This window comes from Hyperolius riggenbachi, chromosome 5 (genome assembly GCF_040937935.1).
Source record: "Hyperolius riggenbachi isolate aHypRig1 chromosome 5, aHypRig1.pri, whole genome shotgun sequence".
NCBI classification, from domain to species: domain Eukaryota; kingdom Metazoa; phylum Chordata; class Amphibia; order Anura; family Hyperoliidae; genus Hyperolius; species Hyperolius riggenbachi.
In genome coordinates, this window is record NC_090650.1 from 330,693,699 (window position 1) to 330,754,646 (window position 60,948).

At 46.3% G+C, this 60,948-nt stretch overlaps 1 protein-coding gene across 2 annotated transcripts; it reads left to right on the forward strand.

The window, feature by feature from the left end:
• Positions 1–26,433: 26,433 nt before the first annotated feature.
• On the forward strand, positions 26,434–57,691 carry RNF138 (ring finger protein 138). 2 transcript variants are annotated; one of them, XM_068234734.1, is made up of 7 exons: positions 26,434–26,516; positions 29,114–29,272; positions 48,225–48,390; positions 49,470–49,585; positions 52,242–52,347; positions 54,772–54,879; positions 54,996–55,121. In XM_068234734.1, exons 2-7 carry the CDS (start codon positions 29,166–29,168, stop codon positions 55,062–55,064), a joined length of 672 nt encoding a protein of 223 aa, XP_068090835.1. In that variant the 5' UTR covers positions 26,434–26,516; positions 29,114–29,165; the 3' UTR covers positions 55,065–55,121. The 2 variants fall into 2 exon arrangements, with proteins under 2 accessions (XP_068090835.1, XP_068090834.1); XM_068234733.1 differs by lacking the exon at positions 26,434–26,516 and adding an exon at positions 57,526–57,691 and having other exon boundaries at positions 29,018–29,272; positions 54,996–55,085.
• The last annotated feature ends 3,257 nt before the right edge of the window (positions 57,692–60,948 follow it).

The following is a 60,948-nucleotide window of genomic DNA, read 5'->3' on the forward strand; positions in this document are numbered from 1 at the left end:
CTGACAACGAGCTCCCCCTGCTTCTTTCAGGAACTCGTCTCCTCCTACTCCTCTCTGACTCCCCCTCTGAACTGTCCCTCTGGTCATCATGTCTCTTAGGATCCCACGTGGCATCCGTATCATCATAATCATCATAATCATCCTCCCCAGCTTCGCTTGCCTCGGACACCTCATAGACTGCACCAACAGCAGGTACTTCATCATCCTCCTCCTCACACCTTACGTCGATAGTTTCGCCTAACTCAGACATATGAGGTGGTGTAACTTGCTTAGCGCCTTCCTCTTGTTGTAACAAGAATGGCTGTGCATCAGTGATTTCCCCCCCAAATAACTCCTGCAAAGTGTAAAATGCAGCGGAAGTGGTGCTAGTAGTAGTGCTGGTGGCTGCGGAAGATGAGGTGTTCTTCGTTAAATAGTCAACCACATCCTGATAATTTCGGGAGGTGATGGGACGTGCCTTCTTCTGAGCACTGTACTTTGGGTCAGGGCCGCACGAAGTCACGTCAGCACGACCTCGAACAGAACTGCCGGGTGGCCTTCCTCTGGGTCTGCCCCTGCCTCTGCCTGTTTTGTCCATATCAGGGGGGATGAAGTGAAAGGTATGCACTGACTTGACTAATACAATGTGCAGTCACACAGGTGCAGTGAAAGGTATGCAGTGATTGGTATTACAATACAATGTGCAACTGTCACACAGGTGCAGTTAACAGGTATGCTCGGAGTGGTATATTACACAGTGTGTGGTCACACAGGTAGTGTGAACAATTATGCAATGACTGGTATTACAAATGTGCACCTGTCACACACAGACAGGTACTGGACAGGCACAGTGACACTGCGTGTGCTCACCAGGGGCGTCGCTAGCCCTGTTTTAGGGGGGCACGTGCCCCCAATCTGTCCTGGGGTGCCACGGATCTCCACCCGGCCGCCCCCTCTGTCAAGACTCAGCGGCTCCCTCCAGCCGCCGCGTCACTGACAGTCTCAGACCTCAGGATCAGGCGGCGAGCCGGCGACCAATCGTGCGGGCGCTAGGACCCAGCGCCCGCACTGATATGCGGAAGTGACATCACTTCCGCATATCGAGCAGGTCCGTCCAGCGCCCGCTCGTACATCTGGTCGGGTCGCCGCTGATCCTGAGGTCTGCTGAGAGGTAGGGGGGAGCGGCGGCGGCGGCTAGAGGGGGGGCCTCCCTGTCACTCACTCACTCACTCACTAAAGGGGCTCCCTGTCACTCACTCACTGCCTAAAGGGCCTCCCTGTCACTCACTCACTCCCTAAAGGGGCTCCCTGGCACTCACTCACTCCCTAAAGGGGCTCCCTGTCACTCACTCACTCCCTAAAGGGGCTCCCTGTCACTCACTCACTCCCTAAAGGGGCTCCCTGTCACTCACTCCCTAAAGGGGCTCCCCCTGGCACTCACTCACTCACTAAAGGGGCTCCCTGTCACTCACTCACTGCCTAAAGGGCCTCCCTGTCACTCACTCACTCCCTAAAGGGGCTCCCTGTCACTCACTCACTGCCTAAAGGGGCTCCCTGTCACTCACTCACTCCCTAAAGGGGCTCCCTGTCACTCACTCACTCCCTAAAGGGGCTCCCTGGCACTCACTCACTCCCTAAAGGGGCTCCCTGTCACTCACTCACTCCCTAAAGGGGCTCCCTGTCACTCACTCACTCCCTAAAGGGGCTCCCTGTCACTCACTCACTCCCTAAAGGGGCTCCCCCTGGCACTCACTCACTCACTAAAGGGGCTCCCTGTCACTCACTCACTGCCTAAAGGGCCTCCCTGTCACTCACTCACTCCCTAAAGGGGCTCCCTGTCACTCACTCACTGCCTAAAGGGGCTCCCTGTCACTCACTCACTCCCTAAAGGGGCTCCCTGGCACTCACTCACTGCCTAAAGGGCCTCCCTGTCACTCACTCACTCCCTAAAGGGGCTCCTTGGCACTCACTCACTCACTCCCTAAAGGGGCTCCCTGTCACTCACTCACTCCCTAAAGGGGCTCCCTGTCACTCACTCACTCCCTAAAGGGGCTCCCTGTCACTCACTCCCTAAAGGGGCTCCCCCTGGCACTCACTCACTAAAGGGGCTCCCTGTCACTCACTCACTGCCTAAAGGGCCTCCCTGTCACTCACTCACTCCCTAAAGGGGCTCCCTGTCACTCACTCACTGCCTAAAGGGGCTCCCTGTCACTCACTCACTCCCTAAAGGGGCTCCCTGGCACTCACTCACTCCCTAAAGGGCCTCCCTGTCACTCACTCACTCCCTAAAGGGGCTCCCTGGCACGCACTCACTCACTAAAGGGGCTCCCTGGCACTCACTCACTTCCTAAAGGGCCTCCCTGTCACTCACTCACTCCCTAAAGGGCCTCCCTGTCACTCACTCACTCCCTAAAGGGGCTCCCTGTCACTCACTCACTGCCTAAAGGGGCTCCCTGGCACTCACTCACTCCCTAAAGGGGCTCCCTGTCACTCACTCACTCCCTAAAGGGGCTCCCTGTCACTCACTCACTGCCTAAAGGGGCTCCCTGTCACTCACTCACTCCCTAAAGGGGCTCCCTGGCACTCACTCACTCCCTAAAGGGGCTCCCTGGCACTCACTCACTCCCTAAAGGGGCTCCCTGGCACTCACTCACTCCCTAAAGGGGCTCCCTAAAGGGGCTCCCTGGCACTCACTCCCTAAAGGGGCTCCCTGGCACTCACTCACTCCCTAAAGGGGCTCCCTGGCACTCACTCACTCCCTAAAGGGGCTCCCTGGCACGCACTCACTCCCTAAAGGGGCTCCCTGTCACTCACTCACTCCCTAAAGGGGCTCCCTGTCACTCACTCACTCCCTAAAGGGGCTCCCTGTCACTCACTCACTTCCTAAAGGGGCTCCCTGGCACTCACTCACTTCCTAAAGGGGCTCCCTGGCACTCACTCACTCCCTAAAGGGCCTCCCTGTCACTCAATCACTCCCTAAAGGGGCTCCCTGGCACGCACTCACTCCCTAAAGGGCCTCCCTGTCACTCACTCACTCCCTAAAGGGGCTCCCTGGCACGCACTCACTCACTAAAGGGGCTCCCTGGCACTCACTCACTTCCTAAAGGGCCTCCCTGTCACTCACTCACTCCCTAAAGGGCCTCCCTGTCACTCACTCACTCACTCCCTAAAGGGGCTCCCTGTCACTCACTCACTGCCTAAAGGGGCTCCCTGGCACTCACTCACTGCCTAAAGGGGCTCCCTGGCACTCACTCACTGCCTAAAGGGGCTTCCTGTCACTCACTCACTGCCTAAAGGGGCTCCCTGGCACTCACTCACTACCTAAAGGTGCTCCCTGTCACTCACTATCGGGGTCCCTGTCACTCACTACCTAACTGGAGGCGCCTGTCACTCACTAGCTAACCTGGGGGTCCCTGTCACTCACTACCTAACTTGGGGGGGTACCATATTAAGGGGGCATTCTGCCTATTTATGTGAAATGCTGTCTATTTATGTGCCTCATGACTGCTGAATTTGTCTTGTTGGGAGCCTTATGATTTGTTGGGGGCCTCATGATTGCTGAATTTGTCTTGTTGGGGGCCTCATGATTGCTGAATTTGTCTTGTTGGGGGCCTCATGATTTGTTGGAGGCCTCATGATTGCTGAATTTGTCTTGTTGGGGGCCTCATGATTTGTTGGGGGCCTCATGATTGCTGAATATGTCTTGTTGGGGGTCACATGATTGCTAACTGCGAGACTATGGGAAAAGCTGAATCCTTATCATATGAGACAATAGCATTAAACCTACTTTTTTAGCGTTTTAAAACAGAAAATAAAACTGGGAGGTTCTAAAAAATTGAATACATTTTTCAGGAGTAGGATGGATGAAATTGTTTATCTTCACAGTTTATTTTCAACTTGGATTTTCCATAATGTTCATGTATGAGTTAAAACGTTTGTACAGTATTTAGTTTAAATTGCTGTTGCCACTTTGCGATAGATAAGTGACTTTTGGGTTGCAGTTTGGGCACTCGGCCTCCAAAAGGTTCGCCACCACTGTCCTAATTTGATGTCCCACCATTGCTAGGTTCATGTAAATTTGTCTCCACCCGTTACCACACCTATATTCTGGTCCATGGCCCACCCATTTTTTGGTGCGGCGCGATAAGCACGCCGCACAACGTGATCGTCATATTTTTGGCACGCTAGCTGCAGTGTGCTGAATTCTGCTGCCTACAGTATGTACAGTATACGCTGTTCTCTAGTGCTTGCACTGTGTGCTGATTTACCTCCAGTGTGTACAGTGTAAGGTGTTACTCTGTGCCTTTATTGATTGTAAACCAGCTGTATTGTATGCTGATCCCTGCTACTTTCAGTATGTACAGTATTAGCTGTAAAGCCTGGTACACACATACAATTTTGATTAGCCAATTTTAGCTCTGTTCATAAAATTCATTGTCTGTTGGCCCACTTACTGCACGGGGGTGGGAAAATTGGGGGTCAGTGATTGACCAATCAAAATTGTATGTGCGTATACATCTTTGATCTATGCCTATACTGATTGTAAATGATCTAAATAAAGGACAGGGGGCTCCGTCCAATATTTCGATGGGCAGGCCTGTTATCTGTAGCTTACACCGCTGCTAAGTTCATGTACATTTGGCCCCACCCATGGCCACGCCCACTCACCTCATGGCCACGCCCATTTTTTGCCATGTACCTCCCCGCCTGGTGCCCACAGGTGCCACTGATCTCCAAGGACCCTAGAAACGCCCCTGGTGCTCACGTAGGTAGGTGGGTGCACTGACTGAAGTGAACAACAGGTAGGTATATGCAGTGATGGGTATTACAATGTGCACCTGTCACACACAGACAGGTACTGGATAGGCACAGTGACATTCCGCGCACTCACGTAGGTAGGTGGGTGCACTGTGAACAACAGGTTGGTATATGCAGTGATGGGTATTACAATGTGCACCTCCCCCATGCACAGGTAGTCACTGAATGTGCTGGGCCTGGCAGTGGCACACACAGTGGGAATAACCAAGGCTGTCTATACAACACAAGTGTCTGTTGGACACACACACACACACACACACACACACACACACACACACACACACACACACACAAAGATCACAAGAACAAGATTAGCTCTCAAAAGAGCTGTTGAGGGGGTGCTTTGTTAGCAATAAGAATCAGCAAGGAACAAGCTAAGAAGCCTACAAGAGCCTAACTAAGCTTTCCCTATAGGTCTCTATGCAACAGCTCTCCTTTCTCTAATTACTGTAGGCACACGAGTGAGTCCAATGCCTGACGCTGCCTGCTTTTTATAAGGGGGAGTGTGGCTCCAGGAGGGAGTGTAGCCTGATTGGCTACAATGTGCCTGCTGACTGTGATGTAGAGGGTCAAAGTTGACCCTAATGATGCACTATGGGGGCGAATCGAACTTCCAGAAAAGTTCGCAGTTCTCCGCGATCGCGAACCCAGGAAGTTCGCCGGTTCCCGTTCGCCGGCGAACCGTTCGGGCCATCTCTAATTCACACTAGTGCGCTTCTGTCCGCTTTTCAGCAACATGTATCAATCTGTAACATTGATGTGCTGAGCGGACAGAAGCGGACAAACTGAATGAGGCCTTACTCATTTTGCCACTTTTGGTTACTGATTTTTGCTATTTTTCTCGCCACACCCCCTTTAGCACCTTCCTTTCCTTAAATTACTTATTTAAATGTCCTAACTAGAGGCGATGTGCCTGGATTTATTGTTTTTTTTCTTGTTATGGACCCTGGTGGCCAGTGTTTTAATCTAGTGCACTCCCTCCTTCCCCCGTTTGTGTTTTTTGTCAGCATGCACACAGCTTATGCTGGTGTATGTGCATTGTGCGCATGGATACATTACGTTAGCTCCCTTGTGCGATTGGTATGATGGTATGATGTCCCATAAGAGGATGTCAGGATGTGTGCTCCTAATCCCTAGATAGGTTTGATGCAATGAATGTTTGCATGTCTGCACTATGCATGTTACAGGGCCAGAGGTAGGACACCTACGCAGCAGCCTGCAAGGATCCTGCAGTGCCCTTTGAAAAATGTATTCCGAAACAGCGCTGTCAGGGACTCTGGTATTACCTGCTTAAAGGATACCACAGCCCAAAGGCTGTGGTAAAATCAAAGTTGCAATGTGGAGGGAAAGAAAGATACATACTTACCGCTTCCCTCGTTCCCTGCCGATGGGTCCCGCTCATCTGTTACAGCTCCCGGTACCGACCCGACTCTCCTGACCCTTCACCCGGACATACTGTGCTGCGCATGCGCAGTATGTCACTATACTCTTCGCTTCTGCCGTCGCATCGTGACGGCAGAAGTACGGACACTCCCCGCCTCCTCCTCTCCCAGCGTGTGCGCTCCAATCTAAAGCTAGCGTGACATGCTAGCTGGAGTTCGCACTGGGACAATCGATGTGGAGAGAGCGGAGGGGGGAATAAGTTAAAGAAAACCACACTGCCGGCTGGAGGGAGTGAGTGAGTGGGCGGGCGAGTGGGCGGGCAGGCAGCGAGTGGGCGGCGAGCAGGCAGCGGCAGTACAGCCCAAGCATTCTGTACATAGATGCAATGACATCTATGGTACAGCAAGAAAATTATCCCCACATTTATCTCTGCATATGTGCATGTATATACATGTATATACACACATGTATATACATGCACATATGCAGAGATAAATGTGGGGATAATTTTCTTGCTGTACCATAGATGTCATTGCATCTATGTACAGAATGCTTGGACTGTACTGCCGCTGCCTGCTCGCCGCCCACTCGCTGCCTGCCCGCCCACTCGCCCGCCCACTCACTCGCTCCCTCCCTCACTCGCTCCCTCCCTCCAGCCGGCAGTGTGGTTTTTTTTAACTTATTCCCCCTCCGCTCTCTCCACATCGATTGTCCCAGTGCGAACTCCAGCTAGCATGTCACGCTAGCTTTAGATTGGAGCGCACACGCTGGGAGAGGAGGAGGCGGGGGAGTGTCCGTACTTCTGCCGTCACGATGTGTCTGTACAGCCTTGGCCATGAACTGTGGCCTGAGGGATTGAACCCTGATTCCTGCCATGTGACAGAAATGACGTGTGTACCTATAGAGTGACCAGGCGTCCCGGATTGCCCGGGACGCGTCCCGGATTCGGGGTCCGCTGTCCCAGGCTGCATGAGGTCCCGGGAAACATCACGCTTTTAGCAGGCCTCGGGACTCGTCTATTCACTTTATTGCATGAACTGGCAGCGGCGTCTATAGACGCCGTGCCAGTTCATTGCCCGCAGCCCCGCTCCAGCCTCTTTACTATCGTCCAGTGTTCCGACACCGGCAGGCGAGCAGGGCTACGGCAAGATGGCTGCCGAAGCCCTGTACTGGAGACTTTGTGTCTCCAGTACAGGGCTTCGGGCGCCATCTTGCCGTAGCCCTGCTCTGCCTGTCAGCGCGGGAGACTTCAGGAGAATCGTCCGGGGGAGATGCGCACCAGAGTGGTCTTCTGCCAGGTGAGTAAATGCTTTTTTTCCAGGTGAACTTTGCCCGCAGTGAGTTTATTTTCTGGTGACATGTGTGCCCGCAGTGCGTTTATTTTCTGGTGACATGTGTGCCCGCAGTGCGTTTATTTTCTGGTGACGTGTTTGCCCGCAGTGCATTTATTTTCTGGTGACATGTTTGCCCGCAGTGCGTTTATTTTCTGGTGACATGTGTGCCCGCAGTGCGTTTATTTTCTGGTGACTTGTTTGCCCGCAGTGCGTTTATTTTCTGGTGAAATGTTTGCCCGCAGTGCGTTTATTTTCTGGTGAAATGTTTGCCCGCAGTGCGTTTATTTTCTGGTGACATGTGTGCCCGCAGTGCGTTTATTTTCTGGTGACATGTGTGCCTGCAGAGCGTTTATTTTCTGGTGACATGTTTGCCCACAGTGCATTTATTTTCTGGTGAAATGTTTGCCTGCAGTGAGTTTATTTTGTGCTGACATGTTGCTCGCATTGCGTTTATTTTGTACTGACATGTTGCCCACATTGCAATTATTTTGTACTGACGTTGCCCACAGTGCGTTTATTTTGTGCTGATATGTTTGCCCGTAGTGCGTTTATTTTGTGCTGACATGTTTCCCATTGCGTTTATTTTGTGCTGACATGGTGCCCACAATGTGTTTTATTTTGTGCTGACATGTTGCCAGTGGCGGCGCCACGCTGGGGCTTACCCAGGCTTAAGCCCCAGCTGGCAACTCATTAGCCCCCCTCAAAGCCCCCCCGCCGGCTGTGTCCGACCCGACCTGGCTCGTCACTCTCTGGCTGCACTGCAGTGAGTAGAGCCGAGGGCTGCCTGGAGTCTGGGACTCTGGGAGGAGGGCGACTGGGCAAGGGCTTGGGCTGGCCTGGCACCCACCCCAGCAGCGATCAGTCCCACGGACCCACCCACCCTGGACGGCCGACATGTCCGCTTCCGTTCTGTCCCTGGGCCGGGTGCAGGCTCAGCTGAGTCACGCAGAGCGGCCCGCCCCAGGGGTAACGTGGTGGTGGCATCTCGCCCGGGCCGCGTATAGCGGCGTTATAAAAGTGTGTCACGTGACAACGTCCGGCGTCACATGACACCCGCCGCGCAGCCAGCTAGTTGCCGCCGACATGAGAGTGTCTGCGTCACAGAGTCAGACTCTTTCTGCGGGCTAGTCATGCGGTGTGTGACAGTGTGACACCCAGGCACTGACACAAGGACAGCGGCAGCGCACGCACAGGGCTGGACTCTGGAGCTGACAGCCAGGCTAGCCAGCAGGACTTGGAACTAAGTCGGAACTCCGACAAGGTGGGTGCGGTGGGCGGTGGCTGTCCTCTCCAGCCAGTCAACTGCCAAATTGTCTTTCTGCCCCAGCCCCCCTAGGCCTCCTGAGCCTAGCACCAGCAGCACCACCACCAACAACCCCCAGGCCCCAGGCCTGACTCTGGGGCCCCAGCCCACCTACCAGTCCACCAGCCAGGCCTGAGCTGCCCTGGGGCCCACCATCACCAGCCAGGCTTGAGCTGTCCTGGGGCCCCCATCCCACCACCACCAGCCAGGCCTGAGCTGCCCTGGGGGCTGGGGCCCCCCATCCCACCAGCCAGGCCTGAGGCCTTCCCACCAGGCCTGAGCTGCCCTGGGACCCCAATCCCACGACCACCAGCCAGGCCTGAGGTGCCCTGGGCCCCCCATCCCACCACCACCAGCCAGGCCTGAGGCCTTGCCACCAGGCCTGAGCTACCCTGGGACCCCAATCCCACCACCACCAGCCAGGCCTGAGGTGTCCTGGGCCACCCATCCCACCAGCCAGGCCTGAGGCCTTCCCTCCAGGCCTGAGCTGCCCTGGGGCTCTCCATCCCACCAGCCAGCCAGGCCTGAGCTGCCCTGGGGCCCCCCATCCGACCACCACCAGCCAGGCCTGAGCTGCTCTGGGGCCCCCATCTGACCACCACCAGCCAGGCCTGAGCTGCCCTGTGGCCCCCCCATCCGACCACCACCAGCCAGGCCTGAGCTGCCCTGAGGTGCTCCAGTCCACCACCACCAGCCAGGCCTAAACTGCCCTGGGGCCCCCAGCCCACCACCACCAGCCAGGCCTGCACTGCCCTGAGGTGCTCCAGCCCACCACCACCAGCCAGGCCTTAGCTGCCCTGGGGCCCCCAGCCCACCACCACCAGCCAGGTCTCAGGCCTCCAGCCCACCACCAGCCAGGCCTGAGGTGCCCTGGGGCCCCCAGCCCACCATCACTAGCCTGACTACATATACTGGGGACACTGGCTGTCTGTCATTATGTGCATTAACTGGTGAAACGCTGTCTACATTACATGCATTTACTGGGGAAACGCTGTCTGTCATTATGTGCATTAACTGGTGAAAAGCTGTCTCTTATGTGCATTTACTGCAGAAACGCTGTCTGTCATTACGTGCATTTACTGGTGAAAAGCTGTCTTTTATGTGCATTTAATGGGGAAACGCTGTCTGTTATTACATGCATTTACTGGTGAAAAGCTGTCTGTCATTACATGCATTTACTGGTGAAAAGCTGTCTGTCATTACGTGCATTTACTGGTGAAAAGCTGTCTCTTATGTGCATTTACTGGTGAAAAGCTGTCTCTTATGTGCATTTACTGGTGAAAGGCTGTCTGTCATTACGTGCGTTAGCTGGTGAAAAGCTGTCTCTTATGTGCATTTACTGGTGAAAAGCTGTCTCTTATGGGCATTTACTGGTGAAAGGCTGTCTGTCATTATGTGCATTAACTGGTGAAAAGCTGTCTCTTATGTGCATTTACTGGGGAAATGCTGTCTGTCATTATGTGCATGAACTGGTGAAAAGTTGTCCCTTATGTGCATTTACTGCGGAAACGCAGTCTGTCGTTATGTGCATTAACTGGTGAAAAGCTGTCCCTTATGTGCATTTACTGCGGAAACGCAGTCTGTCATTATGTGAATTAACTGGTGAAAAGCTGTCTCTTATGTGCATTTAATGGGGAAACTGTCTGTCATTACATGCATTAACTGGTGAAAAGCAGGCTCTTATGTGCATTTACTGCAGAAACGCAGTCTGTCATTATGTGCATTAACTGGTGAAAAGCTGTCTCTTATGTGCATTTAATGGGGAAACGCTGTCTGTCATTATGTGCATTAACTGCTGAAAAGCTGATTCTTATGTGCATTTACTGGTGAAAGGCTACCTGTCATTATGTGCGTTTACTTCATTTTTTTTTCCATGTAACTACGTTAGCTGGTACAACTACATTACAGTTAGCCCCGCCCGCATGACATCATGACCACGCCTAATTTTTCGCCGCGGCACGCAAAGCGCGCCGCAAATTCCCCCCCCCCAGCCCGGCCTGCAAGACCTCGTGCCCCCTTTGAGCCCCCCCAAAAATCTGAAGCTGGAGCCGCCACTGCATGTTGCCCATTGCATTTATTTTGTGCTGAGATTTTGCCCACATTGCGTTTATTTTCTGGTGTCTGGGGTAACTGTTGCTCCATTTATTATTTAATGGTCATAGTTGGCTATGCTTGCTGCTTTGGGGTTACGGTATACTATTAAATAGCATCACACAGTTTCTGCACACCCATGATTCCAGCACTCATCTCCATCCCCTCTGCTGTCTACTTAATCTAGTCTCTAAGTCAGATATGACTTTAGTCAGATGTGCATTAATTTTAAGTGCATGATTTGAAGTGCACAGCTAAAGACCCAAATTAGACCAAAATTGAACCAGAAGGGAACAGAAGGAACTGCCAGGAGACTCGGCACTTTGATCACATGGTTTGCTACTTAACTGTTTTTATCTGTTTAACCATATGCTTGCTTGTTTCTGCAATTACTGTTTCTAAACATACCCCACCCTCCTGCTGTCAGCTATCAATCGCCCTGTAGATCCCTTCAGAATGTTTAAAATGTCTTTCTCAACCGCTTCTTTTTGCCTTCTGTTCCTGAAAATCCACATGTCACTTCATCCTCCCACTGTCAGCAACACCATACAGATTGCTCCCTCTCTGCTATCGTCTCCCCTTTTCTCTAGCCACGAACTATTCCTATTTCTGTGCTCACACTACCCCTCCTCTGCTCTCACTAAACCTAACTTGCATACACACAAGTCCCACCCCCACATCTCTCTGCTCTGCCTACTACTCCTTCTGGCTTCTGGGGACATATCACCGAACCCAGGGCCCACTCCTAGACCTCACACTGCTCAGACTACAACTCATTCCACCAATAACAAACCTCACCACCTCCCCTCCCAGAACACCTACAATCTTACTGACATCCCCCTTCTTCCCAGCTCTCCCCTCCCCATATCTGGGGCTCTATGGAACTCCCGCTCCGTTTGTAATAAACTGGCCTTTACTCATGACATGTTTATCTCCAACACTTTCACCTTCCTGGGGCTCACTGAAACATGGATAACTCCATCAGACACGGTGTCTCCAGCTGCTCTATCATATGGTGGTCTAAAATTTAGTCATGCCCCTAGACCTGGTCACAAACATGGACGGGGGGTGGGGATCCTCCTCTCTGAACACTGTTCCTTTAAGCCACTCACACCACTGCCCGCACTCTCATCCTTTGAAGTTCATGCTGTCCGTCTCTACTCTCCATACCACATTCAGATTGCTATTATCTACCGCCCGCCCGGTCCAGCCTCTACTTTCATTGATCACTTTTCAGCATGGCTTCTCCAGTTCCTCTCCACTGATATACCCTCTATCATCATTGGAGATTTTAATATACCCATCGATACTAATTGCCCTACTGCCACCAAACTGCTCTCTCTCACCTCCTCGTTTGACCTCGCCCAATGGTCCTCCACTTCCACCCACAAAGACAGCCACACTCTTGACCTTGTCTTTACCCGCCTCTGTTCTATTTCAAGCTTTCATAACACTCCGCTTCCCCTCTCAGACCACAACCTTCTTACCTTCTCAATCAATTCTTCTCTACCGTCAACTCCTCCAACACTACACCATACAGTCACGCGCAGGAATTACCGCAACCTGGATGTGAATTCCCTGACTGAGGCCTTGCAACCTCTAAGTACCCTGTCTTCCTACACTGACCCTGAGGCAGCATCCAGTTACTTATTTAATGTAGTCTCCTCTGCCATGAATTCAGCCGTTCCACTCACCACCACCCGCCACCGCCAAACTAACCGGCAGCCCTGGCTCACTGAACAAATCAAACAGCTGAAAAGGCACTCCAGGGTGGCAGAAAGATGCTGGAGAAAAAGCGCTGCTGAAGAAGACTTCAATCACTATAAACAAACTATGCAGGAGCTCAGGGATGCCCTCACTTCTGCTAAGCAGTCTTATTTCTCCTCGCTCATTTCCTCACAGTCCCACAACCCAAAACAATTGTTCAACACCTTTAACTCCCTACTTCGTCCCCCACCTCCTCCCCCTACCACATGTCTGTCAGCCGACAACTTTGCATCATACTTTACAAGCAAGATTGATGCAATACGTAATAGCTTCAACGCGCAACCATTTTTACCAGCACAGCCGTCACCTATAAATTCCTTCTGTCCGCCTGCACCCTTACCCACCACTAACTGCCTTCCCCCCGCTCCACAAGACCAGTCTCCCACTCTAACATCTTTCACCACACTAACTGAACAGTGTCTTTCCTCACTAATCTCCAAAGCGCATCTCACTACCTGTGCCCTGGACCCCATTCCCTCTCATCTAATCCCCCAGCTTTCCTCCTCCTTTAATCCCGCTCTAATAACTCTATTCAACCTTTCTATCTCCACTGGCACTTTTCCTTCCTTATTCAAACAAGCTATCATCACACCACTAATCAAAAAACCCTCTCTTGATCCAACTTCTCTATCCAACTACCGTCCTGTCTCGCTCCTCCCCTTTGCTTCTAAACTGCTGGAACGTCACATCCATTCAGAATTGTCTGCCTTTCTCTCTACCAACTCCTTACTTGACCCCTTTCAATCTGGATTCCGCACACACCATTCCACTGAAACTGCCCTCACGAAAGTTGCTAATGACCTACTGGTAGCTAAATCCAAAGGCCAGTTCTCCATTCTAATACTCCTTGACCTTTCCTCTGCCTTTGACACGGTTGATCATGCTCTGCTTCTGCAGACACTGTCATCTTTAGGAATCAAGGGACAAGCACATTCCTGGATCTCCTCTTATCTCTCTGGACGCTCTTACACTGTCTCCTTCTCTAACACCAAGTCCTCTCCACACCCACTGTCTGTTGGTGTACCTCAAGGCTCTGTTCTTGGGCCACTTCTTTTCTCAATCTACACCCGTGGCCTGGGACAACTAATTAACTCTTTTGGCTTCCAGTATCACCTCTATGCGGATGACACCCAAATCTATCTCTCAGCTCCTGACCTGTCCTCACTACTATCCAGAGTCCCCGACTGTCTACGTGCCATTTCTGCATTCATGTCCTCCCGCTTCCTCAAACTCAACATGACTAAAACGGAAATTGTGATTTTTCCACCATTGCTATCTACACCCCCACCAATTGCAACCATAACGGTAGACAACACCCCAATAACCTCAACCACTAAGGCCCGCTGCTTGGGGGTTATACTTGACTCAGAGCTCTCCTTTAAACCTCACATTGCCTCATTAACCACCACCTGCTATTTCCAGCTCAAAAATATATTCCGTATCCGTCCCTTCCTCACACAAGAGGCCACCAAAATGCTTGTTCATGCCTTAATCATCTCCCGCCTAGACTACTGCAACACCCTGCTCTGTGGCCTACCAAAAAACAGGCTAGCTCCTCTCCAATCCCTTCTAAATGCAGCGGCCCGCCTCATTCACCTTTCCACACGCTCTTCCGATGCAGCCCCACTGTGCCGTTCTCTCCACTGGTTACCCATTACCCAGAGGATCCAGTTCAAACTCCTGACTCTAACATACAAAGCCCTCCACGAGTTGTCTCCTCCATACATCTCCTCACTAATCTCAAGATATTGTCCGTCCCGCAACCTTCGCTCCTCCCAAGAAATTCTCCTGGCCTCTAAGCTGATCACCTCCTCTCATGCTCGCATCCAGGACTTTACACGAGCATCAGCCCTTATCTGGAACTCTCTTCCACAGCCTGTACGTCATGCTCCAAACCTGGACATCTTCAAACGCACTCTTAAAACACACCTTTTCAAACAAGCTTATAACATTCTATAGCCCTTTATTTACTTATTTGTCACAATGTAATCAGAGGCAAAGAATCACTGCCTCATCCATCCTCCACCCCCTTACCTAGTGTGTCCCCCACTACCCATTAGATTGTAAGCTCGCAAGGGCAGGGTCATCCTCCTAATGTTTACTGTCTTTGTAACAATATTTGTGCTGCTTGGAACTCTGCTGTATATTTGTTAGTTGTATCTATGTTCCCCTTGTCGTCTTATTGTGCTTTGTAAAGCGCTGCGGAATATGTTGGCGCTATATAAATAAAAAATAATAATAATAATAATAATAATAATGTTAAACCTCGTCTGACCACATCATGGCGTAAACACTGCTTTCTTATGCCTCACTGTTACATCATTATGTTAGCTCCGCCCATACAATGTCATGGCCACACCCATTTTTTTCACTCTAGTACTTAGCTTATGGGGGCATACATGCATTCATTTTGGATTGGTCAATAACTGGCCAGTTTTACCACTTCCATGTAATATGACAACAGATTTTGATTGTTATGATCAGATTGCGCAGGTAAGCTCTCATACTACATGAAAGTAGTAGAGTTGGCCAGTCATTGTCCAATCAAAATTGATTGCGTGTTCACACCCTTAAGCCTCATAATCACTTGACATGATCTCTAGGGCGATAGTGCGTGACCACGGCTGTATAGACACGTCTCTAGCCTGCAGGCTAACTACTTGTTCTGTCACCGTACTGCATGGCAGACAAACAATGTGCAACAAATGAGTCAAAGATCAGGCAAATGATCAATATCTCCTTGACATTAACCATTTGCCTGCACTTTTCAATTACATTTGAAATCAAATTCTACCAGGTTGTAATTTTGATCACACTGCAACCAGTAGCTCTGTACTGCTTATTTACGTTTAAAGAGAACCTGAAACTTTAAAACAATAAAAAATACTCATAGCCCCCAACTGTCCTTCTTTTGGAGGGACAGTCCCTCTTTGGGAACTCAATCCCTCTGTCTTTTTTCCTCATTTGTCCCTCTTTCAGGACAAATGCACAGATCTATGTAAATATTTGAATTTTTTCTGTTTAATTGTCTCTAAACTTTACTCCCATAATTTAAATTGATATACTTATTTTCAAATGTTAATATGAAGGAAAATGAACCAGGATAGAAAAGACCAGTGTGGTTTGAATTATAAAATAACATTTTTCTTATGGAATCTTTATGGTCTGCTTGACTAGGGGTGTGCTGGGTGTGAGGTTAGGGGTGTGGCTGGGGTGTGGCTTAAGTTTCCCTCTTTTTCAACTGAAAAAGTTTCCAGGTATGCAAATACTTATTGCAACTGTGGAGGGGGAAGCCTCTGGATCCAACGCTGGCAACCCAGGAAAAAGAAAAACAATAACTTTGGTACTATAGCACTAACTGGGTTAGCACCGCTGTGTACACCTGATCACGCGCAAAACGTCGCATCGGTGCGACTTTAGCAGCGCACTCGATGCCCTTATAAGGTCGAATGGGGACCTTATAGGGGCATCAGGTGCACCGTTAAAGTCGCACCACGATGCGACGTTTCACGCTCACCGCGCTTTGCGCGCGAGTGTTAATTATCACTCTGCTTTTCACAAGCATGCTAACTCTTAGCACTGCTTTGTGCATCAAGCCCGTAGTGTGCAAGAACCCTCAATCAGATAGATCAAATATGAGGACACTACACTATATAGACAATCTCTAATTATACTTTTTTTGCTATAAAATATCAACACTAATGACTTTTTACAATAATTTCATTAGTTACATTTTTTTTAAAGTAGTTCTTAATGATGTGCAACCTTCCTTTCAGCCACCAGAGGGCAGAGGATTACTACAGGAGATGGAAGCTCAAAGTAAACGTAAAGTTTTGAGTGATTTCATTGCGGCAACATACAGTAGAATTAGAAACACTCATGGCATGCAGAAAAAGCTGCACACAGGATGTGGTTTTTTTTTTCACATGATTTTTTTTTTTTTGCATAAATGAAAATTCAAACATATGCTGATTAATTGCGGAATCTTGTGTGGCCCATAGAAATACATTGCAAATGTGATGCTCTGCGTTCTACACTAACCGCAAAATACTCGCAATTAAGGCTAGGTTCACAGTGTGGAATTACGGTGCATCGTAATGGGCGCATTGTAATGCAGAATGTCGCACTGCCATGCAAAAGCAGTACGACATTCACAGTGTAGCCGTTGTGTTGCGGTCTGATGGAGTGCGGTATCCCAACGCACGGCATACACCGTATTTACCACATAATGCCTGTGTTACCAGTATGTTGAAGCGTTGACTGTTTCACTGTAAGCGATGCAACACACGGATACTATGCAGTGCCACATTTCCGTTCCTGTCACGTTGCATTCCCGGTTACAGGATACGCCATCTCCACTGCTGCCCAAGCTCCGTGATCCAGTTTATACAGTTCATTAATTTTATTTTTTATATTTTAGTTATTTCACTGATAGGAGGAGCACACTTGATCCCCCCTTTTTTGCACATATGACAGCTCGGGCGCCTGAGAATTTACAATGGAGGCATAGTCCCGATCCCCGTTGTTCATACTTTTGTACTCTGTACCTTTACACTGAGGGAAGGATTGCATCTGTGGGAATTGCAGACAATGCCACACAAGCATTGTGCTGCACAATTGTGCGTTTGGGGTGTGTTTTAAGGCATACGTTTTTTTACAGTAGCTATTTATTATAGTGAGAATACTTACAGTATAATACAATACAATAACATTTCTATTGCGCTTTTCTCCCATAGGACTCAAAGTGCTTAGGCTCTCTCAGATTCAGTAGTTGGTAGTAGGATGAAGTATTTACACAACAAAAGTTATATTTCTGCAAATGGTTTTCAGTCTGGATTTAAACATGTCCAGGGTAGAGAAGGCCCGAACCTCCCATTTTCGGTTCGCGAATCTCCCGCGCAAGTTCGGTTCGCGCAAACTTTTGCGAACTGCAATAGACTTCAATGGGGAGGCCAACTTGGAAAACTAGAAAAATTTATGCTGGCCACAAAAGTGATGGAAAAGATGTTTCAAGGGGTCTAACACCTGGAGGGGGACATGGCGGAGTGGGATTGATGCCAAAAATCTTGGGGAAAAATTTGGATTTGACGCAAAGCAGCGTTTTAAGGGCCGAAATCACATTGAATGCTAAATTGCAGGCCTAAAGTGCTTTAAAACATCTTGCATGTGTATACATCAATCAGGGAGTGTAATTAGAGTACTGCTTCACACTGACACACCAAACTCACTGTGTAACGCACCACAAACAGCTGTTTGTGTAGTGACGGCCATGCTGGACTGGTGCGCACCACAGTGAGATTGCAGGTGATGGCGGCTTTCCAGCCCAAATGGTCGCCGTGCTGAGGTAGCTGAATCACAGAACAGTGACTGTCCAGCTGATCAAATTTGGTTTGTCCACAATGAAGCAATGACCTTATTATCTTGGGTGTGTCCCCCCCCCAGGACACTCATATAGCCGGCGGTCATTGCTTCATTGTGATACGCAAGCCCCTTCACCGTGGCAAGGTAATAGTCACGAAGGGGAATAGGCACATGTACATGCCTTTTGTTTTGTTGTTGCAGCCGCAGTGCAGCCAGAAAAATTAGGCAGGCATGTACATGCACCAGTAAAATTATTATAGCTGCCGCCAGAGCCGGGACAAGGTCCTCCAGCACCCAACGCTGAGACACCAAAGTGCTCCCCTCCATCCCTCCTACCCCAGCCGTCACACACCGATTGCTATTAGTCTAAAAGTGTGAACACGCATGCGACTATAGTCATTTGTAACGATCGTTCCCCGATCTTTACCAACGACGATCGTTACAAAAAACGAACCACCGACTATTAAGGGAAACGACGAACGAGCCAAATCGCTACAAAAGAAAGTTCTGTCTCGGCGGATTTTAACCAACGACGATCGTTTGCAAAAGTAGTACATCGTTGGAAACGGTCGTTCGTACTAGGCTTGACATGCGCATTTCACTATTTCTCTGTGAAACTTTTCATTTTTATGCGCAGGTGCAATAGTTGCTTTACGTGATGTAACGTTCGTTCTAACGATCAGATCGTTACACACCTTTTAAAACTATCTTTACTTAGGTCTTTCTTTCATCAATTAAAAGTTCGTTCATCGTTCTCAACGAACGATCGTTGTCGCATGTGAGTACGTAGCATAAGAGGCTCCCCAGGGCACCCAGCACCTTAATCTCTAGTTATCTGGCTTGCAGTCACTGCCATGTATCCCCTTTTCTTATTTCTCTCTGCTTTACAATAGGGAAATGATAGCTGAGTGAGTTGTGCGCCCCCTCCTACACTGCGCCCTGAGGCTAGAGCCTCTTTCGCCTCTGCCTCGGCCCGGCCCTGGCTGCCGCTGCTAGCAGCGGCCTTAAAAATTCAGGTATCCGCCTGGAGTCCTGGACCCTGTTGGTGGTGGCGGAGAAGGCAGTCAAGCAGCCTGCGGGCAAAGATGCTGTGTGGGGAGCGACTTAGTCTTGAGGCAGGCAGTCACACGGCGTGCAGGCAGAGATGCTGTGTGTGGGGACTGACTTAGTCTTAAGGCAGGCCTGACCGTGCTTTACAGACTACGTGGTCAGACGGTCCTTGACCCAACGCTGTGTGCCAGAGATGATACCACGTGCCTTTCAACATCACGGTTAGAGATGGCCCGAACTGTTTGCCGGTGAACGATTCCAGGCGAACTTTGGGTGGTTCGCATTCGCATGTGAGCGCGAACTTTTCCGGAAGTTCGATTCGCCCCCCTGGTTTACCATTAGGGTCAACTTTGACCCTCTACATCACAGTCAGCAGGCCCGTTGTAGCCAATCAGGCTACACTATCTCCTGGAGCCAGCTCCCCCCCTTATATAAAGCAGGCAGCGCCGGCCATTATAGTCATTCGTGTCCCTGTAGTAATTAGTGAAGGGAAAGTTGCTAGCAGTCTCTCATAGGGAAAGATTAGTTAAGGGGCATACAGACATGCGACTAAAGTCGTTGGTAACGAACGACTAACGATCGTTTATAACGACGATCGTTACAAAATAACCGCTAACGATCGTTAAGGGTAACGATCAGCGACTGAAGTCGTTGCAAACTGGAAATCCGTCCTGGCGGATTTTTTGTAACGACGATCGTTAGCAAAAGTACGTGTGTATGCTGATCGTTACAAAAACGATCGTTCGTTAAGTACCGTACATGCGCAGACAGAGAGAGAGAGAGACAGAGAGATGTATATAAATATATGTATATAGATATATATATATATAGATGTAGATAGATGTATATATATATATATATATATATATATATATATATATATATATATATATATGTATCTATAGATGTACATAGATGTGTATATATATATATATATATATATATATATATATATATATATATATATATATATATATATATATATCTGTACGCAACTTCCTCTTTCCTACTGGCCATTAACAATGACGTTCGTTCCGGGTTCATTGATCTGAATAACGTTTAGCATAATAGATGCGCTGCATCATACGTTCGTCACTTCCGCATCGTTCGTTCGGAAACGATCTGATCGTTTGCCACTTTCAACACCTCTTTACTAACGACCTTTTCATTTCTCTCCTTAATTGATCGTTCGTCGTTGCTTACGAACGATCGTTATCGCATGTCTGTACGTAGCTTTAGGCTCTTGTAAGCTTGTTAACTTGCTCCTGGCTGATTGCTATTCCTATAATAGCACCCCACAACAGCTAATCTTATTCTTATGCTTTTTTTTTTTTACCTCTCTCTCTCTCTCTCTCTCTCTCTCTCTCTCTCTCTCTCTCTCTCTATACTACCATTGGCCGGGAATCAAACCCAGGTCAACTAACATTACAGGCTGAAGCTAGCCATTTCACTCATCTCTTCAACTACAAGAAAGGCCCAGGAGTAGTCTTAGCTACCGTAATATCTATGTTACGGCAGGGCCCTTATTACACTTTCTCTTACAGAGCTATGGAAACCGTTTTTTCCCATGCGATAAAGCGAAATCATGCCTAGCAGAGGATAGTTTCAATCCATCAACCTCTGGGTTTTGGGCCCAGCACACTTCCGCTGTGCCACTCTGCAGTCTGCTTACATTTGTATACAATCTTCAAGTTTAAGAAGGGTACATTAGTTGAAATAGTTACACTACAATCTATGTTACAGCAAGGCCCTGTTCAATTTTCGGTGGCAGAGAGTACAGATGGCATTGCTTTTATCTGAGGCAGACACGCAAAAAAATGTCTTATCCTAATGTTTTTTAAAAGAAAATGCCAACATGGATCCCGTAACTTCCACAGGAGCGTTTGCGTTTCCCAGAAACGCAAACGCAGGACCTGCAGCATTTTGGGAACGTTAGCGCTTCATTGTAAAGTATTGAAACGCTAGCAGAAACGCTCAGCAAAACCTAAACTGAGCGGTTTTGCTAGCATTTTGCGGTTCAGCACACTGTAACAAAATTAAAAATAATTCACAGGTATCTACAAAATTATGATGTTATGGTATAAAACTCCGGTGCGTCTTAATAAATGGCTACCTTCTATATCCTCGGCATGCTGGAGAAACTGTGGAGACACTGGTTCGTTACACCACATCATGTGGGACTGTCCGATAATCCAACCCTTTTGGACACAAGTTCTGGCCTTCATCAAAAGATCTACTGAAATTGAGGTTCCTTTAGATCCATGGATCTGTTTGCTTGCCAAACCCATGCCCAAAATTAAAAATAACTCATCCAGATTGTTAAATAATTTCTTATCAGCAGCACGCTGTCTGATCTCTAAGCACTGGAAGGATGTTCAGCCTCCCACTATGTCAGAATTTCAAGCAAGAATTAAGTATGTATATAATCTGGAATATTTGACTGCTAGAATACAGGATAAAATACATGTGTTCAATAAGATGTGGGGCGATATATCCTTTTGAATGTTATGCTTTTAGGTATATCTGGAATAGGTAATGGTCTCATGGTTGACCCCTCTCTTAACTTTTCTTCTCTATCTTCTTCTCTTTTCTGATCTACGGGGATAGGCGGGGAGTGTCTGGGTGGACACCCTCTCCTAACTTTTGAATATCATTAGGCCTCACGAGGCTCAAACTTTATAATTCTTCGGTTCCACAACCACAATAGTATACACTGTAGTGAAGCGTGGAGCTATGCTGAGATTGTTATATAATAGTTCACAGAAAATGCCTATTATTAGACAGTCACCCAAACAAATACGAATCTCAGGATGTTTTGTTTTTTATTGCACTGTAATCTCTTATACAAATGTAAATTGGAAACATTTATGTTATGAGCCTTTATTATCTTGTCTAATAAAAATTTTAAATATAAAAAAAAAAAAATAATTCACAGGACCAATCAGGATAAAAACGCGAAACGCAAAACGCTACACAACCGCTGAGCAAAAAAATACACTGTTGCAAAACGCGACCGAAAACGCGCATTAATCCGCTTACAAACCGTTTAGACAAAATGCTAGTGGTTGCGTTTTACGTTTGCGGATTTCAGTGGGTTCCAGGCCTCAGTAAAGATGCTGAGGCCTTTGTTAAATCATGTTCAGTCTGTGCCCGAAGTAAAATAGCACGTACTGCACCTCAAGGTACCTTGTTACCTTTACCTATTCCTGACAAACCTTGGTCTCATGTATCCATGGATTTTTTCGTTGATCTTCCGGTTTCTCAAGGTAAAACTGTAATTTGGGTAGTAGTTGAGGTTTAGTAAAATGATGCACGTTGCACCACTTCCTAAACTTCCATCAGATAAGGAACTAGCCCAGATTTTTGTTGAGAACATTTTTAAAATCCATGGTGCTCAGAAAATATTGTATCTGATAGGGGGGTGCAATTTGTTTTTTCAGTTTTGGTGTGCTGTCACCATAAGATAATTGTAATGCGGCAATCTTTCACCAAAAAAGTCATAATGCAGCAATGATTCACCATAAAATAATCATAATGCAGCAATGTTTCACCATAAAATAATTGTAATGCGGCAATCTTGCACCAGAAAATAATCGTAAGGTGGCAGTGTTTCACCATAAAATAATCAGCGTTTCAAAGAAAGCATATACTCACCTGCAGAAGACTCCTCTCCCTGGGCGCAGCTCCCCCGGCGATCTTCCTGCAGCTAGCGGCTGCAAAAATCCCGCACTGACAGGCAGAGAGCAGGGCTATGGGAAGATGGCACCGAAAGCCCTGTACTGGAGACACAAATAGTCTCCAGTGCAGGGCTTCAGCAGCCATCTTGCCGTAGCCCTGCTCTGCCTGTCGGAAGACTATGAAGGCTGGAGCCATGATCTGAGGGCTGCAGGATTGAACTGGTGCGACGCCATGGCCAATTCACCACGGGAGTCCCAGAGTCCGGCGGGGGAAGGTGGGCACGCCCTCCCCCCACCCGGCGCTCCAGGCAACCGCTTGTCCTTGCCTGGTGGCTGAAAAGCCCCTGGGTATACAGTGACTGGTATTATAAATTACAATGTGCAGCTGTCACACACACAGGTGCAGTGAAAGGTATACACTGACTGTGCTGGGCCTGGCACAGTATAGCAATTAGCAAGAACCAGCTGCAACAGACAGGGATGTATATGCAAGTGTCAGTGGACCATACACAAAAAAAAACAACACATCACAAGAACATTAGCTCTCAAAAGAGCTGTTTTGGTGGTGCTTTCCAGCAACAAATATCAGCAAGGAGCAAGCTAACAGACCTCCTAACTATCACTTTCCCTATCTCTCCAATGTCTCTCCCTTCTCTCACTAAAACAGCAGCGCAGTGAGCACATAGAGTGAGAACATGGCCGATGCTGCTGCCTTATATATAAGGGGGGGGGGGGGGGCTCCAGGAGGGAGTGCAGCCTGATTGGCTGCCATGTGTCTGCTGACTGTGATGTAGAGGGTCAAAGTTTAGCCCAATGATGTAGAATAGGGGGCGGGTCGAACTCGTGTGAAAGTTCGCGAATGCGAACCATTCGGGCCAACTCTAGTCAAGGCCCTAAAACATGATTGGCTGCTGTGCTGATCGTCTGTCTAAAGCCTGGTACACACTTTCAGTTTTGAATGTGTGCGTGTATAGTGTGTGCATGCGTGTATGTATAGTGTATGTACAGTGTCTGCATGCGTGTATGTACAGTGTGTGTATGTGTACAAGTTTGCATATGTGTATCAGCGCCAAGGAAACAAAGTGGCCGCTACTGAGAGAAGAACAATGTCCAGAGTTCACAAACAGGTAAATTATAAATGATCAGCGCAGAGACCAAAAACTCTGCGCTGATCGTTTATACTTTACCTGTGTAAGTGTACAATGTGTGTGTGTATAGTGTGTACATGCGTGTATGTATAGTGTATGTACAGTGTCTGCATGCGTGTGTACAGTGTGTGTATGTGTACAATGTGTGTGTATAGTGTGTGCATGCGTGTATGTACAGTGTGTGTATGTGTACAATGTGTGTATGTGTGTATAGTGTGCATGCGTGTATGTACAGTGTGTGTATGTGTACAATGTGTGTATGTATAGTGTATGTACAGTGTCTGCATGCGTGTATGTACAGTGTGTGTGTGTGTGTGTGTGTATGTGTGTTTGTATAGTGTGTGTATGTACAGTGTGTATTTTCTAGTGAAACAGTGCCGCAATACATGTATTTTTCTGGTGAAACTCTGTCACATTACGATTGTTTTCTGGTGAAACGCTGTCGCATTACGATTGTTTTCTGGTGAAATCACTGGCGTAACAATAGGGGAAGCAGCCCCTGCCCCCGCGGGGGGGCCCGCTCATGGTCGTTTTGGGGGGGCAGGAGGGGTAGCAGCATGAGGGGAGAGCTTTGCACATCAGCGGGGAGGGGGGACAGTCCCCCCCCCCCTTACCTCGGGCTCTCCCCTCTGCGCTCCCCTCCTGCCTCTATGTAAGCGTCAGCAGCAGCGGTGGCAGCTATAATTACCTCCATCCACCACTGAGGTCGCCAATCTGCAAAGAGCTTCACATTACTTCCTGTTAAAACAAGAAGTAATGTTAAAACAGGAAGTAATGTGAAAGTAATGTGAAGCCCTTGCAGATCGGCGACCTCCAGTGGTGGAGGGAGGTGATTATAGCTGCTGCCGCTGCTGCTGACGCTTACATAAAGGCAGGAGGGGAGCGCAGAGGGGAGAGCCCGAGGTGTGGGGGGGGACCGTCCCCCCTCCCCACCAACATGCTACCAAGCTCTCCCCTCATGCTGCAACCCCTCCTGCCCCCCCAAAACGGCCATGAGCGGGCCCCAGGGTAGGAGGGGGGGGGCCCCGCTCAAATTCTTGCAGAGGGGCCCGGGGACTTCTAGTTACGCCCCTGGGTGAAATGCTGCCGCAATACGTTTATTTTCTGGTGAAATGCTGCCGCATTACGATTATTCTCATGGGGGCCACCAAGGGGGCAGGGGCGCCACAGGAGGGGGGCGCCACAGGTTTTCTCGCCTGGAGTGACAAAATGGCTAGAGGCACCCCTGATAGAGGTGGTAAACAGTGGAGTAGCTAAGGAGCTTTGGGCCCCGGTGCAAGTTTTACATGGGGCTCCCCAAGCACATATATATATATATATATATATATATATATATATATATATATATATATATATATATATATATGTACATATACACACACACACTCTATATATATTCTGGTAGTCTGGAGAGGCGATTCAGAATCAGAATCAGAATCATTTTTATTTCGCCAAGTACAACGGGGGTTGTACCCGGAATTATTTTTGGCTCATACAGGGTCGGAGATGGTACAAACACATACATGCAATCCAACACATACAACACTTATAACAACCTTTATGGATTACCTCAATAATAACACCTGCTATTTGGAATTCACGTACATTTGGCACCCTAGGAGTATTCATTATTTGGATTTGACCTTGACGGGGTGATCTCGAATTGGGTAGGATCAACACTAGAACCTACAGAAAGGAGTGTGCAGGCAACTCCACACTGCAAGCCAGGAGTTGTCACCCACCACATACAATCCGGGCTATTCCGGTGGGCAAATTTATTAGGGCACGCCAGAATTGCTCGGATGAAACAGGTCTTGAATGTGAATTTCTTCTGGTGGAAAAGCGCTTGCTAGAGAGGGGGTACCCCAAGTGGACCATTGCAGAGGGCAGAAAATGGGCAATATTGATTACTAGAGAGCGGTTGATACATGGCAATGCCGCCAATCGTAAACAGAGCAATAAGCCTGTCTTTGTTACTACCTATAGCTATAAGTTTCAGAGCGTTAGACAGGTTATTGCCAAATATCTTTCTATCCTAGAGGGGGACAAGGACTTGCGGCCTTTTGTACAAAATGGCAGAAGTTTTGCCAGTAGACGGGCCCATACACTGGGCAGCATCCTCTCCCCTAGCCACATGGTTGTCCACTAAGGGGTCATATAAATGTGCTGTTCCCTCTTGAAATTATTGCACGCTACATAGGGGAACACAGTATGTAGAGTCTTTCACAAATGGCCACAGGTCTCCAATAAAACATTTTATTAATTGTAATACCAAAAATGTAATATATTTGGTCACATGTGGCATTTGTGCTTTACAATATGTGGGGTGCACTACAAGGCCATTAAAAGCTCGCATCTCTGAACATTACCTGGGAGCGGGATGGGCTACCTCTAAACATATCTAATGTAGTACTATCGTACAGTTCATCAGGGTGACATGGCTGGATTCTTTTTTCAGGGTATAGAGAGGATCTTCTTGCCAAAAAGAGGAGGGGACATACAGGCGATGATCTGCAAACGAGAGGCCTTTTGGATTTTTCGCCTGGGAACAAGGGCTCCTCATGGACTCAATGCTAGATGGGATGTGGCATTAGTCACAGGATAGGTAAAACAATCCTTTATGTTATAATCATCCTCTCTACCCAGTAAGGTATTACCACCATTTCAGTAGCATGTACAAGTTTGTCTATTTATCTTAGGGTGTACAAATTTAATGACACTAGAATATGTATACCTGTTGCTCTTAATGTATTTTATCTTTGTTGTCTGATTTTATCTATTTGTATTTGTCATTATGAATTTATGAGGAATGTGATATAAGGCGGGGTTAGGGTATTGACTTCAATGTTTCCTCTACTTTGTGGGCGGTCTCTGCCCCGCCTGTAATTGCTCCTTCCTCTTTTTAAGTCTGACACTGAGAACTGTAAAATAGCTATGATTAAGGACCTCAGTCCGAAACATGCCAGCTATTAGGTTGTGGCTGTATTAGGATATGTCCTAAATAAAGATTATTTGTGAAGACATTGGGCTCTATTCATAAAACCTTACCGCAAGTTTTCCGCTCAAAACAGCGGATTTTCCCGTCCATTTAGCAAAGTGGGCATTCATAAAAGCTGTTCCCGCATGAAAATCTACAATCCCCCAGCAGAGCGAGAAATTTCCGCCCTCTCCAGTGTTTTTCTAGATTTATCTAGAAAAAAGTAACAAAATGGCCATTCATGAAGTTTAGAGGAAGCGGTATGTGGACGGGAAATACCGCTTCCTCTGATTTTGCGGATTACATACAAGTGAATGGGACAGACCTCCCAGAGAGAGCAGTGCACGGAGGGACTCTGTCGGGTGAAGTGTTTCCGCATGCCTTCCGACAGCTTACCGCCAGCTTTCAGCGGGAGATCTCCGCTCTTGCATCGCAGCTGGCAAGATTTTTTTGAATGACCACCCAGAAGTGTAAAATACCGCTGCGGTATTTTCCCTCCAGGAGTTTTTTCGCCACAACTTTTTTATGAATAGAGCCCATTGTTGTGGATCCCTCTTTTTGCTCTGTTTAAAGAATCTATAGAACTGATTATTACCAACACAGGTTTAATAGAGAGCTAATATTGTGCTTGAGAGAGGGACGCCTCCGGGACCCTCTGACCCAAGGGCCCGATGCGGTCGCTACCTCTGCAACCCTATTGCTACGCCACTGGTGGTAAAATTGGTCAGTTATTGGCCAATCAAAGTTGAAGGGGTGTACAAGGCTTAGGCCTCTTTTCCACGGGCAGTTGATAGGCAGTGAATGCCTCACAAACTCTCACAACTGCTTGCTGCTGCCTGGTAACTGCTTGCTGTGCACACAGTTCAACTGTCTATGGAAAAGAGGCCTTGAGGCCTTGTTCACATTGCGTGTCCGTCTGCATTTGGCGTTTTTTGGTGTGTTTTTGTTAAGCGTTTTCCGGCGATTTCCTGTGCGCTGTTTTTTGGAAACCGCTTTTCTAAGCGGTTTTGCCGAGTGATTGCTTTTTTCACTTGCTGATGTCCGTCAGGAAATGAAGTATTTGATTTTTTGAGCGTTTGCGTTTTTCCTATACCTTCCATTGAGGCAAAATCGCCTCAAAAATGGCCCATGCACCGCTTTCTGAGCGGATTGCAAACAAACCGCTCAAATGTGAACTGTCTCATAGAGATTAATGGTGTAAGCGCTTTCAGGGCGTTTTTGAAAAAACACCTGCGCTTAAAATTTTCCAAAAACGCCTCTAGTGTGAACGAGCCCTAAGGCTGGGGCCCCACTAGAGTGATTTTACTTTTGAAATCACTGTCGATAGATGCAAATAATTCTGAGTTGATGCAGAATCATTAAAAAAATTTATGCAAACATTTTCATACACACTTTACATGATCCTGCATCAACTCATAATTAGGCCTCTTTTCCACGGACAGTTGAACTGTGTGCTCAGCAAGCAGTTACCAGACAGCAGTGAGCAGTTACCAGGCAGCTGCAAGCAGTTGTGAGAGTTTGAGAGACATTTCACTGCCTGTCAACTGCACGTGAAAAAGAGGCCTTATTTGCATCTCATTACAAATAATTCCAAGCTGATGAAGGATTCATTTACTCAAACTGTGTATCGAAAGTAAGGCCTCTTTTCCACGAACTGTTGAGCTGTGTGCTCAGCAAGCAGTTTCCAGGCAGCAGCGAGCAGTTACCAGGCAGCAGCAAGCAGTTGTGAGAGTTTGAGAGGCATTTCACTGCCTGTAAACAGTTCGTGGAAAAGAGGCCTTATGCCGATGGAAAATGTACCAATAGAATTCTACCTTTGTCGGATTTGATTGGCCCATGTTCAAGCTGCACGAGTTTGCATACAGAATTTACATAACCCTGCTTTAACTCAACAACAACAATTTCCATCTCATTGACCATCCCTACTCAACAGCAGTGTATTGCTCCATTTTCAATGTTCAAAAATTTGCATACAATTAGTAACATTTTTTGCCTCAACTTGGAATTATTTGCATCTAATTGACCCTCCCTACAAGCCATATTAAATTTGCATGGTAGCTGTAGTTATTTGGATTTAATTGTCTGTCTCTACTAGAGATGGTAAACAATACTGATGTACATTCTGCCAGTAACAGGGCATGTGGCAGTTAATTGCCAGTAACTGATAAGCACATTTTTCCTTCAGGTGATATAAATATATTACACTTTATTTCTACCTTACTCAGCGCCTGTCCATGTCTGTGTGATGTGAAGATTGGAGATACATAAAAACATAAGATGGAAGCAGCGACAGAGTCATCGGCTTGTAATACGGAGGATTTTTGCTGTCCAGTTTGTCAGGAGATCTTCCAGACTCCAGTGAGGACCCAGAGCTGCCAGCATGTGTGAGTTTCTGAGTTTCAGCAGATGTCTGTGTGCCTTAGTAGAGCAGTGCTTTTCAGCGCAGGTAGATTTTGGAGCAGTCTGTGCCACCATAGGCTGTAATAGGAATTACATCTATAGTGCTCAGTGAGTGACGTCGGCGCCGTCAGAAGACTGAGCCGAAGTTGCTTTTAAAACACAATAATTCGGCCTCCAGCAATAGCTGGAAGCTGAATGCTATCATTCCCCCACTATCCATGGTGGCCTGGAGGGGGAATAGTAATTAACACAGTCCGGACTTGTGCAGAAGCAGGATCAGCCATATACCGGCTGTATCCTGCGCCCAAGTCTACTGGGCCTGATTTCAGATGTATTCGTTACCAGGCAGTAGTGAGCAGTTATTACTAAATGCAGGAAGATATTATGCTAAATCCTGAATTGCAGATAAGCTGAAGCTCTCATCTCTTGAACTATAGATCACAATCTAATATCTGTGTGCAAAGAAGGAAGAGTAGTGCCGACACTGCTTCAGTTGCTTTATTCAATAAAAAGGTGGTTGTAACATAGAGCATCCAATGCATACATCAATGACAATCGTGACACATACCGGAGATATGCTGCAAGTAGGTGCAGGGGGTGAAGAGCCTTATGACCGTTTCGCGCTAGTGTGCTTCTACGGAGGCATTGAATAAATGAATTATTGAATAAAGCAACTGAAGCAGTGCTGGCGCTACTCTTCCCTCTTTGCACACAGATCATCTTAAGGCCTGAGTACGCTCCTACTGTTGCAAGACTACAGGGATTCTGCACTTCACCACCCCCTCTCCCTCCAGTCTCCAGAGGAGTTATAAACATTGCAGTGCCAGCATTTCAGTCTTTGTTCTCCTCTATCTAAATAATCTAAACTCTGCAGGCTGTAACACAACCATAATATTCCAAAATAATCAACAATGGGCTCTATTCACTATGAGTTACCGCATGAGGTAATTTTAGGTAGTGATAGATAATGACCAAAATATCTCCTTTTTGAAATTCACAATATTTTTTTTTTTTCTTTATAAGTTACCTCTTGCATTAAGTGAGTTAATTATCTCCACATTTTTCTCCAATTTGAGATTCTCAATTGAATCAGTGTGCGGTTAGTTGGTGTTAGGCCTCCTTTCCACGGACCGCTGATAGGCAGTGAAATGCCTCTCAAACTCTCTCAACTGCTCACTGCTGCCTGGCAACTGCTCGTTGCTGCATGATAACTTCTTACTTCTGCCTGGTAACTGCTTGCTGAGCACATAGCTCAACAGTTCGTGGAGAGGAGGCCTCAATTAAGGATTTTTAAAAAAAAAAAAAATTCTTTTTCTTTTTTTTTTAATTTTTTTTTTTTCCACCTCCAAATGGAAGGTGATAATTTTCACTTCTCTGCATTTGGCCTTTAGGATGGAGCCTTTTGAGCTTTCTTTGCTTGAGTTTTGTCCATTGTACATAGGAGGCAGAGAAGATGAGTGTGTCTAATCTCAAGGTGCATTTTCATATCTCATACAGTTTATTTATTTGTTTATTTATTTTTTTGAGGATTTTATAGATGCTGCTGAGGAGATTCCTCTCTGCTCTAAAATATAAGCAACAGCATAATCTTTAAAAACATTTCTTTGTTACAAATAATACAAATCCAGCAAAAAAAAAATCTCCAGTGTGTGTACTTCCTGCTTTCATGGAAGCAGACTTGAGCCTCTTTTCCACGGACTGTTGAGCTGTGTGCTTAGCAAGCAGTTACCAGGAAGCAGTGAGCAGTTGTGAGTGTTTGAGGGGCATTTCACTGCCTATCAACAGTCCATGGAAAAGAGGCCATAGGGTTAACATCCTGTGTTTACAAATTAGCTGCTCTGCTGAGGCAGCCAGCTGGCACAGCTGAGGGCTAACATTACAGTTGTGATTATTCACAGATGAGGGATAATTAAACTGAACTCTCTATATACATACAGGGTGCATTTCTATATGTTTTCCTCCTGTCCTGCATAATAGTTGAGGTCCCACTTTAAGGCCTGGAACCCACTACAAATCACTACCGCTAATTGCAATCGCTAGCGTTTTGTATGAGCAGTTTGTAAGCGATTTCATGAGCAATTGCGGTAGCGTTTTTAAAAAGTGTCAGCTTTTTGCCAGCGATTGTGTAGCGATTAGCGTTTTTTAATTCTGATTGGTCCTTTCAATTAATTTGAATTTTGTTATAGTATGCAGTAATGTAAAAACGCTAGCAAAATTGCTCTGTGAAGGTTTTGACTAGCAATTATGCCAGCGTTAATATACTTCACATTGCAGAAACGCTAATTTCTAAAAAATGCTGCATGTCCTGCGTTTCCGAATTTGGTCATCGCAATCGCTCCAGTGGAATTTGGCCCATCCATTAACATTAGCTGAGCGTTTAGGGAAATCGCTAGTGGTTTGAATCGCTCCCTAAATGCTCAGAAAATCGCTCTAGTGGGTTTCACAGGCTTTCCTGGGTTGTCTCTGTGTAATGGGTGGTAAGCATATGGGCTGCCCTACAGTGGTAAAAAAAAAAAGCTTGATTTCTGCACATATTACTGACTAATTACTGCAAAGTTATCGAGCACTTAATATATTTACCTCAATATTACCAAACGATTACCGACTGTTTATTACCGGCTTTACCACACTTTTATCAAACATTTATCACACTCGGTAAATTTTTAGTTACTACTCAAACAATTCGGTAATTTTAAGAACAAAAAAGTTACAGCACATGCTATTGTGAATAGAGCCCAATAGGTATTACGTATTATACTAAGTATATAATTTTATTAATACAAAAATCATGACAATTCACAACATTTAAAAACAAGATCTAGTGGCAGGGCTCACACTATTGCACATTGCTGGCCAGCAAAACTAGAGCTCTTCGACCAGGGGTCCACAAAGTTTTTCGGTCAAGGGCTGGGTCAACATACTTCAGACTGTTGGGGGTACGGTGCATGCATAAGATTAAGTTGAAAGACGTTGAATCTAAGTATTGAACTGTGTTCAGCAAGCATGGAGGGATGACGAGCGCGTGAAATGGAGCTGCTTGCGGCAAGCGCCAAGAACAATGCCGTCGTGCAATAGCATCGCTAAAGATCAGACATGCCGGTTCTTTTATGCCCTTTTCCACTGGCTAAGCTTCAAAAAGCCGTTTTGCTGATTGGTTAAATTACAGTGCTGTTTTCCCATTAGTGCATGCCATTCTTTGGAATGCATTCGTCTGCTTGCATGATCCTCATTGTGACTGTGATGTGTTCTTGACGGCTATCACGGCAAATGGAAAAGACCGCATGCACAATTGCACTTGTAGTGGAAGAGGGCCCTTAGTGATCAACGTGCAGCTGCTGTACACACGCATGCCCAATCCTCCGTCATGGCAGTCGTTATAGTCCACTACGGCCAAGTTCAGACCAGCATGGCAATAAACTGATATATATATATATATATATATATATATATATATATATATATATATATATATATATATATATATATATATATATATATATATATATATATATATATATATATATATATATATATATATTTCTGTAAAGTGCTGCAGAAAGGCTTTTGAGGAGAGCAGATTGTCCCAAATGATGGTGCTATCATGATGGAAGAAAAGTTTAACGAGAGCCCGAGGTGGGCTCAAAAAAAGGCAAAAAAAACAAGTAGGCTACCTGATCCATGGGGCTGTGTGGGTCAGGTATAGAGATGGCCCAACAGGTTCGACAGCGAACGGTACCCGGCGAACTTCCGGGGTTCGCGATCGCGGAAAACCGTGAACGTTACCGGAAGTTTGATTCGCCCCCATAGTGCACCATTACATCAGTCAGCAGGCACATTGTAGCCAATCAGGCTACACTCCCTCCTGGAGCCACTCTTCCTTATAAAAGGCAGGCAGCGCCGGCCATTTTACTCACTCGTGTGCCTGCAGTAATTAGAGAAGGGAAAGCTGCTGCAGACTCTCATAGGGAAAAATTAGGTAGGCTCTTGTGGGCTTTTTAGCTTGCTCCTTGCTGATTCTTATTGCTAAAATAGCACCCCACCCCCCAACAGCTCTTTTGAGAGCTAATCTTGTTCTTGTGGTCCCTTTCCACCCCCCGTGTCCCACTGACACTTGTGTTGCATAGACAGCCTTGATAATTCATACTGTGTGTGCCACTGCCAGGCCCAGCACATTCAATGACTACCTGTGTGTGTGACAAGTGAACATTGTAATACCCATTACTGCATATACCAACCTGTTGTTCACTTCAGTGCACCCACCTACCTACGTGAACGTACGCAGTGTCACTGTGCCTGTCCACTACCTGTCTGTGTGACAGGTGCACATTGTAATACCCATCACTGCATATACCTACCTGTCGTTCACAGTGCACCCACCTACCTACGTGAGTGCACGCAGTGTGATATACTACTCCGTGCATACCTGTTAACTGCACCTGTGTGACTGAACGTTGTATTAGTCAAGTCAGTGCATACCTTTCACATCTTCCCACCCCCGATAAGGAAGAGGAAGGCCGCCCGGCAGGTCTGGGTCTGTGTGAGGTCGTGTTGATGTGATTTCGTGCGGCTCTGGCCCAAAGTATGTGCTCAGAAGAAGGCACGTCCCATCAACTCCCATGATTCAGGACGTGGTTGTCTATTTAACACAGAACACCTCATCTTCAGCAGCCGCCAGCACTACTACAAGCACCACATCCACTGCATTTGACACTTAATTGGTGGGGAATTAACTGATTCACAGCCATTATTGTTACAACCAGATGAAGGCGCTAAGCAAGTTACACCACCACATATGTCTGAGTTAGGCGGCGACACTATGGACATAACGTATGAGGATGATGAAGTACCTGCTGTTGGTGCAGTTTTGGAGGTGTCTGAGGCAAGCAAAGCTGGGCAGGATGATGACGATGATACAGATACCACGTGGGATCCTAAGAGACAAGATGACCAAGGGGACAGTTCAGAGGGTAAGCCAGAGAGGAGGAGGAGGAGTAGGAGGAGAGGAGTTGCTGAAAAAAGCAGGGGAGCTTTTCAGAAACAGCCGGTGGCAGTGTCTGGCCCCAGCAAACATGCCCTTCAATGTCAGCTGCTGATGCCACCATAGTGCCATCACCCAAAGGGGGCTCAGCGGTTTGGAAATTTTTTAGTGTGTTGTCCCTAGATCAGAGCAATGCCATCTGTTCTCTCTGCCTCCAAAAAATTGAGCTGTGGAAAGTCCAACACCCATGTAGGGACAACTGCCTTACGAAGGCACCTGCAGAAAAGGCACAAACTGCAATGGGAAGAGCACTTGAGCAGAAGCGGCACACAAAAGCATCCTTCAGGTGCAGCATCTTCAGGCGCTTTCTCTCTTGCACCTTCACAGCCACGCTCCTCCACTTTGCCTCTGCCCTTGAGCGGTCCCTGCTCCTCTGCCCACAGCAGCCAGGTGTCCATGAAGGAAATCTTTGAGCAGAAGAAGCCAATTTCTGCCAGTCACCCCTTGCCCTTGTCTGACAGCTGGCTTGGCGGAATGGTTAGCTCGCCAGCTGTTACCATACCAGCTGGTGGACTCTCAGGCCTTCCGAAAATTTGTGGCAATTGGGACACCGCAGTGGAAGATACCAGGCCGCAGTTTTTTTCTCTAAAAAGGCGATACACAAACCGTACCATGAAGTTGAGGCAAGTGGTGTCATCTCTGGCACACAACGCTGGGTCAAGGGTCCATCTGACCACGGATGCCTGGTCTGCCAAGCATGGTCAGGGGAGGTACATTACTTGCACAGCCCATTGGTTCAACCTGGTGACCGCTGGCAAGCAGGGAGTGCGTGGCTGTGCAGCAGACCTAGTGACACCTCCACAGCTTGCAGGCAGGCCTGCTGCCACCTCCTCTCCTCCTGCTACATCCTCTTCGCTGTCATCCTCCTCCTTGGCTGAGTGGCAGTTCAACTCTATTGGTGCTGCGATCTCCTCTCCAGCTACACAGACCCAGCTCCCCATGGCCTATGCTGCATGCCAGGTACGACGGTGTCATGCCATCTTAGACATGTCTTGCCTTAAAGCGGAGAGTCACACTGGAGCAGCTTTCCTGGCTGCTTTTAACAAACACGTGGATCAGTGGCTCACCCCGCTCCAACTGGAGATCGGCAACATGGTGTGTGACAACGGCAGCAATCTCATTTCTGCTTTGAACTTGGGAAAGTTGACACATGTACTCTGCATGGCACATGTGCTGAATCTCTTATTCAGAGATTTGTGTCTAAGTACCCCGGCTTACAGGACATCCTAAAGCAGTCCAGGAAGGTGTGTGGGCATTTCAGGCGGTCTTACACGGCCATGGCATGCTTTGCCGATATACAGCGGAGGAACAACTTGTCGGTGAGACGCCTGATTTGTGATAGCCCGACTCGCTGGAATTCGACCCTCTTGATGCTGGACCGCCTGCTACAACAGGAGAGAGCAGTCAAACAGAGGAAGGCACAACAAAGACTTTTTTCTTCTTGCGTCAACTGAGAAAGTTCTGGATGGCCCAGGAGCTCGTGCAGCTACAGAGAGTCATCAGGTCAGCAGAGAGAATCATCGGGAAACCCCTCCCTGCTTTACTGCCTCTTTTACTCCAGACTGCGTTCCAGAGCTCAAAGAATTGCAAGTGATCCCTCACACCCAGGCCACCGCTACTTTAGCCGGCTCCCACTGGGGAAGAGACTTCGGGTCATATCCACTAAGACAGCTAGGCACAAGAACCCTTTCTTTCCCTCGGCTGTCAACCTTCTGAACTCCATTAAATGGCTCCCGCCCTAGGCCTGCAGTCAGTATGACTGCTCTGCTAGAACGGAGGCTCCAGCATCAGTGTTTAGCTGCCCAGCTCTGCACGGACAATGATTTGTTTATGTTTATTATGTCTGTTCTGTCTTCGTTCTTAATCTGTCATAGCAATTTGTCTTCCCTCCTGAGATGTTTTTACATCTTCTGTGCCAACCCCAATTCTGGGCATGACTTTGGGTCGTGCTTGGTGAATAAAACCTATTCTGATTCTGAAACAGTATCTGTACAACTATAGTCAAAGGACACAGTCTGGGGAGATGGGGGATGTTCTGGCCGAAGTATTGGACACTGATGAGAAATGAACAAATTAAGGGGCGCTGTAATTGGAACAAAAAATATATAAAAATGACAATGCAAATACCCATATTGATGGGGAAGAAATATATTTGTTCCTGCTGCTACCTTTCACTGTGGGGGTACCTCCTCCTCCCACCAAAAACAAAACTAGTCTAAACACACAATAAGGTGCGCAGAGTATAAAGTTAAAAGGTTCCTCTTTTATTATAAAAAAAAATATATGCTCTCATAGAGCTAAATAGACAATGTAATACACATATATCAATCAGCCATACTCTCAAATGCCCACACACATGCTCACTACAAGCCTGCCGGTGACCCTTTAAAAAGAAGAAAATTCTGTAAATATATAGGAAAAGAAACTTTTTTCCTTAAAAAGGTACTCAGGGGAGTTCCGCAGATATAGTGAATACAGTCCTTTCTTCTATGGTACTACAATTTAGATACTCCGTATACACGATAGTACCACGCTGCAATCAAGAAAAAAAGTCCTTCACAAAGCTAAAACCAAATTCAAGCCAGAGGAGCTCTTAAGTTGTGCAATTAATAGGCAGTGGATCTGCTCACAGGATTACTCACTTGACCCCCCCCCCCCCCCCCCCCCCCCCCCCGGGTGTATACCCACACAGTCCAGACTATCCGTTGAGAGAGCTCACACATTGCGGTAGCGTCCCCTCACTCGCACACGCCGCTCGCTGATGCCTACGGCGGTGTTGCAAAACTCCGTCTGCTGGCTGGTTGAGGATTGACATCACTTCTGTGTGTTCCGGCTGCCTTCACTTCCTGTAACCCTGCGCTCCAGCTGGCTGTGCTGTGTTCCAATGCGTACAATCCTACGCACACCGCTATGCCACAGATTATTACATACAGGTTGTATAGAAAGATTCCAACTGATCTATGGGGCGCCCCACTCAAATAATATATTTTTTTTTTATAATAAAAAAGGAACCTTTTAACTTTATATTCTGCGCTCCTTGTTGTGTGTTTAGACTGATGAGAAATGCCTGCAGGCTTATACGGCCGTTTGAGGAGGTGACAAACCTGGTGAGTTGCAGTGAAGGCGCCATCAGCGACTTGATACCATATGCCTTCTTCCTGGAGCGTGCCGTGTGTAGTGGTGGATCAAGCTGTGGAGGAGCGTGAACAGGAACTGGAGGAAGAGTTGTGAGGTCAATTCTCAGCAGAAGCAGATGATTCCTCAACACCTGCGGCAGCACAGAGGAGGGGGGGGGGAGGAGGAGGAGGAGGAGGAAGAATTGTGTGGGGAAGAGGAGTCAGATGATGAGGAAGGTGTTGTATTGGAGGATGAGGCGGAAGAACTGCAGCAGCCATCACAGGAGAATCGTGCTGCTCAACTTTCCTGTGGTATTGTTCGTAGCTGCGGGAGGAGGAGAACTTAGCTGACATCACTGAGGAAGAGCAAGAAGAGATGGAATAGTACGTCTGTATCCAATTTTGTGCAGATGGTGTCTTTCATGCTGTCCAGCCTGTTGAGGAACCACCGTATAAAAAAACTCAAGGGGAATGAGCTGTACTGGGTGGCTACACTACTAGACCCTCAGTATAGGCACGAAGTGGTGGAGATGTTTCCAAATCATCAGAAGGCAGAAAGGATGCAGCACTTGCAGAACAAGCTGGCAACTATGCTTTACAATGCGTTTTTAAAAGGGAACTTCAGCCTAAACAAACATACTGTTAAGTTACATTAGTTATGTTAATTAGAATAGATGGGTAATATATTTTACCCACCCTGTTTTAAAAGAACAGGCAAATGTTTGTGATTCATGGGGGCAGCCATCTTTTTGGTTGAAAGGAGGTGACAGGGAGCATGAGACACAGTTTCAACTGTCCTGTGTCCTGATAACCCCTCCCAGCTGCGCACACTAGGCTTCAAATGTCAAATTCAAAATGTGAAAAAAAAATTGCACCAAAACAGCAGAACAAGAACATCAGAAATCCCATCATGCTTTGCACAGCATAAGGGGAAAACTGTCCAGGCAGTTTACTTCTGTGCAGCTAAAAATGAGGCTTGTATAAGAGAAACAAAGTTCTGATGCTGTGAAACTGTTAAACACCAGGCCTTTTCAGTGCGGCTGAGTCGATTTTTAGTCTGGAGGTTCACTTTAAGGGTGATGTCACAGCACAACGCAATAAAGGTACCACTGCCAGTAGTCCTTCTCCCATGTTAACGCAGGCAAGGACAGGATGCTCCAGCAATGTCATGGTGATGTCGGACATGCGAACATTCTTTAGTCCAATGCCTCGCCTTAGCGCTTCCGGATCCACCCTCCACCAACGACTCGACCGACAGGTAGCAGACTACCTGGCCTTAAGTGTGTATGTAGACGCTGTGAGCAGCGATGAACCTTTGGACTACTGGGTGCGCAGGCTTGATCTGTGGCCAGAGCTGTCACAATTTGCCATCCAACTTCTGTCTTGCCCCGCCTCAAGCGTCCTGTCAGAAAGCACCTTCAGCACAGCTGGAGGCATTGTCACTGAGAAGAGAAGTTTCCTAGGTCACAAAAGTGTTCTGTACCTCACCTTTTTATCAAAATGATTGAGGCATGGATCCCGGAGAGCTACTGCCCGCCCCAAGACCAAGTCGGTCCCCACACACAGCATCTCTGCCTGCACGCCATGTGACTGGCTGCCTGCCCCAAGACTAAGTCGGTCCCCACACAGCATCTTTGCCTGCAGGCTGCTTGCCTGCCTTCTCCGCCACCACCAACAGGGTCCAGGACTCCAGGCGGATTCCTGAATTTTTAAAGGGAACCTGAAGCGAGTAAAATTATTTAAAATAAACACATGATGTAGCTGCAACTGAATATTACATACTTATCTCACCGTCAGTTCCTCTCAGAAGTTCACCATTTTCTTTGTTACAGTGATCCCTTTCAGTTCTGACAATATTTTGTCAGAACTGAAATATACCAATTGCTGTCAGTTTCCCTATCGCTCAAGTGGGCGATATCGCAGTTCAACAGTGTGCTGACCAGGAAGCTGTTATGGGGTAACGGCCATTTTTAAAATGGAGGATGGATAATTCCATTGATCACAGTGGACAATTGGGAAGCAGGAGAGGAGAAAGATTGAGTAGACTAGACAGGAGGTAAGTATGGCCTGTGTATGGTTATATTGATTTTTTTTTTTTTCTCCAGTTCAGGTTCTCTTTAAGGCTGCTGCTAGCAGCAGCCACTATCATTATTTTTCTGGTATGTGTGTGTACATGCCTGCCTAATTTATCTGGCTGCACTGTGGCTGCAACAACAAAACAAAAGGCATGTACATGTGTCAATTGCCCTTCGTGATCATTACTTTGCTGCGGTGAAGAGGCTTGCGTATCACAATGAAGCAATGACCGTTGGCTATATGAGTGTCTCGGGAGGTGGCACACCAAAGATAAGGTTGTTGCCTCATTGTGGACAGACCAAATTCAATCGGCTGGACAGTCACTGTTCTGTTATTGAGCTACCTCAGACTGGCGCTGTCGCTGTCAGTTAACTGTCCAGGCGAGGCGGCCGGTACGCACGGATGCTGGCAGTTGTCCTGGAGGGTCCCGGTGGGGCGGCCTGTCGGTGCTCTCCAGCGTGCGTGGCGTTTGGTGCCGGAAGGCGTTGGGGTGAGCAGGGATGGCTTGTTTATGCATGTCCTGGCAATGCATCTGCATGTGCGTTGTGTGCCTTTGCGCATGCGCGCGCTGTGCGTTGCGTGCCAAAACTCCCTATTTAAGTCTGGAGAGTGCAACACATCAGTGCTGGAGTATTGCAGCTAGTGTTGTGCTCTCGTGCCATGACTTAGTGTCTGCCCGTTTACCTGATTCCTGGATCCTGACCTTTGCTTGCCTGATTACCCGCTCCGTTGCCGAACCCTGCCTGTACGACTACCCACTCTGGTGCCGACTTCTGCTTATCCTAGGTCTGGTCTCTGAGTCCTTGCAGTTTGACTCGGCCAGTGAGGAGTGCCGTGGTTACTGCCTGCTTACCTGATCTCTGGTTCCAGCGAGCACTCCTGCCTCTTGTACACCTTGGTCCTCCTGTTCCCACTCCAGGGATACCGGGTTTCGAGCTGCAAGGGTCGCTACACTCAGCACAACGGTCTCCATCACAAGTGCCTTGTGACAGGCGACCATATGGGCTTGAAAACTGCTGTCGCCTGCACTCTCTCGCCATGGTGCGCACCAGTCCAGCACGGCCTTTACAACACAAACAGCTGTTTGCGGTGCGTTACACAGTGATTTTGGTGTGTCATTGTGAAGCAGTATTCTAATTACACTCCCTGATTGATGTATACACATACAAGATTTTTTTTTCATCCATGCAAAAACTCGGGTGTTAGAACCCTTGAAACATCTCTTCCATCACTTTTGCCGCCAGCCTAAATTTTTCTAGTTTTCAATGTTCGCCTCTACATTGACGTCTATTGCGGTTCGCAAACCTAAATTCGGAGGTTCGGGCCATCTCTATTGGCTGTCATGTCTGCTGACTGATGTAAAGGGTCAAAGTTTTTAGCCCAATGATGTAGTATAGGGGCAGGTTGAACTCGCCTTAAAGTTCGCATTTCAACGCGAACCACTGATGTTCGGGACAACTCTAGTCCTGCGATTGCGATTTTGCTAATCGCAGTCGCTACTATGGAATTTGTTACGTTGGCAGAGTGTTTAGGGAAAGTGCTAGCGATTTTTAAAGTGCTCCGTAAATGCTCAAAAAAAAATCGCTCTAGTGGGTTCCAGCCCTGAGTGTGAAAGAATTCTTTAACTTTTTTTTTTTTTTTTTTTTTCCCCTTCTCAGTGCACCATGCTGGAGCCTGGAAACAGCTAGCTGCATATTACTGAGGGGGCGGCCCTGGTCCCAGTGTAGTGCTCCAACTGTCAATGAAGGCGGAAGGCATGGTGTCTTGCTTTGGATATGAAATCTGTCAGATAAGGCCCTAATTTATTTGTTGCGTCAAAGCTTACTGCTGCTTTTCCCATGGTGCTAAGGTCCTAGAAGAGGAAGTGAAATGTGTCAGATGCCATTTTCTTTGTACCATTGTTTAAGAAAACCTGTACAGATAACTCTGAGAAGGAAGTGTTGCAGTGTGGTCAGATCAAGGTCTTTAGTGCCATATAGTAGTGGTGGTTAATTTCCAAGCCTCTAGTCATGTTCTCCATGGTTACTTTCCAAACCTAGTTCTCCATTCTAGTCAAGTTTGCTAAAAGCTGTGTGGTTGACATTTTATTAGAGAAATACTTCCCACTCAGGGACGTAGCAATAGGGGTTGCAGAGGTAGTGACCGCATCGGGGCCCCATGGGGCTCTTCCTCAAAGTATTAGCTGTTTATTGGCCCTGTGGTGGTAGTAATCACTTCTATAGATGTTTTGAATAGTAGTAACAATTAAAAAACTGTTCCCCATCCCCTTCTTGCACCTCTAATGCTGTGGATGACCTTGGCAGGTTTTGTTGCGCCGTATCAAGTGTTACATATAGAGTGCTTTGGGGGAGCCAATGTAAAACTTGCACCGGGGCCCATAGCTCCATAGCTACACCACTGTTCCCACTGATTTACACCACACTACATGATTTAGTGCGCAACCGTGCAAACTTTGCTGACCTTCTATACAACGTGTGCACCACCATTACAGAGCTCCTGGGGAGGTCTGTTTGCACTCAACGCGACTTGTACGGAAGAATGTTCTCCAATCTATTTACTTTGATACATATCTGGAAAGCAGATCCGAGATGAAAAACTAACAAGACCAAGTAACCTGTCTATATATCTTATCTATACTTTAAATGGTTTACACAGTAAATGATGATTTCTTCCTGTGATACAATGAGAGCAGCCATATTCTGCTTGTCGTCATTACACAGGCAAGCTGCTCTGTAGCTCCACCCCTCAGCCTGTGAAAACTCCCCTCCCCTCTCCTCCTCTCTCTTTCCCTTTCCGCCCCCTTGTCTCTGAAATTTCAGCAGCTTCCCAGCTGGTAATGCCACCTCCTTCTCCCCAGAGCACTTCCTACATGGGACTCAAAATACCTAGGCGCTGGAGGAGCTGTGGGTGCAGCTTGTTTAGTTTATAGAGAATGAGGGCATTAAAACAACAACAAAAAAAGTATTTAGCTTGAGGAATGCCCTATAAAATATATGTAAGGGGTACAGGCAGTGGCGTAGCTAAGGAGCTATGGGCCCCGATGCAAGTTTTACAATGGGGCCCACCAAGCACTCAATACATAAAAATTGATAAGGCGCACCAAAACCTGCCAATGTCAACTACAGTGTCTGAGGTGCAATTAGGGGATGGAGAACATTTCGTTGACCGCCCATAGCCCCTTTACATCTGTTCTTCCCTCTACTCACCCATCAATCACCCCCTGTCACCACCTGTCACTGCTACCCATCAGATCAGACCCTAATCTGCCCCTTGCGGGCACCTAATTACCCACCCACACCCTCAGATTGCCCTCAGAACCCCCCCACTCCCCCGATCACCTCCCCAGTGCATTGCTTGCATCTATTGCCCCCCCCCCCCCTCTAATCACACCCTGAAACACCCATCAATCACTTCCTGTCACCACCTTTCACCCCCTAGCACACCTACCCATCAGATCAGGCACTAATTTGCCCCATGTGTGCTCCTGATCACTCGGCCAAACCCTCAGATCCCCCTCAGATCTCCTTCCGATCACCTCTCCAGTGCATTGATTGCATCTGTTCTCCCTTCTAATCACCCACTGATCACCCCCTGTCACCACTAGAGATGGGCCGAACCTCCGATTTTTGGTTCGCAAACTTCTGCGAAAAGTTTGGTTTGCGTGAATCGCAATAAACTTCAATGAGGAGGCGAACTTGGAAAACTAGAAACACTTATGCTGGCCACAAAAGTGATGGAAAAGATGTTTCAAGGGGTCTAACACCTGGAGGGGGGCATGGCGGAGTGGGATGCATGCCAAAAGTCCTGGGGAAAAAATCTGGATTTGACGCAAAGCGGCGTTTTTAAGGGCAGAAATCACATTGAATGCTAAATTGCTTTAAAACATCTTGCATGTGTATACATCAATCAGCTAGTGTAATTAGTGTACTGCTTCACACTGAGACACCAAACTCACTGTGTAACGCACCGCAAACAGCTGTTTGTGTAGTGACGGCCGTGCTGGACTGGTGCGCACCATGGCGAGAGTGCAGGCCGTGGCGGTTTTCAAGCCCATATGGTCGCCGGGCTGTGGTAGCTCAATTATAGAACAGTGACTGTCCAGCTGATCAAATTTGGTCTGTCCACAATTAAGCAACGACCTTATTATCATTTTGTATGTAGGTAGGTGCCCCAGTATAGGTAGGTGTCCCAGTATAGGTAGCTAGGCATAGGTAGGTGCCCCAGTATTTAGCTAGGCATAGGTAGGAGTCCCAGTAGAGGTAGGTAGGCAGGGCCTGGCTGGCAATTACCAAGGTCCAGCTGCAACAGATAGGGCTATATAATGCAGTGTCAGTAGGCAACACAAAAAAAAACACATCAGGAGAACATTGGCTCTCAAAAGAGCTGTTGTGGGGTGCTATTATAGCAATAAGAATCAGCCAGGAGCAAGCTAACAAGCCAAGAGCCTAACTAATCTTTCCCTAGGAGAAACCGTCTGCAGCAGCTTGCCCTTCTCTCACTATAGCAGGCACACAAGCGAGTGCAATGGCCGGTGCTCCCTGTCTTATATACAGGGGGGAGTGGCTCCAGGACTGAGTGTAGCCTGATTGGCTACAATGTGCCTGCTGACTGTGATGTAGAGGGTCAAAGTTGACCCTAATGGAGCATTAAGGGGGCGAACCGAACTTCCGGGAAATATATTTCTCCCACCCAGCATGGGTATGTGTAAAAATACACCCCAAAACGCATTATACGATTTCTCCTGAGTACATCGATACCACATGCATGACAATTTTTTTGCAGCCTAGGTGCGCTAAGTGGCCCAAAGTCCTATGAGCACCTTTAGGCTTTACAGGGGTGCTTACAGTTTAGCACCCCAAAATGCCAGGACAGTAAACACACCCCACAAATGACCCCATTTTGGAAAGTAGACACCCCAAAGTATTCAGAGAGGGGCATGGTGAGTCTGTGGCAGGTTTCTTTTTCCTTTTTTTTTTTTTTTTTTTTTTCTTTTGTCCCAGTGTCCTTTTCCACTGACTTGTGACAAAAATCAAAATCTTCTATGAACTCACCATGCCTCTTAGTGAATACTTTGGGATGTCTTCTTTCCAAAATGGGGTCATTTGGGGGGTATTTATACTATCCTGGAATTCTAGCGCCTCATGAAACCTAACAGGTGCTCAGAAAAGTCAGAGATGCTTCAAAAATTGGAAAATTCACTTTTTGCACCATAGTTTGTAAACGTTATAACTTTTACCCAAATCAATAAATATACTTATTGGATTGTTTTTTTTTATCAAACACGTAGCACAATACATTTGGACAAAAATGTATATAGAAATTTTACTTTGAAAAATGTCAGCACAGAAAGTTAAAAACCTTTTTTTGACAAAATTCATGTCTCTTTTTTTTTTTTTTTTTTTTTTTTTTTTTTTTTTTTTTTTTTTTTTTTATGAATATAACTAAAAATCACAGCAGCAATCAAATAGCACCAAAAGAAAGCTCTATTAGTGACAAGGAGGTAAAATTCATTTAGGTGTTAGGTTGTATGACCGAGCAATAAACCGTTAAAGCTGCAGTGGTCTGAATGGAAAGAGTGTCTGGTCCTTAAAGGATACCACAACTGAACATGTGTGGTTAAAATGAGTGCAGCACTGTATAGGTTGTAATACGCACATACCGCCCCCCCCCCCCCCTCTGTCTGCCGCCGTTCACACTCTATACACTCCGGTGTGCTGCGACTTGCTTGACCTCTGCCCCGGACATACTGCACCCTGTGTGCGCAGTATGTCCTTCCCCCTTCACTTCTGGCCGTCGCACAGCGCGAGGCTCAGAAGCTGCTGTGTGCGCTGCGTGTGCGCTCCATTACACCGAGCGTCACATGCTAATTATGTGACGCTCGGTGTAATGGTACGCACACGCAGCACAGAGGGGACAGCAGCTTCTGAGCCTCGCACTGTGCGATGGCCAGAAGTGAAGGGGGAAGCACATACTGCGTACACAGGGCGCAGTATGTCCGGGGCAGAGGTCAAGCAAGTCGCCACACACCGAGTGTATAGAGTGTGAACGGGGGCAAACGGAGGGGGCGAGAGGAACAGTCGGTATGTGCGTATTACAACCGATAGTGCTGCACTCATTTTAACCACACATGTTCAGTTGTGATATCCTTTAAGGTGTTTTATGACTGCAGTCCTTAAAGAAAACCTGAACTAAAAATATTGTCAAAATCAACATGCAAAAGTCATACTTGCCTCCCGTGTACTCTACTTATCAATCAATTTATTTTTTTTTCCTCTCCTGCATCCTGTTCGTCCACTGTGATCAATGAAATTCTCTGTCCTCCATTTTGAAAATGGCCATTACTCCATAACCGCTTTCTGGTCAGCACACAGTTAAACTGTAACATCGCCCACTTGAGCCATAGGGAAACATGGACACATCAGTTCTCCTCTCATCTAGAACTGACAGCAACTGATATATTTCAGTTCTGACAAAATGTTGTCAGAACTGGAAGGGATCATTGTCAGAAGAAAATGGTGAGCTTCTGAGAGGAACCGATGTCAAGGTACCCGTATTTCGCGCCGTATAAGACGCTCCGGAATAGAAGACGCACCCAGGTTAAGAGGGCAAAACCAGGGAAAAAAATAGATATAGATATTATATTTAACCTGGTGCGTCCATATTCCAGAGGCATCTTGTACATGTTATCCCCCAAATGGTGTCTGCCCATGTGTCCTGTTTGCCCCTTCTCCATGTGCCCTGACTACCCCTTCTCCTCATATGTCCTTCTGTGTCCTGTCTCTCTTCCCCCCCCCCCCCCCCCCTGTCTTGTCTCCATGTGTGTCCCTGCTGGGCCTGGCCTGCCCACCGCTTGCCACATCTCTCCCCATGTAGTAATTTCTTGCCCCCCGCGATGCGTGAGTCTCCCCAGGTCACATACCCCCCCCCCCCCCCCCGCGTGTCTCGCTATCCCTGTTGTACATATGTCCCCCAGTGTCAGCAGCAGCAGCGGTGGAGGCTTACCAGATCCATGCCGCTGCGAGGACTGCAGAAACCCGACTACTCCGTGTGTTTCCTCTACTGCGCGGCTTGTACTGATTGCGTCAGTAGCCGCGCAGTAGAGGAAACATATGGAGTAGCTGGGTGTCTGCAGTCCTCGCGGCGGCGGCATGGATCTGGTAAGCCTTCTTCGCTGCTGCTGCTGACAGTGACACGTGGGGGGGGGGGTGACCCGGGGAGACGCACGCATGGCGGGGGCAAGAAATTATTACATGGGGAGAGATGTGGCATTCAGGGGGCAGGCCAGGCCCACAGGGAATCCCCAATGGCGGCGGGTCGCAATTCGTATCGGCGGGCGTTCACAAGTTGGGGATTCCCTGCCTTTGCTGTATAAGACGCAGGGACTTTTTTTTTTCTCCCCATTTTTGGGGGAGAAAAAGTGCGTCCTATACGGCAGCAAATATGGTAACTATGTAATGTTCATTAGAAGTTACCTCATGTGTTTGTTTTAAATTTTACTCAGTACAGGTTCCCTTTAAAGAGAAATTTTGAGCCTTATTTCTTCTATCCTATAAGTTCCTATGCCTGTTCTAATGTGGTCTGTCTTACTGCAGCATTTTGTAGTTGCACTGTCTCTGTAATAAATCTTATCATCTTTCCTCTGACGGCTGTGTCGGGCTGAGGCTGGAATGTGTGGCATGTGCAGCACTGCTAGTCATTGGCAGAAGCTTTACACACCCTCTCAAAGCTCTGCATGAGTCACACAGTAAGCTAGGTCTCAGCCTATAGAAGCCATGTCTATTGTTTGTAAACACTGCCTAAAACTGTTAATTTCAAGCCAGGATTGCAGCAGGGAGTGGCAGAAACGACACAGAGGGGCCCAGGAGAAACATAATGAAGAGAATGGTATGCTTTTTATTGTAAGAATTTTAGAGTACAGATTCTCTTTAAGTGGTTAATAATTACCACTGTTCAAAGTATCTATAGAAGTCATTATGAGCACAGGACCAATAGAGCTAATACTGTAGTTGAGGGAGGGCCCCTCTGGCCCAAGGGCCCCGATGTGGTGGCTACCTCTGCAACCCATATTGCTACACCACTGGGTACAGTTATAAATTGTGTAAAAGTTTCTCGGATCCATTTTAAGGCAACTAGGTTCATTGCAGGATTTCCCTGCATACAGATTCACATTAGATGTGACAACCCAGATTAATCATTGGGCATGTCGTTGACTTTTAAGGGCCGGATTCCACTGGGGTGCCTCATCCATTTCCAAATCAGACATGGCACCCATTTGCCACGCACAGCTATGGGGATTCGGATGCGTGCCACGGTAAACTGCAGCATGCTGTCCAAATCACACCGACCTGTCATTAGGACAGCAAGCCTACTGAGTGAATTGGCAGCGATTCCGATGTCCAACTCGCATGCGGGAAACACTGCAAACTAGCATCTACTGGAAATGGTCCCTTAATGCGATTGCCACATGGTGGATAACAACTTACTCCATGCACCATTTCCTCAGACACCATGCTTGTTACCCTCTTGAATATCATTGTCTATTTGGGTTATGCACATGCATTGAACGTGTGCAAGTAAATGATGTGCATGTTTCCTGCATGCTGTATGTGTGCATCCTCCATGAAGCTACTCTCCGGGAGTGTTTGTTTTTCTTCTTGGAATGAAATAATTTTGCTACAAATCTTCCAATATATTGTGCTTATCTAGTTTTTGCAGGAGATGCTTTGTAGCAGCTATTAAAGCAAGTGGAGCACATTGTCCACTTTGCCGAGGGCCTCTGCATAGAAGTGAGAGATCAGCACCAACTAGAGCATCCGACATTGAGGCGGGCATGAGAGCTTTATCATCGGGCTGTACGTATTGTGGGAAACAGGTAAGATTCCATTAGAATAGGACACATTTTACACTAGAACATGGATGTGCCTCTGTCATCTCCCAATGTTTGCACATTATGGGCCATATGCAATTCACTTTTTCACCTTAGTTTTCTCCTAGGTGATATTTTTAAACTTGTCAATAAAATGCCTTTAAAGGGACTCCGAGCAGTGCAGAAACTATGGAAAGATGCATATCATTTTAAAGCTCTCTTTCTCCTCTTTCCAGTAATATATAAACCGCCACCCTACGCCTTTTAGTTTTTGCTATTTTCGCGATTGAAATGGCCGCGATTTCAATCGCGAAAATAGAGAAAACTAAAAAGTGTAGGGCGAAGATTTAGGTGTCACCAGAAAGAGGAGAAAGGGAGCTTTAAAATGAAATCCATCTTTCCATAGTTACTTGTATTACACAGGACGACACTTTCCCCAGTGTCAGCAGCTCAATTCAGCAGAAAAAGTCGCCCTGTGTAATACAAAGTAACTATGGAAAGATGGATATCATTTTAAAGCTATTTTTCTCCTCTTTCTGGCGACACCTAAATCGTCGCCCTATGCCTTTTTAGTTTTCTCTATTTTCGCGATTGAAATCGCGGCCGCGGCAATTTCAATCGCGAAAATAGTGAAAACTAAAAGGCGTAGGGCGACGATTTATAGATCATTGGAAAGAGGAGAAAGAGGGCTTTAAAATGATATGCATTTTTCCATAGTTTCTGAACTGCTCGGAGTCCCTTTAAAGCCTCCAGTAGGCAAGAAAATACTCAAAATAATTTTGTTAGTACTTCCCTCCCCCCCCCCCCCCCCCCCCAACGTTTTGGTACTTTTTTAGTTGAAAAGTACTGGAAAGCTATTTAAAATCAAAGATGAAAAATTATCTCCTAGGAGAAAACTCAGGTGAAAAAGAGAATTGCATATGGGCCAATGAGTTGAATATCCCTACCATACTTACTTCGACCATTTTATGAAGCTTTCTTTTGGAAATAGAGGCAATATACGTGGTATATTTAATACCTAGTCCATACTTATTTACTACCTCTGTGTGATCTGTTTAAATTTTGAAACTAAAACTTACTTTCAGATGAAGTTGTCCTATATGCGGCTTCATTACAAGTCCTGTAGAAGCTACCAGGAGGAGTTTGGCAGTGCTTCTAAAGAAACCAAAATGCAGAACACCACAGACGCCACAACAAGGCCGTAAGATTGGATTTTTTAGTGTTTTTTTTTTTTTTTTTTTTTTTTTTTTCCTCCTCCACTTCACTTTTTAATATTGTTCTCATATGGAGGACTATGTTTTGAATATAGAATTTTTTGCTTTTCTTCTCTCCACATCAAAGGCAACAGCCTTAACCTCTTGAGGACTGCAGGGCTAAACCCCCCTAGTGACCAGGCCATTTTGAGTAAAATTGGCCACTGCAGCTTTAAGGCCAAGCTGCAGGGCCGCACAACACTGCACACAAGTGATTTCCCCCCCCCCCCCCTTTTCTCCCCACCAACAGAGCTCCCTGTTGGTGGGGTCTGATTGCTCCCATGTTTGTTTGTTTTTTTCCATCAATATTTTCGTGTTTTTTTTTTTTTTTTTTTTTTTTAAGGCTGTTTCTTTAAACCCCCTCCCTCCCTCCCTCCCACCCCACAGCCAGCCAATTACGGCAATCGGCTGTCATAGGCTTCTGCCTATGAGAGCCGATCGCTCTCTTGTTTCCCAGGGGGACATGTCCCCAGTGCAGCGCTGCTGCTGATCGCAGCGCTGCACAGGCTAAAAAGACGGCGATCACGCCGTCTTACAGTCTCCCGAGCGGCGTCAGCCGCTCGGAGACTGAAGGCGGGGCGTCACTCTACCCCCCCAAGCAGAAGATGCGTGCGCAGCCTGCGTGCGATCTCCTGCAAAACAGAGCCCAAGGACTTTACGCCAACCGGCGTTAGGCGGTCCTGGGGCTGCCGCCGTGGCCACGCCCATTGGCGTGATGTGGGTGGCAAGAGGTTAAAGTGAACCTGAGGTGAAAGTGACATGCAGGCTGACATATTTTATTTTTTTAAAGTAAACCTGAAACTGGGAAGAATGAAATGAAGAAATTAAAAACAAAAAAAAACCCAAACTGGTGCTTCCTCTGGCCTAATCGCTCCCATGCCTCTGTCCTCCGCTGCCTGCAGCCTCCGCAGATTGTCCCAGAAAGTCCTCCGGTCCGAGGCATACTGCACAGATGGGCTGTGTACGCTCCCTTGTCTCGCTCAGAATGCCTCCAGCCACAGGAGCGGAACAAGGGAGAACGCACAGCCCGACTGAACCTGCGTCGACTGGACGACTTACCTACTTACCCTATGGGCCAGTTGTGGAGGCTTCAGGCAGCGGAGGACGGTGGCGTGGGAGCGATCAGTCCAGAGGGAGCTGGAGGAAGCCCCAGGTATGTATATATTTCTTATACCCCCCCCCCTCCCCTCGTCTGAGGTACACTTAAAGCAATACCAGTTGCTTGGCTGTCCTGCAGTTCATCCTCTGCCTCTAGTACTTTTAATATTTTCAGCCATAGACCCTGAACAAGCATGCAGCAGATCTGGTGTTTCTGACAATATACAACACCCTGATGAAACGTCCAATTGGGACATTAAAAGCGTTGGTGGGCAGAGCTAACGCTGCTTGCATGTGACGCAGCATCGTTCGCACCTCATGCATTGGGATCCAGGGCTGGCATTCTCCGTAAATCAGCAGTCACACTCTGAGCAGGAGCGGCCTTATTGGTAGCCAGAGCCCTGTACACACATCAGGATAACCAGCACGATAACAGCAGCACCTGAGGAATAGTTAGTCACCAGGAGGAGCATCCGATGTGGGGTGAGATCCATCCATATAGAGACTTATTCATTGTATGCAGGAGCAATATAACAAGTTATCTCCTTTCCATCATCCCGGAACCCTAACCCTTGTTTCACACAGAACTTGGTTTCTTTTGTGCAATGAACCCTGTTCACACAAAGGTGTGGGCGATGAATGTGCGGATGTATGTGGAGTATTACAATATTATTCTCTGGCCAGAGACAAATTGAACAGTGGCATAGCTAAGGAGCTGTGGGCCTCGATGCAAGTTTTAAAATTGGTACCCTCAAGCACTGTATACATAACAATTGATATGGTGCATCAAAACCTGCCAATGGCAATTAGTGTCAGAGGTACAAGAAGGGAATGGGAAACGGCTTGTTAATGATTACCACTATAGAAAGTATCTATAGAAATGATTATGAGTGAATACTATAGTTGAGGGAGAACCCTTCAAGCTGCGTTCCTTATAGCAATGTATTCCGCTATTGTCATTTGGTTTTAATTGATGGGGAGAACTGAGCACTATTATCTTTTGGATTTCAGGGGGGGGGAGGGGGAGGGGAGGATTGTGTTTTAGACACAATTCGTATTTTTAATAAAGTGGTGAAGTATTGGAATACTTATGGAGGCCATGTTACCTAAAAATGATTTTATATTAAGCAATTTCTGACAATATAGTCAGAACTGACAAGACCAGCTGCATGCTTGTTTATGGTGTAATTCAGCCACCACTGCAGCCAAATAGATGAGCCGGACTGCGGGAAATAAATATGGCAGCCTCCATATCGCTCTCACTTTGAGTTCACTTTAACCAGTATGTGATCTAGCATAGTCCCCTATTCACCTTCCTACTAACAATAAAAAAATATCTGAAAGGGTGAACATGAGAAACCTTTTTAATGAGGATGAAACAGACAACAATTAACAAGATCTTCAACATGAAGATCTTCTTTATCTTCAATATACTGTTACCAAAATGTCTATTTCCATGGTATGTTGTGGCTACTTGAATTTTTTTTTTTTTTTTTTTTTTTTCAGGTTGGACACGACATACAAGTGCCCTTTATGTGCCCAAGAGAACTTGAACCGGCAAGCTTTACTTGATCACTGCATATTTGTGCATTATTTTGAAGATGGCGATGCGGTAAAATTTTTTTTTATTTTTTTGTCTTCCCCAGTACACAGGGTCACTTATGGGCTAGTTGTTTAATTCCCCTGCAATTTTTGTACCGAAGTGGTACACATTTTTCTTAAGGCTATGTTTACAGTGGGACATTGTGTTGTGATGCCATGTTAAAGCTGCGGCGCAGCATTAAAACGCAATGCAAAAAAAGTTGGTAACTCGCATTAACGCTGCGTTGCCTTCACATACAGTAGATACAGTGGAGTATACAGGCAATGAAAAATATGCTTCCCTGTATCTGTTAACGTCTGCATTTGGAGGTAACTCGCTGCAGCAGTGCATTACCATAATGCAACATTTACAACGTGACTTCAACGTCGCGCTGTGAACATCACATAGGGTGAACATTGCAATGCCGTAACACATGCACGTACTCCCCTACTGAATTTTTCCTTTCTTGTAACAACCTATTGAGGGTTAAAGGGCCCCTCCCCACTGTGGTAGCAGCAGGTCTATCTGGTAATCCCTACCAACCCGCAACCCCACCTACAATTCTTTTCTAAGTTGAGATCCCCCCCCTCCCCCTTTCTTCTGTTCATGATTGCTGGTAGGTATCTAGGCAGTGGTGGTGTAGAAAGTGTTAAAACTGGGGACGGATATTTGAGCAGGAGGAACTAAGCTTTCTCCAGTCTAAATGCAGTGTATATAAACTGATACATAAATGTGGCTGTAAGCTATAAAAAAAATAAAATATATATATATACCGACAGTCCCCGACTTGCAAGCATGCTCCGTTCCAGGGGCTTGATTCACTAAACCGTGATAACTCAGATATCACACTTTATCAAAGTTAACACGCCTTATCAGAGTAGAATAGCGAGTGCTACGAACTTATGCCTGATAATTGGCAATGGCACTTGTCCTGCCCTGAGCCCCTGCGGGTTTGTAGCACTCACTATGCTACTTTGATAAGGTGTGATATTTGAGTGATCACTGTTTAGTGAATCAAGCCCCTGGAGTTTGTAAGTTGAACTTGTTCGTAAGTTTGAGCCCTGTGTGAGACATGGGAAAACATGGATGAATGATATACTTTCGGACAACTCTCTGGATTTGGACATAAAGTATAAACGAAGTTTCGTTTTGTTTTTTTTTTTGGGGGGGGGGGGGGTGTATTTATTTTAAATGTGCTTTACAGTATGTTGTATACTGTAACATTGAACAACAAAAATAAGAAATTATTGTATATGAATGTTTTTCCCCTTGCTTACTGCCACTACACTTGCACACTGTCCTTGACTTGTAGTGTATATATCTTGTCTGTCCTTGTATTGTTTTTGTTTGTGCCTGTTAAAACAGAATGAAACCCAGCATGTCTGATTTGCTTTAAACGATTATTTACAGCATATTCTATACTACCACCATTTTTTTTTTTTTTTTACTAGAAACAGCATTCAAAGTGTTAAACACACGACATTCTAAGTTTCCTGCAGGGAAAGCTGGACACATCTGAACTGGAGATATTGTTATCTTGTGTTTACTTAATTGTATCAAGTGAGGAATGTGACACATTCTCTGACTGTGCAGAGTCTCCTGAACACACACCCAAAGTATTTCTGCTTAAATTAAAAGATGAATAAACCTGTTATGAATAAAATGCAAAGTCCGCTCTCAGAGCAATAAAAGTGTACTTTCGGAACTTGTTATTTCTAAATGAATAATAATACTTATGCACAAAAGCAAATATAACTGTATGGCATATAAAAAGGAAAACCTGTTTTTATTGATTATGTCAGGGTTTTATACCGCTTTAACCTGCCAAGTTAAATTCCTCTTAAAGGGATACTGTAGGGGGGTCGGGGGAAAATGAGTTGAACTTACCCAGGGCTTCTAATGGCCCCCCGCAGACATCCTGTACCCACGCAGCCACTCACCGATGCTCCGGCCCCGCCTCCGGTTCACTTCTGGAATTTCAGACTTTAAAGTCTGAAAACCACTGCGCCTGCGCAGCTGCATCCTCGCTCCCGCTGATGTCACCAGGAGTGTATTGCACAAGCCCAGTATGGTCTTTGGTCTGCGCAGTATGCTCCTGGTGCCATCAGCGGGAGCGAGGACATGGCAATGCAAGCGCAGTGGTTTTCTGACTTTAAAGTCAGAAATTCCAGAAGTGAACCGGAGGCGGGGCCGGAGCATCTGTGAGTGGCTGCACGGGCACAGGATGTCTGCGGGGGACCGTTAGAAGCCCCGGGTAACTTCAACTCATTTTCCCCCGACCCCCCCCTACAGTATCCCTTTAAGTGCAAACTTAGTTGGCCAAATTGATTCTGATATTTTGTATATGAAGTGTACTTTGTATCACTGAAACATTGTTTGTAAGTAGTGGACTGTCTTTATACATTTTATATTTTTCAAAGAAATTGCAAATGTTTAAGAGTCCTGTTCTTATAGGTGTGTCCTGTATGCTCTTCATTGCCATGGTCCAATCACTCTCAAGTAACGCCAAATATTGTCGCCCATCTCAATGCCAGACATCGGTTCAGCTATGAGGAGTTCATGGTAAAAGGCACCGCTGCGCTGATCTAGTTTTACCATAATTTTTTATGTATTTATTTTTTGTGTGTAGGTGTTTATTCAGTCTGTAAAACATTGTATTTTTCTTTCTTTTTTCCTAGAATGTCAATCTTGATGAAGAGGCCCAATACCAAGCTGCAGTTGAGAGATCCTGTCAGAATGCCACATGACTCTGTGTAAAAAGACCACTTGTATGTGTTGGGTTTAAATAAAGTGGAAAAGAACCATTTGCTTGATTCATAGTATAATATTACCGTATATTTCGGCGTATAAGACAACCCCTCAACTTTTCCAGTTAAAATAGTTTGGGATATACTCGTCGTAGACTACCCCTCTTCCTATGCACACCAAATAAAAATAAATAAAATAAAAATCATATGCTGGTGCTATGTATGAACAGATACTGGCGCTGTACTGTATGCGGTACCCAGTATATAACAGTATACAGGTGATTGACTTTCCTTAAGTGGATTGGTCAGCTCTCCCTGTTTCTCAAAAGGGTATGGAAGAATAGATTACGCTGTGCCCATAAAACACGCCTCTTTCACTCTTCTGGCCCAGTCGGTAAAAGGACAGGGTGTATCACCCGGCATCAATGACACCCGGCGTATAAGACGACCGCCAATTTTTCTAAAGATTTTCAAGGGTTAAAAAAGTCTTATACGCCAGAATATACAGTAGATATTTTTGTTGTGAACACTTTACTTGATGATGGACTTAAATTATTTTGCAATGAAGCGCCTTAAATAAATAAAAAAAAAACCTACTTGTGTAGTGGTACCCGGCATACCACTTAGTCTATGACTCGGCCAATGAAGCGGCCAAAATTGTATGTATTTTATCAAATGCCTTCCGACAAAATAAAGGAACTTTTCAACCTTTATTTACACATTTTTTTTTTTTTTTTTATTATTTTTTTTGCTGCAAAAGGCCAGTAATAGTGGCAAGACAAGTATGTTTGTTTTGGGGTTTTTTTTGTGTGTATTCAAGTGAATACACAATATCCAGGTCTGTGACGAAAGTAACTCAAATGGAGGATGTCAAAAGGTAAGTACCGTAACTCATTTGGCTTTTAAAATATTTTCTGGTTTCTATGTGACTTAAAGAGAACCAGAGATGAAGCACCCTCTTGTATTTTACCTTATAAATCAGTGGGAACATGACCGTAAACGCCTAATCTGCTCTTTGTTTCATTGTTCTCTGTTTAATCTGACTGTTATCACCTCTGATAAGAATCCCCAACTGAGCACTCAGTCTAGCTTTGCTATGGAAATATTATAGCTGAGTCTGTCTTCTCTGGTGTCTTTTCAAGCCCAAGCCTGCCCTCTTGTGGCTCTGCTATAATGACTCTGCTATAATTATTCCCTGCAAAGCCAGACTGAATGCGCAGTCCGGGATTTTTATCACAGCTGGTAACAGACACTTTTAGCAGTGAGGATGAAACAGAGTATGGTAAGTGTTTTCGCTAATGTTCTTACTGATATAATGTGTGTGTGTGTGTGTGTGTGTGTGTGTGTGTGTGTGTGTGTGTGTGTGTGTGTGTGTGTGTGTGTGTGTGTGTGTGTGTGTGTGTGTGTGTGTGTGTGTGTGTGTGTGTGTGTGTGTGTGTGTGTGTGTGTGTTAAAATACACAAGGGTGCTTTGTCTCTGGTTCCCTTTAAGTATTTTTCACCCACTTACATAGCAATACCTCCTGCCAACATGGGGGTGGGGCTTCTCTGTCCACTCCCTAATGTGCAGTATACATTACTTTGCAGTGCAGTTAGTATACTTCTCCTTGCGCTGCTCTATCTGGAGGGCACAAAGGCTACCTCATTCTAATGGAGATATGGGGCACAGGCCACAGGGCAACCGAATACTAGTGGCTGAAGAGGCATTCCAAAGTTTTCGAGGGGGCAAAAATCTCTAGCTAAATCCCTGTTTTCACTTTTTTTTTTTTTAAGATTTTCTCTGGTTACCCATGTAGGTGTTTTGGCTGCACAGCTTCTGCTGCCCTATGGCGAGAGGTGAACAACGGGTAGGAATAAAGCACATGCTAGCCAGCCTCATGACAGCTAGGTGTGTCCTATGCAATTTGTGATAATTGGGTAAAGAACCTCTTCCTGATAATACCTGAGGTCCCATCTTGTGCCAGTAGATATTTGGCGAGAGTTCTGTATCCACTGACACCAACGTTGTATTGCGTAATGCAGTACAAAGCTATGCTTACATTAGTTGCATAACACTCTTGCCTGTGTTCCTTTTAAAAGACAACTGTAGTGAGTGGGATATGGAGGCTGCCATATTTATTTCCTTTTAAGCAATGCCAGTTGCCTGGCAACCCAGCCTTTAATACTTTTAGCCATAGACCCTGAGCAAGCATGCAGCAGATCAAGTGTTTCTGACATTACTGTCAGATCTGACAAGATTCACTGCATGCTTGTTTCTGGTGTGATTCAGACACTGTTGCAGCCAGATATATCAACAGGGAAGCCAGGTGACTGGTATTGTTTAAAAGGAGAAAAATATGGCAGCCTCCATATTCCTTTTACTTCAGTTGTTCTTTAACTTCTAGTGGTTACAACAGACATGATTGATCCGTATTTAGTTGGGTTTGTTAGATTTTGATGTAATTAGTTTTTTTTTTTTATAGTGATTACATTCAAGATCCAGGGTGATGGTACAACAAAAAACTATCAGTGATATTTGACTGAGCTCCAAGTACAAGAAGAATGTCCTTGGTGGGATATTGGCACAGGATCGTACAGCTGTAAATTTTTTCCCGACTGCTGCTCAACAAAAACGCTGCATGAAATGTTTATCTCCAGTGGCTGGGCTGATTATTATTTGGATATAAACTCCCTGATTATGTGAAATCAGATCACTCACAGTTAAATTCTTAGGTCAGAAAAAAAGCTCTCCACTGAAGTAGGCTGTAAACGTCTCAGAAGGGGCAGCCTTGTTCATGCCCCTTTGAAGTCTAAATACCACTATGAAAATCATAACTTTAGGGCTAGTGAGAAAGTAGGTGGTAAGTGATGTAGGTTTGCTGAGGAAAGTGTACAAAAAAAAAAAACCTCCAATTCCCTAAGTGGGTCAATAACAAGTCACAACGAGAGCTGCCACCGAAGATAGCCAAATGATTCTCTGCTCACTACCAGAAAAGTGTTTTAGCGAGACGCCTTTGTGAACCAGCCCTTATAAGGCTGTAAACACATTGTGAGTGCTTTTTGAGAACTTTTCTGATCTTCAGAGATTTCTAAGCAGTTTTTAAAAACCGCTCCCATTGACATTGCATTAAAATTGCTGTGATTGCAATTTTTTTTTTTTTTTTTTTTTAAATTGTGATCGCAGCAATTTTATCGCAAATGTTACAGAGGATTTAGCGTTATTTTAATGCAAATCAATGGGAGCGTTTCTTTCAAAAAGGCCTAGAAAGCTCTGAGGGTCTGAAAAGCTCTCAGAAAACGCTCATGGTGTGTCTACAGCCTAAGTCTCCATTACTACAGTGGAAAATGGGCATTTTTGTTTGTTAAACCACAATGGTGAACTGATCCTTCAGCTGCCCGCAAATTTTCCCATATAGACGATGGATGTTCCATATAGCTTATGGTGGAAACGCATCTGCCCCGCGCTTCAATCTGATCATAAACAGAGCACTGGAGTGGAATCCGGCTCAAGTAGGAAACTAGCAGAAAGTTTCAAAGGCAAATGATAAGCACAAAAGCTACGTAACATTTTTCAGCATGTGAGGTCTATGAGAGCACTTTTTCTGTTCATTCAACCTTTATGGATATGCATGGATGTGACAAAATGCATTGAAACTTGAATTTCTGCATTCCAGGTCTAAAAGTGGGAGAATGAAACTGTGTATTTTTGTTGTTTTTTTCCTGTTGAATTGTTTTCCTGTTGAATTGTTTGCAGTTGCAAGGGGTGTGTGTGTGTGTTGCGATCACTAAGAAACTTGGTATACAGATCCCATACTACCTGGAAAGATATGTTCTGGGGTCTCCCACTGCACACCTGCTTATACCACAAACAGCCAATTAGATTGAATTCACTTTAATTAAAAAAAATGTAGAATGCTGCCATTCTTATAGTAATAAAGCCAGAGTACCGAAACTTGGCCCAGTTGGTGACCGAGGTTAAAAATTTAGGGAAAGTGGGTGGAGCATAAAACAGCTAATCAAATTTCAGTTGTTTACTTTAAATGGGAAAAATGTGAACTGCAGCCATTTTTAATGGTGATAGCAGGATTTTCAAACTTGGCACAGTGGGCCACTGGGTGACTGGAACATACAACAAACAAAATTCACCTATTGATTTTCAAGGGGAATATTTAAACTACTGCCATTCTTACACTGTTAATGGCAAAGGCCTCAAACCTGCTACAATTGGATGACTGGGATTCAAATTCACTAGAGGGCGGAGCTACAAACAGCCAATCATATTTCTTTGCTTCATAAACTGCATCCATTCTCACATTATTGATGCCAGGAACCCCAACACTCAAACTTGGCCATTAAGTGACTTTGTGTCAAGGTTACAAAAAGTGGGTGGGGCCAAAACCCCACATTTTTTTACTGGAAAAATGTAAACTGCAGCCATTCTTATTGTTAATGGTAGGATTCTCAACTTTGCACAATTGGTCATTGGGTGACTGGGATTAATATTCAGGAAAGTGGGTGGAGTCTACAACAGCCAATCAGAATTCACCTATTGATTTTTCAAGGGGAAAATTTAAATTGCTGCCATGCTTACACTGTAAATGGCAGAGGCCTCAAACCTGGTACAGTCAGTCATTGGGTGACTGGAGTTTAAATTCAGAAAAGGAGGCTGAGCCACAAGTGGCCACAATCAGATTTGTTTCATTTAAATGGGAACATTTATATTGATGCAAAGGACCCCAAAGCTCATACACTTGGTCTGTGACTCTGTGTGGCCTGGTACACACCAGAGGAGTTTTTCTGAGCGTTTTGAGTTTTTAAATCTGCTGCTAATGTTATCCTATGTGTCTGTGCACACTGGAGCAATGAGGTTTTGTAAAAAAAAAACCCATAGCATTACATTGGGAAGAGCTTTTGAAACCTCTAGCGCCCAAACGCTAGAGGTTTCAAAAGCTCTTCCCAATGTAATGATATGGGTTTTTTTTTTTTTTTTACAAAACCTCATTGCTCCAGTGTGCACATACACATAGGATAACATTAGCAGCAGATTTAAAAACTCAAAATGCTCAGAAAAACTCCTGGTGTGCATTAGGCCTTTGTCAAGGTTAGAAAAAGTGGGTGGAGCCAACAATTAACTTTTTTACATGGGAAAAGGTCAACTATATCCATCCCTACACTGTTAATAGCTTAAAACAGGGGTTTCAAACTCACAGCCCGCGGTACAATATTTTGTGGCCTGCACCAGCAAAAGAGACACAGGAGTGAACTATTTTACCTTCTAGTTTGCTTCAGTGCTCCCAAGTAATCCGCCGCATCCCCGCCGCTAAATGGAGGCTGCAGAGCCCCCAAATCCCCCGGGCAAACATCCACGACTGCGCTGAGGGGTAGAGCTTCCAGCTGTAGCTCTGCCCCTCCTGACATCAATCGCTGCACGGATCGCAGCCTCTCCCCGCCCCTCTCTGTGAGGGAAGTGTGAGAGGGGCGGGCAGAGGAGGCGATCCGTGCAGCGATTAATGTCAGGAGGGGCAGAGCTGAAGCTGAAAGCTCTGCCCCTTCCAGGAAATGCCGGCGGATTACCCCCCCCCCCCCCCCCCCCCGGGCGATTTGGAGGCTCTGCAGGCCTTGTTTTGCGGTGGGGACACAGCGGATTACTTGTAATGGGAGCACTGAAGTGAATTATAAGGTAGGACACTTTATGTTCAGAAGAAATAATTAAAACTGTTAATGACATTTGAGGACTTTTTTTTTGTGAAATCCCATATGCGGCCCAGCCTCATCCTGACTTTGCCTCCTGTGGGCCCCAGGTAAATTGAGTGTGAGACCCCTGGCTTAAAACCTCAGCCAGCCAGTGAGTGACTGAGATTTAAAGTCACAAAAGGAGTGGAGCCACAAACAGCCAATCAGACTTG

Excerpts from the sequence above, each read along its gene's own strand:
- RNF138 (XM_068234734.1), top strand. The coding sequence starts at position 29,166 with ATGGAAGCAGCGACAGAGTCATCGGCTTGTAATACGGAGGATTTTTGC. Across the intron at positions 48,391-49,469 it reads GTACGTATTGTGGGAAACAG|ATGAAGTTGTCCTATATGCG; the intron begins GTAAGATTCCAT and ends ACTTACTTTCAG. Across the intron at positions 54,880-54,995 it reads TCAGCTATGAGGAGTTCATG|AATGTCAATCTTGATGAAGA; the intron begins GTAAAAGGCACC and ends CTTTTTTCCTAG.